We start from the raw sequence: 71,062 nt of genomic DNA on the forward strand, positions 1-71,062 counted from the left end.
GAGAGAGGTGAATCCAGAGCTGCGTTCATTGTCCCTCTCACACACAGTGCCGTGGGTGTGGGAATAAAGGAAAGTGGAATGTCAGAAAATGGCTCCTGGATTTCTGAATGTCATGTGCATGTGGACAGCGTTCACCGAGTTAGTACTGGAAGAGTTAGTTAGTATTGGAAGCGTTAGTTAGTATAGCTAGTTAGTATGTTAGTGAGGGGGGCGGGGAACAGGAACTCAGAGCTGTCCCTGAGGAGTTCCAGGTGCCTGGGCAGCTTACTCGTGGGTGTGTCAGTAGACAGTTGGCTGTCCATGGGCTCTGCTGAGGGAGTCAGGCTGGAGGAACAAAGAGACAGGTAATCCGCAGGCCACGGGGGGCAGTTAACTCAGCATGGATGAGGCACCCAGGGGGCAAAGGATGTCAGAAGAGGTCCCAGCACCAAATCGTAAGGCGTGGCGGTATCTGTGGTTCATAAAGTAGAATGGGTCTGTGCAGAAGTGGCGGCGGGCCGGGGGGCGGGGAGGGGGCGGGGACAAGAGAGGAAAGAGGAACAGCAGGCAACTGTGTGACCGTGGGAAACAGAGAATGTCACAGAGCTCAGCCATGCCCGTGCTGCCAGGAGCCAAGAGAGAGGAGCGACTAGATCTCCGTGGGTAGAGCTCAGGTTAGCCTGCGTTTTAGAAAAAGACATTCACTTCTATCTCATCTAGGATACACATCCTGAACAGTTACCAAGGTAAGGCAATAAAGAAAACATTGATTTGGATCGCACCAACATTTAAAACGTAGACAACTTAAAACGTAAATAGCAAATCAAAGAAAAATAAAAAATTGAGAAAAATATTGGCAAGTTATGTGATAAAGATTTATGATACTGTATTATTACAAATCAATGAGAAAATGCTGACACTGCAAAAATGGGACAAAAAATTGAATAAGCAGTTGATAAACATAGAAATGCTTATGATGGATAAACTTGAAAAGAGTGCCCAGCAAATGATCATCTTATTTCTTTTTTCAATACATTTTTATTTATTTCAGAGAGGAAGGGAGAAGGAGAGAGAGAGAGAGAGAAGCATCCATGATGAGAATCACCAATTGGCTGCCTCCTGCACGCCCCACACTGGGGATCGAGTTGGCAATGGGGCATGTGCCCTGACTGGGAATCGAACCGTGACCCTCTGGTTCACAGGTTGATGCTCAACCACTGAGCCACGCTGGCTGGCTGACCATCTTCTTTCTGAGCCTGCAAGGTTGAAGGCTGGCCCTGGGAGGTGGGAAGATACATGCCCACCTTCTGGCTCCCAATCAGTGCTAGTTGATGAACTGTGCCTTCAGGTCTTGTAGGTTGATGGACACTTATAAAAAGTGAGTATATCTGTCTGATAGAGGATGATTTTTGAGCGATCTTAACATTTCAAAAAAATTATTGAGTATCTACAAGAGCATGGAAAATGCTATTGGAACTCAGGGTTATCAGGTGCAAGGAAGGAAAACCAGCAGTGTCTCCTTTTCTCACCAACCAGAACGGATGTTGGCTTTTACACTGTACAGACCCTCCGTGAGGCTTACCTAGAGGCACAAGTGGAAATGGAAGAGGTAGGCCTTGGCTGAGAGCTGGTACGGGTCTAGGCGTGTACCTAACATCTCTGTATGTTTCCTCATAAGGCAGTTGTTCTGAGTGATAAGTAAATTAATTAGTGGAGAAAACTCATTATCCATTTCTGTTGTTTTTTCCCCTCTGGGATCACATTGTATAGTGGTCAGTATGTTACTTACATATTGCTGATTTTTAGAACTCTCCTCTGATGTGCATGGAAGTATAAACTGAATATCAGCATCAGCATTTAAAAATGCATTATCTTTATCAATAGAGCTTTATGCTATTTTAGTAACGTCAGGATGATGGATGGCATGTAATTCAGAGAAGAATAGCCCAGAGCAGATACACAGAATTTACATAGGACGGATTTATCTGGCAGTAAATCAAATGAAAATTTCAGTCTTAAGGTCTTAATATTTCAAGAAGCTAATCCTAATTTACAATTTATTTGCATGACTTGAATAGTTTGAACTTTCCATTCAACCTCAGATTATGTCATCTTTACCTAAACGATCACCACTTTGTATCAGTGAGAGGAAGAGGGTAAAGTTTTTAAACCATCGTGCTGAAAGGCACCTGCAGGCTGAGGTCAGTGCCCGTTCCGTAAAGACACAGCCCCCCTCGCTTTTCATTCATGACTTTGAACGTAGCGCAAACATTGGGTCCGCCCTTTGAAAGCACGCTTGTCTCGTTTAGAGACGCGTGGTCGATGTGGGCATGAAATCCCAACCCCCTGCAGCGTGGGGTGCTGGCCGCCTTCTGTTCACGTTCACCTGCAGCACATGTCCTTCCCGCTGGCTGTGCGTCAGGATCATCGGCGAGGCCTTAAACAAGGCGGTGAAAAGGCCACCGGGCCTCAAGCGGGGTCGCCTGGGGACCCTGCCATTGTTATTCTGAAAAGTCTTCACGGATGACAGTGGGGCTGGATGAAGTAAGACTCCTTAGGTCATACGCTCAAAAGCACTTTTGAGGTATCTTGTAAAACGGAACCTTGTTTAAGGACCCTGAAATAAATCTCTCCCAGAAACAGAGAGGGAAGTGGAGGCCCGGGAATGCATGGTGTGTGTGTGTGTGTGTGTGTGTGTGTTTGTTGTGTGTGTGTGTGTTGTGTGTGTGTGTGTGTGTGTGTCTATGTGTGTGTGTGTGTGTGTGGCCTTCTTTGCAGCCTGCCCGCTGCCCTTTACCTCTGAGCATCAGCTTCATCTGCAAGCACCTCCGCCTGCCCCCCCCCCCTCCCGCTGTTGAGTTTACATTTTTTTCTTTTCAAGAAAGCAGTCCGACTGGTTCTTGGGCTCTGAGTGCTGATTCTGAGTTACTCCGAGGAAGGGTTCGTTGGCTGATCTGAGTCAGGTTCCACATCTCGGCCCAGAGCCCCACCACGCAGCCACGGCCGCCCCCACAGCGCCGGGGAGGACACCCGCAGGGGCCTTGCGAAGGTCAGGCCGTGGTCGGAGGTCACCGCACGCTGTGTTTGAACAAATAACCTTGATAAACTCATCACAGGTGTCCCCCGGGGCTGGGAACACAGACTTCAACAGGAGAGCGCTGGTCCCTGCGCACACGATGCTTAGTGTTTTGTTCAATTCTCGATGATGTTTTAGGTAATGATGCTCAAGTCGCTGAAGACCTTGGTGAGAAACAGCTGTTTGGGGGGCTGTCAGGCGCTGCCAGGCGGGGCCCTGAGTGTAAGCACACAGTGATCTCACCCTCCCTTACCCCGCCGTCAGCCTGGAAGGGGAGCCCCTCTTCCTTTTGTACGTGTTCCCGTCTCCTCCCCGCACACCCCGATATTCAGCCGGGGTCCGTACCAGGCCGCTTGTGCTGCCACAGCAGAACACCACAGCCGGGGCGGCTTCAAGAACTAAACAACACGTTAAGCTTGTGTGGCGGCCTCTCATTTCTGTTTATTCACAGTAACTCATGCCGTGCGGTGGGGAGCGTTTTACGTGCGCGTTTGCACCTGTGCTCCTTCAGGGGAGGAGTCTGTCGTGATCTTACTCCCGCTTTTTAATCGGGTAGTTTTCTTGCTGACTTGAGAGTTGTTTTCATATTTTGATTCATGTCCTTTAGCAGATATTTGCTTTGTCACGAGACCCGTCCAGTCTTAGCCGTGTCTTTTGCAGAGATTTTTAAATGTAACGAGATCTACTTATAAAGACATTTTCCAGATCCACAGTAACCTGGATTTCCTCCTGTGTTTTTTCTTAGAATTTTATAGTTTTGTGTTTTACACGGAGGTCCGCGATCCATTTCGAGTCAGTTTTTGTGAAAGGTTTGAGGTCATGGTCGAGATGCGTGGTTTTGCACACACATACTCACTGGCTCTCCCAGCGTTTGTTGAGAAGGCGATGCCTTTTCCGTGGTCTGCGTACCTCGGTCAGAGGTCAGTTGACTGTGTCAGTTTGGGTCTCTTTCTGGGTTATCTGTTCCGTCCCATTGATCTATTTGTCTGTATTTTCAACAGTACTGCACGGCCTTGATTGCTCCATAGCCTTAGAGAATGTAATTTCTGTTCTCCTCTCTTCTCTGACTTTCTTCTTCAACTCCTCATTGGCCATTTTGGCCCTTTTTCTTTTCCATATAAACTTGAGAATCAATCTGTTGATATCCACAAAGTAACTTGCTTGGATAGGAAGACAATATTGTCAAGATGTCAATTCTACACAGTGATCTACGGAATAAACACAATCCATATCATAATAGCGATGGCTTCCCCCCCAGAAATGAAAAAAAGCTGATACTCAAATTTTAATGACATGGCAACAAGCCCCAAATTGCCGAGCACTCCCGAGAAAGAAGGACAACATTGGAGGACATAGACTTCCTGATGTCAGAACTTACCACAAAGCTATGGAATCAAAATGCTGTGATACAGGCATAGGTTATAGATCAGTAGAATACCAGTGAAAGTTCAGAAATGAAACCATATATTCATGCCAATTAATTTTTGACAAGGGCACCAATTTAGTTGAATTAACAAAATAAAGTCTCTTCAAAAGATGGTGCTGGGACAAGAGGATTTCCACATACAGGAGAATAAAGTTGGACTCCACTGAGTCACACTCTATGCAGAAAATAATTCAGAATGATCAATGACCTAAATATAGAGCTAAAACCACAAAGTTCTTTGTAGAAAAAATAGGAGTAAATCTTCATGACCTTGGATTTGGCAATAGATTCTTGTATATCATACCAGAAGTATGAACAACAACAAAAAAGAAGAATTGTACTACATCAAAATTTTAAAATTTGTGCATCAAAAGACATTATCAAAAAGGACAACCTATAGAATAGGAGAAAATATTTTCAAATCATATATCTGAAAAGGATATCATACCTAGAATATAAAAGAACTAATATAAATTAACAACAAAAGACAAGCAACACAATTTAAACGTGAACAAAGAGCTTGCACGTACGTACATTTTGCCAAAGGAGACCATGAAAAGATGCTCAGTGTCATTGTTCACTGGGGAAATGCAAATCCAAACCACGGTGAGCTGCCACCTCACACCCAGGAGGACGGTTCTCGTTACCAAAAGGGAGAGAGAAATATTCAGTGCTTTCAATGACGTGAAGCTGGCACCCTCGTTCCGTGCTGAGGGAATGCCCAGCGATGCAGCTGCTATGGAAAATGCTGCGGGGATTCCTGATAAACAGCATGGAATTGCCACGGAACCCAGCAACTCTAAGTGTATTCCCAAAGCTCCTGAGAGCAGGTGCTTGAACAAACATTTGCTCATCAGTTTTCGCTGCAACATTATCCACTACAGTCTGGGGGTGGAAGCACCCCAAAATGCCCATCAGCGTATGAACAGAAGAAGAAAACACCGTACGCACACTAAACGGCGTACTTTTCATCCACGAGAAGGATGAAGTTCTAACACGCTACAACCTGGAGGAACCTCGAGAATATTATGCTACACGAAATGAACGAGACACAAAGCACAAACACTGCGTGACCTCATTCACAGGACATGGCGAGGCGAGGCCCACCCACGGCAGAACTCACTGGAAATCAGAGGTTGCCTGCCACTGGCGGGGAAGAGGCGTGTGAAGTTTGCTGAGTGGCTTCGGAGCTCTACTTGGGGCCATAAGAGGGTTCTGTAAGTGGAGAGCATTGGTGGTGGGACAACGCTGTAAGTATAATTAATGTCACTGAATCACACATTGAAAAAGTGGCCAGGATGGTGAATTTTTTAATATATATTTTACCACAATTAAACATAACGTAGCCCTGGCCAGTGTGGGTCAGTGGTTGAGCGTCATCCCATGCACCCATTGGCCACCGGTTCTCTTCCCTGTCAGGGCACATGCAGGAGGCAGCCAGCTGATGTTTACTCTCTCTCTCTCTCTCTCTCTCTCTCTCTCTCTCTGTCATCAATAAAAACATATTGAAATAATAAAAACAATGTAATATACACAAACCATTGAATTGTATACCCTAAATGGGTGAATTGTATGGTTTGAAAATTACGTCACAACAAAGCTAATTTTTTTAAAGAGGTAGCATTTAAAAAGATCATTCAACTCTGTTGTTATTATTTAGCTCAAAGACTTTGGAAAACATACTTTGCCACTTGAAAGCATTAGTGTCCTCCCCTGTAAAATGGGATAAAATTATACCACGTTTCCCGAGTTGTTTGGAGAAATACTTAGAGAATGACTGTACGATAACAGACCTGGCACATGGCTAGAAATCCATAACCAGTGGCTCCTGTGTGCAGCGGGGAGGTGATGATGAGGAAGACGGCTGAGGCGAGGCGAGTAGCAGGGGAGGATAAGTAGGGGAAGATGCTGATCAGGACAGGAACCAAGATGGGGTGAGGGTGGTACCCGGACAGCCAGATGATCCAGTTAGAACCCTAGTCCTCCAGGGTCCAACGGTGTAGCCGGTCCGTTCCTTGTATGCAACCTGGAGAGTGACAGTGGCTACCTCCCCGGACGGTGCTCCCAGGTGCTGCTGGGAAGCCCGTTGTCAGTGTCTGTCAGGGATGACCGGTCAGCGGTTACTGAGCTTCGACTCCTTGCACTTGAGGCAGGACCTGCCTGAGTTCTGCAGATGCAGGAATGAAAGCCCAAAGACAAGACAGATCCAGAGCCCGGCAGCAGGAGCAGGCGGATGCGTCTCAGAGGGACGGGGTGCGGCCGAGGGCAGGGGAGGGATCAACCAAAGACCTTGTATGCGTGTGTGCGTCACCACGGATGCAGGCAGTAGGGTGGGGAAGGCCTGGGGCGGGGGCGGGGCGGGGGTGGGCTGGAGGGGGTCAATGGGAGAAAAAAGGCAACATCTGTAATTCTTTCAACAATAAAGATAAATTAAAAACAAAACAAAACAAAACGCAAATAGTTTAAAAATGTCTCCATGAACACCTCCCAGACCCTGTGGTTCCAGACACCCTCGTGGGACGCCTGCCTGAATCACAGGCGACGGTTTTGTAATAAAACCCGGAAACAACACGCAGCCCAGCAACACTGCGCTTCACCTCCTGCCGGAGACACCGGGATGCTTCCTGAAACAGACGCCTTGGGTGGCCTGGGCCCCCAGCAGGGAGCGCACAGGTCTCTGCGTGTCAGCTCCTTTGGGGGGTCGCGGGGAGCTGCCCGCCTCCCTGTGCTGCTCCATCGCTTCCGACGGGAACCGGGAGCCGGCGCAGCTCTGACAGCTCCTAGGACCCTTTCCAAGGCGGCTTGGCGGAAGGCGGCCCGCCAGGCTCAAGGGTGAGAGTGGGAGGTGACCCATCGGCACGGCGGCTTTTGTGCCTCTCTCTCATTGCCTAGTCTTCCCCACGGCAGCCCTTCTCAGAGCGGATTTCCGCACCGTGTACTGGCTGGATCTGGTCACCACCAGGTGACAGAGAGGAAAGGCGACCACCTCCACCTCTGCGCCTGGACGGCTCGGGACTCAGTGATGGCGGCTGAGCACCAGGACCTGAGCCTGGAGGAGCGGCCGGAGGGAGGGTGCTTCCTCAGGCTCACAGCCCAGTCCCATCCGTCCCATCCGTCCCTTCCGTCCCATCCGGAGACCGGTCTGAGGCCCTTAACTTAGGTCTGGCTGCAGCCTTTGGTTCTAACGGGCGCTGGAAGGAGGCGGGGGCACCCGTCACAAGTGCCCAAATCACTGTCATCGAGGGCGGAATCTCCTTTTGTGTCAGAGCTTCAGTTTCTACGCCACAATTCATATTTTCTACTTGTTTTTTTTTTTTTTACCTTTTTGATTTTTATTTGAAGTTACAATGTCTTCAAATATTAAGTTAAAAGCAAAAATGGAAAAGAATAAGGCTTAAAGAGGATATAAGTAGACTGGATTGATAAAAAATAAGGCCAGATACAGAATAAATAAAACACTAGAAGAATTCAAACAAAATATTTAAAGGGCATACTAATTTTTTTTTAATCCTCACCTGAGGATATGCTTTCATTGATTTTAGAGAGAAAGATGAGGGAGGGAGGGGCGGGGAGAGACAGAGAGAGAGAGAGAGAGAGAGAGAGAGAGAGAGAGAGAGAGAGGAAATATTGACCGGTTGCCTTCTGTCCGTGTCCCGCCCACCCACAACCTAGGCATGTGCCCTGCCGGGGACTCGAACCTGCGTCCTGTTCGTGTATAGGACGACCCTCCAACCAGCTGAGCCACCGGCCAAGGCAGAGTCTCAGTCATCTTGTATTGGTTCTACAGATTGTTGGTAAATTATTCCCCCAAAGTATCACTTCCCCTTTAAAAAAACTCCCAAGGCACTTTACCACGTGGTATGTGAGGGTATTGGGTCTCGCCAACATTACCACGTAGTTTGTGGAAAACAGGGCACAGCAGTTCTGCATGAATCCCATGTAGGCTGACTGTGCGCTGCGCCGCTCACCGATGGGAAGCATACTGTGTTCGCACGTCTGTGTTTGTGAAGTCTCGCCCAGACGTGCAGCGAGGCTGAAAGCCGCCCTCCCCTCCTGCCCGCGAGTTCCGGCAGCACTCGGAATTACAGACGTTATTTTACAAGACCCTAAAGGCAGGGCCTTCGAATCTATATTTCTGAATGCATGTTTTATGGAACAATTCTGGGCAGAAAGCGGAAGATGAAGTATATTTATTAAGTGACTCAACAGGCCCTAGCCGGTTTGGTTCTGTGGATAGAGCGTCGGCCTGCGCACTGAAAGGTCCCGGGTTCGATTCCGGTCAAGGGCATGGACCTCGGTTGCGGGCTCTGGTCAGGGCTCCTGTGGGAGGCAACCAATCGATGTGTCTCTCTCACATTGATGTTTCTCTCTCTCTCTGTCTCTCCCCCTCCCTTCCACTCTCTCTAAAAACCAGTGGAAAAATATCGTCAGGTGAGGATTAACAACAACAACAAAAAAGAAGAAAAACGATGACTGAACAGTTGATTTGGGTAATTTCGTTTTTAAGAAGAGGATTCACGGTTGTCTGAGAGAAGAACATTAGAATTCAGTGTTAAATGATGTATGGGATTATTATGAATTGACCAAATTACTAATTGAATAGCTTCATTCTCATTGGAATGTAAACATTTTACTATATAATCACGTCTTTCTCTCTGGAGCGTCCTGTCCCAACCTCACCGGCTGATTTTGTTAAAGGAAATGCAATTTGGTAAAAGAGAATTTTATCAGATGCTTCAATTTCTAGCACCGGCTCCTACCAGGACCATTTTAGATCCGAAAGAAGGTACCACGCTCCTTAAAATTCCCGAGCCAGCGCTGGGCTGGCGGCGATGGCGGTGGGTCCTCTTTTCTGTTTGGTTCACCTTTTTGGATCTTTTAAACAAGGTCCTTAGATTTTAGGGGAAAACATGCTAAAATCACAAAGTACCGTGTTAACTGATTCTGAAAAATTGCTCCCCCCCACTGGGGATGGAGCCCACAACCAAGGTACATGCCCTTGACCAGAATCGAACCCGGGACCCTTCAGTCCGCAGGCCTGACGCTCTATCCACTGAGCCAAACCGGCTAGGGCTCTTGATCGCTGTATCAGCTATCCATCTTGTTAAATTTTCTCTTTACTTTTTAGTATTTTTATAAATGGAGCCTTGCTCTCTATTTTCATGTTAAAATATTTACATAAGGTTTTAATAACTTTACTGACCCATGATTTGTTGATGGCATTTTGTCCACAAAGATACTGTGTCTGAAAGGGGTATCTGTCAGTCACAGGGGTCATTTTATGCATATCTAGTATTTTATACCAAGTTACTATTTACTTCTCCGTGGTGCTTTAGCCACATTTGGGTCTTGCTGCCTGGGAGGTCTCTTATAAAAGGATGACATGCTATCTGCAGGTGCAAGAACTGATTTCTTCTGTATGGTACAAATACTCTGATTTGAACATCCAAATGCCCATGAATAGTGAACCAATTAGTTTGATAGACTCCAGCTCCAGCGTCATCTCCATTTGTTAACTATTTTGCTACAAACGCCTCTAAAAACTTAACAGAAAGAATTTCAGGTCCACTTCCTGTGGTACCTGGGGCTGAGGGGGCCCCACGGCCACGTCCCGTCTCTTCCTCTCGTGGCTCCAGGTGATAGGGTCACCCTCCTCACACCGCGGGGCCCCCAGAGACGCTCACCGCAGCCTCCCCCGGGCTCCGCCTCCTTCCTCCTCCTCTCCACGTTGGCCCTGTGCTGTAAACGTCATCTCAGCACACGAGGTTATGCTTCAAAAATCATTTTATTTTCTACGGGAAGTGAGGGTAGAGGTCTCGGTAGGAAAGGGTCAGCGCTCAGCCTGGGGCGGCGTGGCGGCGGCCTTGGCCGCGCTGGTGCTGGTGCGGGAGAACACCTTGGACAGCGCCGACGTGACGCGGGCCAGCATCCCGGAGCCCTGCTTGGACACGCTGGGCCGGGGCGCTTCTGTGGACAAAGCAGAGAGCAACGTGGCCTTTCTGAGGCCGTTCATGCCGCCGCCACACGGCAGCGCGGGTTAGAATATGGACATCGGCGTTGATCGCACACTGTGTGGGCGGAACGGTCATTCTCAGATGGTTTTTCTGGGAGGAAACAGGAAGGATGAGGTCTCCATCTCGGACACTGACCAGTGACGAGGCCCAGTGCCCTGCTGCGCTCCCACGGGCAGAGTGGCCACGGTGGGCTCGGGTCCAGCTCCCGGACTCTTCCTGGCAGCCTTCCCCCTCCTGAACCCGCTGGGTGCAAAGAATGCCTTTCCTTTTCCAGCAGAGAACTCCCCGAAAGCCTGGTGAGCTGAGCTCCCCGGGAAACGAGCTTTCAGCTGTGTGCAGTGAGGGTGTCTGATTCAGAGCGGTCCCAGGAGAACAGACGTGCATTAAGCCCGCCGGCGCGGCTCAGGGGGTGAGCACCAACCTGTGAACCAGGAGGTCAGGGTTCGATTCCCAGACAGGGCCCTTGCCCGGGTTCCGGGCCCCATCCCCATTGTGGGGCGTGCAGGAGGCAGCCGATCCATGATTCTCTCTCATCATTGATGTCTCTCTCTCTCTTTCCCTTCCTCTCTGAAATTAAAAAAAAAAAAATTTGGAAAAATAAGTGAGTTCCATTCTAGTTAGATTATGGTGTCAGCAAATAAATTTAGCTCTAAAAGCCTCTTAGCTCTCTTTTTTTGGGTACATTTTTATAGGGCTAATCCACAGGAAGAAAACCTCTCAAAAAATTGTTAAATCCTAGTGTCATGGGTTCTGGCTCAGATAGAAACTATGGTATGATATACCCTTATTTTGTGGCGCATGGTAAAGATCAATTCATTGAATGCCAGGTTCTTCATCAAAACCATTAAGAAAACGTAATAGCCGTTCAGACGAGACAAGCTAACTGGCTCATTTGAACACCCGAGGGAGGGATGTAGGATCAGATTCCCAGAAGGAGTTCAAGCTCACAGAAAAAAAACACACACACCAAAACCAAACCCGGGGCTCACATGCATATGTGCACAGCCCACGGACACAGGTACAGGCTGGCGAGGGCCTGGGAGGGGCCGGTGTGGGGTGGGTGGTGGTCAGTGGGGGAGACATGGGACACCTGGAATACTTTCAACTACAAAGAGAAATTAAAAAGAGTATCAACCTTCGATTTGATAACTAAACTATTTATCAAAGCCGTCAACCAAGTCCTCTTTGGAACACTTTCTAATGGAAGCTAAAAAATAAATCTCACCTTCCGATACTTTAGCAGGCGTGTCCGGGGCGCAGTCCTTGGTCTCACTGAAAGCAAAGGGAAAGGAGCGTTTCATGGTCTGCGCATCCCACGGGCGGAGGGATTACTCAGCAGAAGGACGCGTGGCAGCCGTTCTTCCTGTGGAAGTGAACTCGACACACCGCACCCCTGCGTTTCCCAGCGGACAGCTGTGATGTCTAAATGGACTTTCCTCCCCGCTTTACGAACGATGGTTAAGTCCACACCACACGCCGTGGAGCACTTCAACCCGCTGTGGGGACGGCTCTGGGCTTGCACCTTCCCATCCTCTCCAGGACGTTTCATCTTCCCCACCTGGCACCCCGGCCCCTGGAACTGACACCCCGCTTTCCTCTCCCCTGGAGCCACTCTTCTACTTCCCGCCTCCTGTTGGACCACGAAGTACCTCACAGACGAGGAGTCATGTGGTGCCTGTCCTTTTGTGACGGACTCAGCACAGAGTCTTCAGGGTCACACGTGTTGTAGCGGGCCCCAGAATCGCCTCCCTGTGACAGGCTGAGCCAGAGTCTCGTGGCTGTGTGTGCCACCTTTTACCCGTCCCCCCGGGGGATGGGGGTCCCGTGGGGAGGGGAGGCCTTTGCAGGCACCCACCGGGGGGGAGCCCCGGGAGGAAGGCGGCCTGAGGGAAGGCCTGGGCTGAGCCGTGGCGCCATCGCATCCTACCAGGCCCGTTCTCCCGACGGCCCTTCCCCTCGGCCCCTCCTGCTGCTCTGCGGCCGCGTACCTGGCAGGCAAGCCCAGGTCCTCCTGGTTGTAGGACGACGTGCTCATGATCCTGTGTATGAGGTGATGGATCGGCTCGGTCGGCTCCGGCTCTTCTTTCTGAAAAGGCGGAGACCCAGGCGTGAGGCACTCACATGCACAGCGCGAGGAAGCGTGGGAGGGAGGGACCCTATCCTCCTGATTCGGATGTCTCTTTCCAACATGACCCTTTGCCATTGGCTCAGTGAAGATGGCCTGTGTTTTAATAGAGGAGTTTGAATGGATTTTAAAGGTAAACCTGGCACAGTGTTTGAAGGATATTAGCTTTCCATTTCTGCACTTCACTGGTATTTTAATCAGATTTTACTGACTTCAAAAATAAAAGGAATAGATATAGTCCCGGTCCGCTCAGAAGCTCCCCGGGTCAGTCGTTACGAGTGGCCCTCTGATTTACTTGTGGGGAAGTCACATGTGGATTTCATGGCCACATCTTTTATGAAAATACCTTTATTCTGATGTTGGTTAGAATCTCCAAAAAGGCTATTATGACTGGGAACATTACTTACAATATATTTTGACTTTTGCTAATGTTATACAACAACATTTCTTTAAAAATATTATTTTGTAAGTTTTATGTATACAACATTATAGTTCAACAGGTGTAGACACTAAAACGTGATCCCTCCCAAAAGCCTAGTTACTCTCCGTTGCCATGCCATTGACCCCTTTGACCCCGGCACCTGTCCTACCCTGTTAACCTCTGGTCACCACCTATCTGTTCTTGGCATCTATGAGGTTTCTTTATTTGCTTTTAAATTTTTTTTTTAAATTTTCACATGAGTGAAATCACATATTATTTATCTTCCTCTTTCTGACTTATTTCATTTCACATTACACCTTTAAGGTCCATCCATTTTGTCAAAAATGGCAAGATTTCATTATTTTTTATCATTGAATAGTATTCCATGTATATGTAACCACAACGTATCTCTCCATTCATTGTCGGACACTTAAGTTGCTTCTATATCATGACTACTGTAACAGTGCTGCCTGAATATAGGGGTGCATATATCTTTTCAAACTAGTGTTTTCATATTCTTCATGTAAATACCCAGAAGTAGAATAATAGCTGGATTATGTGGTAGTTCTATTCTTAATATTTTGAGGACCCTCCATACAGTTTTCCATGTGGCTGCATCAACTTACAGTCCTACCAACAGTTTACAAGGGTTATATTTTCTCCATGTTCTCCCCAACATTTATTATTTCTCATATTTTTATAATAGCCATTCTACAGGTGTGTGGTTTAGATTTGCAATTCCCTAATAAGTAGTGATGTTGAACATCTTTTCATGTACCTATTGGCCATCTGTATGTCTTCTTTTGAAAAAATGTCTATTCCGAATCTCTGTCCATTTTCAGTTGGGTTTATTTTTTATTGTTGCATGATTCCTTTATATAGTTTTGAATATTAACCCCTTGTTGGATGTATGATTTGCAAATATCTTCTCCCATTCAGTGGGTTGTCTTCTTTTTTATTGATTTCAGAGAGGCAGGGAGAGGGAGAGGGAGAGAGAGAAGCATCAGTGATGAGAGAGAATCATTGATCGGCTGCCTCCTGCACACCTCCTACTGGGGATTGAGCCCACAACCCGGGCATGTGCTCTGACTGAGAATCGAACCATGACCTCCTGGTTCATAGGTCGATTCTCAACCACTGAGCCACGCTGGCTGGGCTGTCTTTTTGTTTTAATGATGGTTCCCTTCACTGTACAGAAAAGTGTTTTGTTTTGTAGTCTCTTTTGTTTATTTTCCTTTTTTATTTTGTTTCCCTTGCATTTGTAGTCAGATCCACAAAAACATCAAGGCTGATGCCAAGGAGGATGCAAGGAATTTTGTTGTTTCAGGTCTTCATTCAGCTGTCTGGGCTTCCTGGACCTGCATGTCTATATCCTTTCCCAAATTAGGGATGTTTTGAGCCATTATTTCCTCAAATAATTTTCAATTCAAACCTAGGTAATCTGAATGTGTGTGGATCTTTTATTTTCTTCCTACCTTGGCCCTTCCTCTGGTTATATCCTACCTGCATCCGGCTTCTCTACATAGAATCTTCAGTGGTTGTTTATTAGCTAACATACAGTAAAGGCTGGAGTCCATTAAGTAATAGGTATAAATAATTAGCTTTCATTTCTCCCACATGGTTTCCATTGTATGTCCTCCCAGCGCTTCTAACTAACCCAGGTCTCTGTCTGCGACCTGCGCTCCTTCGGCTGAGTGTTATGGCTTCGCCTGTTAATCGTTTCTCTTATCCTGAGAACATTACCAGGCTCAGAGACGGTGGGCACCACTTTCGTGTTCTTCTCTGCCTAACGAAGGTGTGTTTTGGACAGGATTTCTGAAGCTCCCTACCTTTTCCGTACCTGTCTGGTCACGGGCAGTCCTGCTCCTCACTCACCTCGCACTGTGGCTCATTCCCCCAGAAGGAGTTGGTGACGGCCATGATGGAGGAGCTGGTGGACCGGTCCAGCTCGGCGGCAGGCCACTTCCCGTCCCTCCCCGCGGGCCCTCCGGGAGGCTTCCGGGTCTCCTCTATGCTTTCCGTGTCGGCGTCCATGGCTTTGTCCTCAAATAGCTGTTCACAGCTTTCTTCTCTTATGTCCTCTCTCAGAACAAACTCATAGTCGTCGGACGTCAGCTCCTCGCCCATGTTATTTTCCGGCTCATCTTCAATATCATGAACTACTAATCGGATGAGAAGATCTTGTTTGCTTCGAACATCTTTCAGAAGCTCCACCTTGGTGATGTCAGGCTTTCTTATGTTCTGGAAAGAATTTCGGCCAACAGCCTGCAATTGAAGTGACAATGAGTATTAAAAACAAGTGCCTTTGTCCCTTTTCCCTATGGTTCTATGGTCCGAGAGCCATGCCAATATGACTTATAGTTTCAATTTAAATACTGCTCCCTTCCCTGCCGCTCACTTGTATGTTAGCAATAGTTTAAGAAGAATCAAATGGAAATTATGAGAAATACTTGGTGTCTGTCATCATCTCTTTTACACTCGGAGATCACGTTAATCTCCCACAACTTACTTCAAAGTATAGAAGGTCTGTAACAGGTCCTTTTTTCTTAAACTTGATATTTTGTTACAGCATAATTTACTTTTTATCCACTTCGAAAGTTTTGTAACAGAAGTAGCCATGATAATCTATTTTTCAAAAATTCTAGATAAGGAACCATAGAGTAACCTTTCTTTCTCCAATAAAAACCTGGTTATTATCCAGTTTTGATTTTTAAGAGATTAATACTAAAATTGTGAATGTTTTTGATTTTGATCCTTATCCTTCTGCTCCTGGTTCTTTGGACACATATTTTTCAAAAGAATGTTTAGAACATACATCTTCATTCTTTTCTCGCCTCCCTCATCAAACCTCACTTTCTATTCTCCATGTCAAAAGACAGTTCAAAGACATGGATGATTAAATAAGAGAGTTTCCCCACTTTTGTAGCCTTTGATGATGCCGCACAGCCTCTAAACTGCCTTAATAATCGTCGACCTCAACATGCCTTTGCAACGTGGTAAGTCCGTTTTCAGAAAGTAGTGTCCTAAAAGAATATATAACAACATATAGAAACTGCCTTCTTAGGAAATTAAAACAATCCATTTTGATTTTCTGTGTTAGTGGAGGGAACCGGTGATGGAGAAAATCCGAAGTCATTCTATTTGGCTTTGGGATTTGTTACTGTGTGTGGTTTTAATAGTGTGTGTGCCTCGTGTGCTGAGAATTTGTCACCTCAAAGCAGGAAGTAAAGCCCGGAGGTGGAGCCGACAGTCGACTGGGTCTCTGATCTAATTCACTGTCTTCAGTCTTTGCTTCCTCTGTAACCACTAACCCAGGTCTCTGTCTGCGACCTGCGCTCCTTCGGCTGAGTGTTATGGCTTCGCCTGTTAATCGTTTCTCTTATCCTGTGAACATTACCAGGCTCAGAGACGGTGGGCACCACTTTCGTGTTCTTCTCTGCCTAACGAAGGTGTGTTTTGGACAGGATTTCTGAAGCTCCCTACCTGCATCGGTACCCAGATTGGTGCAGGTCACATGTCTTAGCAGAGCTCGCTATGTCTGCTTCTTTACTTGTAAGTTTTATGTTTAGGATGGCTTTTCTTCCCCTTAGAGGACAGAGGACGGGGTAATTGCTTGGGTTAAGTAGTCTCTTCCTGCTTCCTCTGGTCTATAAAGACTTAAGCAAAGAGAGCTGGTAACTAAGGGTAATATTTGTGACAGAACATTCTACCGATAATTCAAAACTGATTTTAGTGGTGTGACTGCACCGTCTGTTCACACGCTTTTGCTCCCGAGAGAGTACGTGTGAATAAATGAAGACTACCGAGTCGCATGCCAGTGCAATGCTGAGAGCCCAAATGGAACAGGAATGTTTTGAGCCAGAAAGGATTGGTCCAAAAAGTTTAGAACAAAGGAGATGAAATTAGTGTCTCAGCCCATGATAAACTCAGTTATATATGAAAGCATAAAGCCCTCCTAACATATTTACCAAACCTGAGACTGAGTCCCATGGGCTGCAGGGCAGGGCTGGGAAAGTTCACCTCCAGTTTGTGCTCCAGGGAGCATGGTCCTATACGTTTGTTTTTTTCTCCTCATTTTCCAGGCCACAGGTTATATACCCGGACACGTAGTCATCCGGTGAACAAGCACCATTAGAACAGGGGCTTCGATAAAGAAGACGAAGGTGCAGTGGATCGGTGTCACTCCACTGTCCAGACAACCCCGTCCTCAGTGGCGTAGTTTCCTTGTAACAGGACATTATTTTGGCATTTTAAAGTCCCAGGTAGTTTAATGTGTGTGGGGCCCGAGTGTGAGCGGCAGGGCAGAGCTAGATCTATCGAAAGAGGACACAGGGTCGTAAACACGGCAGCATCCGGGCTGCTGGGTCCAGGAAAAGGGGAGGAGAGGGAAGAGCCGTGTACTTCCTTGCAGTGTGGAAGAAACTGAAAAAGGCTAATATAACCAAGGTCGAATAGTAAGAAACAAGTACAATCCAAGAGTTTGTCGTCTAATGTTTTTTGTCATGTTGCTAAAAGCCAGAAGGTTACTACTGCGGTAGAGCTTTAAGCCTGAGCAATCAAAGCTGGTTAGATAGTGTTTGAACCTTCATGTGTCCTGTTAGTCTAGCTGTCCCTTTGAGACGCCTTTCGACATCCACGGTAAGATCTACAGGAACCCATGAGATTGTGTTTCTTCTGAATCTTCAAATGAAGATTATAACCGTATTCAGCCTGCTTGTACTGTGAAAGGTATGTCCCTGTATTCCCATTCTATTTAAAAACAAAACAAAACAAGCAAAACAAAACAAAACAAGTTTAAACGGATTGTCTTAGGAACACTAGCCTGAGACCGTGAGAGGGAACCACCGATGTGGCACGTCCCAGTAAGCCAGAGGACTGCAGGGCTGAACCAATTCCCCTGCTGGGCTGGGCCACAGCAGCGACAGCAGAAAGCATCCCAAATACCTATCGAGGGGGAGAGTCACAGAGCTCCCTCGTCTCACTCGTCACCTGTCGCCCTGTGGTTGCGTTTACACTTACCTCTAAGGGTTTCATGTCCAGTCGCCCCGTCTTGTTCAACGAGGTGCGTCTTTCTTTCTTTATCTTTTCCTCATTCGATGTGTCTGGTGTGGAGTAACTTCTCCCCTGGATCGATGCTCTCCTCACTTCTGCGATGCTGTGTCCGGTGTTTCTTAAACACTCCATCTGAAGCTTCTCCAGAGGTTGAGTTTTTACCGAAATGACTGCTAAGTGTTGTGAGAGAATGCCGGGATCTATTTTGATGGGCTTGTTCCCAATGTGGGGAACAATTTTAATTTGCGTTTCCTCTCCAGATGTATTTTGATCTGGAGCTTCATTCTTTGTGTCCGGGTTCATTTTGACAGCATGTTCTTGCGCCTTCTGAACAATTCTGTTCACATCTAGATCTCCAAAGTGATCCGCATTGGGATTCTTGGAGCAATCGGTGTCTGTATCTAAGGAAACGCTGGAAACGCCATGGATGATTAAATCAGCCACCTTTTTAGGGAAGACTCTGTTGGTGCCTTTGATGTCGTAGTAAAGGTCCTTATAGGTGCCGGACTGGATCAGCACATTGCTGTAGATAGAGTCGATAACCTGAGAGATCATTTCGACACTTTTCGGATGTAAAACCTGCCCTTCAGAGTCAGCGGCAACGAGGCTAATGTTACTTTTGGAGATCTCGGCGGTCACAGATTTGGTCAGCTGAGACGCGATTTTATTTAACTCGGGCTTCGACAAGTTCTTGGCGTCTTTGCTGGAGGCACTTGGCAACTTGACTAACTTGGCCAAGAACAAGGCCAATGCTTCCTCTAAACACGTGACATCCAACATGGAACCTTTTTTGGAGGAAGACTTGTCCTGGGACTTAAATTCATCAACAATTTTGACCACCTTTTCCATAATTTTGACCGCTTCCAGAACCAGTTCTGAGCTCGATACTTCTTCCTCTCCTTGCGGTTGAAATTTAGAATTGGAAATTTCCTTCACCATTAAGAAGCCTATGATGTCGGAGAGGACATTGTTCTTCCCCATCAAGTCCTTGAAGATGGACGTGTGGGAGCCAGAGTGCTTTAACACCCGGGTGTAGACAGAGTTCACGACCTTTTCGATCGTTGCATTGTCAGCTAACGGCACAGGAGCCAAGGCCTTGGCTGGTGGTATGAGTTTGATCTTACTTTTCGAGATAAAGTCTTGCAGGGAAGTTAATATCTTGGACATGATGTTTTGCATTTCAGTTTCTAGAGATTTGTTTCTTTTCTTGTCCACCTTGGGAAACACAGATAAAAGCTTGGATAGGAACTGGACGGCGATTTCTTCTATGATGTTGTAAGGCAGCCTGTGGGCAGGCGCGGGCGGAGCCTGGGGCGTGTCCGTGTTGCGGATGACGTCCTTGAGGATGTTCTCAATGATGCTGTCCACCTCCGCGCACTGACACGGCGTCAGCTCTCCGGAAAAGTAGCTCTGCAGCTGGTTCCCGGACACTTCTCGGAGCACGAGCTCCACGATGGCCTCCGAGAGGATTCGGCAGCCGCTGGCCACACACCTCCGTATCGTCTCCTGCGATCCGAACTGGGACAGGAGGTTCTCATAAATAGAAAGGGCCACCAGTTGGATGACCTCGTCGTCGTTGGGGTGTAAGGACTCCACGTACTGAATGGTCATGTCTTCGTCTTTGGAGATCTCTGCCATGACGGTGCCCAGCAACTTCATCTGGAGGAAATCCAGTTCTGTGATCCACCCGCCCTCCGAGGTTTCTGCTTTGGTTTTGGGTACGATTGAGAAAATCTTATGTAAGAGAGCAGAAATCACGTTCTGTAAGAATTCGTGAGGCAGCAGGACGGTGTACGGCGAGGACGTCTGACACTCTTTACTGGCCGTCTGAACCGCCTTTTTGACCTTTTTGACAACATCCTTAGATTCCAGAGGCAGACACGCCGCCGCTGGGACCTCATCGCCGGGCTCCAAGTTCAGCTGATGTTGAAAAACTTCGTTGATCACCGCGCTGGTCAGTCTTTTTGCTAAATTTCCCCCGTTGCTCTTTATATTCCGACGGAGGGAGTCTTGAGACCTATGTTCCTTCAAAATATTGCACACAGAAGAGTGAACAACTTTGTTAACCAACGATTTATCGATGGCCGGGATTCTATCTAGGAAAGACATCTTATCTAGAGGGATTTTTTTCACCACTTTATGCATTTGTGACACTTTCCCTCCCGTGGCTTTCTTAGTGGGAGGTGAGGCTCCATCTGCCGTTGGCTCTTTCTGCTCGGGAGGCCCTTTAGGAACGGATGGCCCTTTACCTCCAGGCGGGGTCAGCGGGCTTTCCTTTTCCGGCCTAAAGACCTTGATCTGCGCCTTGGACAGCTCCTGTAGCAGCGAATCAATGAGCTGCATGGCTGTGTCGTAGAGGTCGGCTTGATGTTGGCCATCACTGACATTTTGGCCTCTCTCAGCCGTCTGTGCTTCTGGTGAGGCACAAAGGACCAACTTGTTAACCATCTCGATGATCACATCCTCTAGAAGTTTTGCAGGGAAAATTCCAGGCTTACTTTTCGGAGCGTACTGAGCACCGTCTGGTTTCCTGGGTTCAGTTTTAATCTCCTCCACTTTCACTTTCTCTTTTCCTCCCCCTTGTTTTTTCTCTTTCTCTCTCGCTCTCTCGTTATCCTTTTCTTCTTCCTTCTCCGGGGCAGGGAGATCTTTGTTAACCGAGAGGGACAAGTCCTTGAATGAAACAGACTGGGCAAAATCCTTGCGGACCTTATCACTTGGGGGCTGTTGGGAATGTGAACATTCCGATTCTGGAGCAAAGTATGTTTCTAAGATGTTGTCATAAATATTTTCGGTGATATTTTGAACACGTTCATAGTCTGCACTTCGTTTGCTTACATCGACGAGAGGGGGACTGCCTTTTCTGTGCACAGTGCTCGGCTTTGGAGTTACTCTGTCTTCCGTGGTGGTCGCTGCGTCTGCCACTTTGGGTGTCAGAGGCAACGGACAAAGCTCGTATTCTTTTTTCAATACACTTCCTCTTGTCTGGTCACCCTTTTGTTTGTTTGTGTCCAAATTCGGTCCAACCATCTCCTCCTTCCGCTCTGTCGCACCGGCAGCTTCTGGAGTCTGTGTGCACGCCTCCGTATGTTGCTTCTCTTCATCTGTTGACAGCGATTTGCTTTTCTTCTCCGGTTCATCATTTTTCTGTGCTCCCTTCAGCTCCGACTTCGGACTGTCTTTACTTTTCACACTGGTAGCTGGAGAGGTAACTGTTGGTACCTTCTCAGTGTGATTTTTAATTGAAACTGTCATTTTATTTTCATTCTCTTTCTTTTTAGTTGCTGCACCTGCAGCTGACCCTGACAGCAGGTTGACCAGGCTACATTTCATTGTTTTCGTCAGAGAGGTGACTTTCCGGTCTTGGAGCTCGCCTTTCTTAACGGACGTCTCCTCACTTTGGAGACTTTTCTTTCTGTTTGCTGTGCCTCTGTCTAGTTCCAAAGTTCCCGGCACCTGTTTCCGGTCTGAGGTGGGAGAAGTGTATTTATAGGATTGCACTGAAAAAGTAAGTTGGTTTCCTTTGGGGCCTGTGCTACTCGGTGCAGTGGTTTTCTGTGGTAGGTGTTGCACCCTTTGGGTGATGGGATCTGGATTTAGAAATGAAAAGAAGGTGGAAGACCAGTCTCCTGTAAACAGGGGTTGAATTTCGAAGGCAGAGATTGCCTTTTGGGCTAATCCAGCAATCGTTTCTATTAGCATGTGACCTTTATCATCCTTCTGAATGTCATCCGAGTCGTACTTCCCTATGAACTCATCGTACACAAAGCTGGATATCTTATCCACTGTCTCTTTATCAACTGGTGGGAAAGCAAAGACTTCTTCAGCATTCGGTAGAACTTTAATTTCACTTTTCCTGAATTCTCCTACCAGAGAGTTTGCAAATTTTACAGCCAACCCCACAAGGTCTGGCTCTGGCATCCCTTTTTTCTTAGGATCTTCAGTAATACTTAGAAGGGAATAAAATTTGCGAACAAGGTCAACCACTACGTCTTCCAAAAATGTGGCCGAGTAGAGAGAAGTCTGAGTCTTCTCTTTCCCAGGTTTGGTGAGTGCAGAGGCCCCCTCACCCTGGAAAAATGGCCTCAGATGATGGTCCATAATTTCCTTCATAATGAAACCTGCGACTTTACTGAGGAACGAGCCTGCTTTTTTGTCTGCGTCTCTTTGCACTTCAGCTTGAAATTCAGATTTTTTCACGATATTGTTACATATCGAGTCAACCAAGTTCTCAATCACGTCTAGTTGGGTACTCTCTGCGTTCTCTTCTGCCCTGGCGAGACGGATTTCATGTTCCGTAATTTCTTTGATAATGTCATCCGTCAGTTTTGAAGCTGCAGCCACAAACTCATCATCGGGTGCCACGCCTTCGTCTTTGAGCGCGCTCTCCCTGTGGCTGGAAGGGAAGATGCACCCTATGAGCTTGAAAACGATGTTTTCCAACAGCGCGCGCGGCAGCACGGTCACGCACGGGGCGGCGGGGCTGTCCTTGGTGATGACAGTCAGCACGTTTCTGATGATGTTATCGGTTTGAAGGGAAGAACAGGAAGAAGACACCAATTCTCCTGACACTAACGATTGCACCTGCTGATCATAAATTTCTTCCAAGAGTAAATGATAAATTTTCCTGCCAAAAGAAGTCGTGTCACTTTGCATAACCTTGTAGACTTGAATCAGAGACTTGTATTCACCTAATATCTTTTCATAAATCAGGTTGGCTGTTTTTTGAACCATTTCTTTGTATCTTGCCGAAGAACACATATCGTCGTCGGAATAATTCGAAACCACAATCTCCGACGTGGTGAACTCCAGAACAATGGACTTTACTAATGTCGTAACGATGTCAGTGATTTTGCCTTTCACTGTATCTGGCTGCTCAGCCGCCAGGACGTTGTGTGAGAACGCGTACAGGAGCTTACACAACAGCTCGGCGATGACCTCCTCCAGAAAGGCCGCCGAGTTCACGACGAGAGCCAACGTTCCTTGCTGAGCGCCGGCTGCTTTCTGTTTATTGTCAAGATCAACCACAGCCGAGAGGCGTGTTTTGTCTCCAGGTAAAAATGACTGGAGATGATGGTTAAATATTTCCTTTATGATAAAACTCGCTATTTTCGAAACAGGCATCTTACTTATCCCCTTCTTATCCTTTGTGAGAGACTGGTAGAGCTTTGAATGTGAAAGGTCGGCGTAGATGGAATCCACCATGGCCTGGATTTCTTTCTCGGACATCATGCTCTGTTTTCCACTGCCATGTTTGACGATGCAGATCGCATGTTTGGAAATGATTGACATAATTTCGTGTATAAGTTTTATGACGGAATCACTTAACTCCGACTTGGAAGTGCCCCCGCCTTCTGCGCTGGAGGCCAGCGGGCCCACCTGCGAGACCAGCTGGGTGACGACCTTTTCCAGGTGGGTGTGCGATAGCATGGTGGTGTAGATCGTCGACGCCTGTCTTTGGAACCGTGATTTAGTGATGTAACACTGGACTTTCTTTATCAAAACACCGACGTTCAGTGTGGTGTACGACTTAAAACGGAGCTTTCCTACCAGCTTTGGGTGAATTTGGAAATCAAACGTGTGGGCCAGGATGCTTTTCGTCACCCTGGCTGCCAGGGTCTTTGTGTCATTTAGAAAATCGTAATCGGGCAGGATGTCCATTTCATATTCTTGCAACACTTTGCTGAACACCATGTCCACGATGCTTTGGAGGACGTCGCTCTCCACCGGAGGCAAGCAGCACTGCTCCTCGGCGTCCTCCAGGAGGCGCACCTGGGCTCTTGAGAACTCTTCCGCTATCAGATGTATGAGCTTCCCAGCTTTGTCCAAAAGCTCGTCTTCCGAGTCCTTTGCTGGTTTTGTTTGCACAATGCCCAACACCCTGTGGAATATTTTCCTTAAAACCCCAAAGATCACCTCTTCCAGAAACGCTGCCGAGTAGACGTTGGCAGGAGGCCATGGCCTGCGCTCGCCGTCGGGGGGTATGTCTGCGGGGGAAGGCAGTGCCTTCCTGTCCACAAACGGCTGCAGGTGCTGTTGACAAATATGTTTGATGATGAAACCTGCTATTCTGTCGACGAGAGCATCGTTGCTGCCTTTGATATTTTGTTCAACCGACTCCTGAGATTCGGAGTTTTGTAAAATATTTTCAAAGACGGAGTCCACCAGGTGCTGGACATCATCTTCTGAATAAACAAACTTGGTTTCGTCATCATCTTTTGAGAATTGGATGTCATGTTGAGAAATTTTCATCCTAATGTCACTGATTATATTGGAAGCGATCTCATTGAAATTCACTCTTGGCCTATCTTTTAGAGTTTCTGTGTTTGGCACGAAGTCGGATGCAGGAGAAAAGATCCTAGATAATAGTACCCTGATCATGTCTTCTAAAAACGTGTACGGCAGCAAGGTGTTATACGGAGATAAGCTCGGGCTCGGCGTGGCGGGTTTGCTGATGTTGCTGACGATGTCCTGGATGACGTTCTGAGCTGTGGAAATAGAACAGGAAGAGGACACGTCGCCAGAGAACAGCGGGTGAAGGAGGTAATCGGAAATGGTTGCGACAGTTAAGTTGGTGACGTTTTCCACAAACGTCTCGCTGCCTTCAGACTCGGGGTCCACCTCGGGGTCCAGCCCGTGCTGCTGTAACACGTTTTTGTAGACGGAGGAGACGAGCTCATCCACGATGTCTGTGCCCACAGAGGGGCCGGCGCCCTCCTTGCCGCCACAGAGCATGTGAGTTGTGGCTTTGTCCAAGTGGGTGCTTATCGAGGTCACTATTTTTTGTGTCATGTTTTCCAGCTCAGTGTCAGTGTTCTGCTTGGAGCTGAAAATCTTTGATAAAAGTCTGGCCACGATTTCCCCTATGAACGTGTCAGGGTAAGCGCCCGAGGGCGAGGGCCTCGTGGGTCTGTGTGACTCCGTGACCTCACGGAGGACCCGTTTCACCATGTTCGATATTGCGTCCAGTGGGGTATTTGGACGGGGCAAGCCTTCCTCACACAGAAATGGCTGAAGATGGTTCTCAATAATCTCTTGGATAATAAAACTGGCTATTCGGTCCACCATACCTGGGCTTCGGCTCATTAGACTGTTCTGGATTGCGACAAGGGAGTCAGACATTTGCATAAGGTTATGATACACAGAATCCACCATCTTCTGGGTGTTTTTCCCTGCGCATAGCTCTGGGTTGTCACAAATAGTGAACCAAATTTTGTGTTTGGAAATGGCTGATAGGACCTTATTTATGATACAGTTAGACATTTCACTAAAATCTGAACTCATGAACTCTTTTCTTCCCAGAGAGGAAGCCTTACTGGGCGGAGCAGTGAGCTGAGCTAGAAGCCTCCTGATGATATCCTCCAAAAAGGAGTGCGGCACCCTGGTGCTGTAGCCTCCCGAAGAGCTGGATCTGGAAGCAAATTCTCTCAGGGACCCTTGTAGCTTCTGCAGGATGATTTCCGCCTCGAGAGGGCAGGAGGAGTTAGGGCTGAGCTTTTCCCGGAAGCAAGGTGGGAGTTGGTAGTCTAAGATCTCTAACAGGATGCCATTGGTTATTTGTCCTGCTAGTGAGGTGTTGTCACGTGCCAGATTCACACCGCAGGTCACTTTCAATTGATATTTCTGGAGAACATCAGGGTAAACCGAGTCAACAACCCTACGCACCAGTGCCTTTTGGACCGGCGGGAAGCACAGCCTCTCCTCCACGTACCGCAGAACGGTGACCTGCGCGCGGTTAAACTCCCTCACCACGTTGTTGACAAGCAGTGTGTTCATCTCATTGAGCCGGGCCTCGGTGATGCCTTCATTTTTGCCCCACAGGGAAGTGGAGAGATTGAAGAACAGTTCTGAAATGATTTCCTCCAAAAATGTGGCCGAATAAACACCTGTACTCCTGCTCCCCTGATGTAGCTTGTTATGGATGGCTGTTTCCTGCCTTCTACGGGGTGACACAGAAGAGGCACTTACTGAGCACTTCCTGCCAAACGGTGATTGTGTTTTGGAGCGGACCACGCTGGAGAGATTTAGGGATCCGGTCGGAGCATGACCGTCACAACTGGTGAAGCTGGCAGAACCTTTACCTTGTCCGAATCCTGCTAATCCTGGCCTTTTTGCTTTTATAAAACCCAACTGTCTTTCCTGTGTTCTGCCCTTTAAATGCTTGCTTGCACCGGGTGGGCTGTGAGGGAGCTGAATATTTGGACAGAGTTTGTCCATCAGGGACTTAACCAAGCTGTGGGAAATGAGGGTGAGCATGGAGTCTGATGACAATACATCTGGATCCATTTCTGCCAGATTTTCCAAAAGATCTGACGTATAATCTCCTTGGAACTGTTCACAGCCCATTGCCCCCTTACCGTCACCAAAGTCCTCGTCTTCTACACCTTGAAGCATTTTTAAAAGTTGACATTCTTCGGCAGATATTCCATCAGAAGGAGGGTCATGATCAAGAAATACAGTGTTGGTGCATTTTTCCAAAAGCGTTCTGATAAGTTTCTCACACACGACGTTGAGAAGGAAAATGGATTTGGGGGTGAGCCCTACGTTACTACTCGAGGATGATAAAGATTTCCTGGCTTTTTCGTAAGAATCCATGGGCTCACCTCGGCGTTCATCTGGTAAAAATAAATCTAAAACAATATTGAAGACCTTATTGACGACTTCTTTGGATTCACGAGTTTTCAGACTACTGACGATACTGTCTAACTTGTATGCCAGGTAATTCAATTTATCTTTTTGAATGAGATGTTCATTTTGGTGAGTAGATGATTCCCAATTTCTGCAGCTTATCTGTCTTTTCATGGTGCTTGTTTTGTTGCACATGGACACACTATTGCTTCTGAGCATGGACACTGGTTTACTTCTTCCGTTGCTTTCAAGGTGATGAGTTACTCCTATCACTTTGGACAGGACGTGAATCACTCCTATTAAGAGATCCTGGAAGAGATGGTCAAAGTCAGTGGCAGTGACTCCTGGGCAATAAATGTACTTTGCTTTTGAAGAAAACATTTGCTGTGCAATGTCAGGCTCTATAATGTTACTGTTGAAAAGGATTTTAGTAATGATTTCAGAAATATTTAAAGCAAGTTCTTCAATAGAAATCGACCTGTTCTCAAATACTTGAGAATCAATGGAAATAATCTTGTTACATCCTGAATTTTGGCTTTCCCATGCCTTCTCCCTTTCTCTGCCACCTTGGATGCCATCAGAAATGCTCGAAATTAAATGGCAAATGACAGACTCGGTGAGATGTTCGCAAAGTTGGTAAAGCGAAGAATCATTGTATATGCTTCTTAGACGCTGTTCTGACTCGTACGTTTTCTTTGACAGCACAGAAACAATCGACATCATCTCACTGGGCACTTCAAAAAGAAAATATAATTTGTAGCATGCATTAAGAGAAGTATGGAAAATTCAACATATCGGTAACTATTTACATATGAATTTTAAACCTTTGGAACACTTCACTAAAGAAAAACTTAGTCAAGAAAGAAATTGGGTTTTCTTCTGATATTTATTTCCCACCTTGTGGAATCGTAATTTTAGCCAGAAAGTTGAGAAAATTAACCCTGAAGAATTAAAATTCTAAGTCAAGTGCTGATGTCTGACTTGCTTAGGTGGTCATGGGCTCTAAGAGGTTGGAAATTCTGGGGCAGAAACATGAGTTTCAAGATGAGTTTTATGTCCTTGCATGTCCACAGTGACAACGGGGGACCTCGCATAATTACTGAGCACATGTTCTGAGTCAAACATTTCACGGTGTGCTGTGTGTCACTCAGGAAACGGAGGAGTTGTGTGGCCACAAGAACACGATGGAATAGAATTGTGCTCATTGCGGAAGTGTAAGGGATGCATGGTCATGGCAGGACTTGACTAACCCCCAGATTGTAGGTTGTCACAAAAATGGGAGGCCAAGCCAGCCAGGCGGAGGACTCCCTTCTCTCTTCCACGCAACAACATATTCACTGCAAATCGCACACCTGGTTGGGGTGGCCAGATTCTTGGAGGGTCAGTCAGAGCGCCAGTCTTGGCTCTCGTCACTCCCTCAGGACGCAGCCGTCTATTCCACCCCCGCGTGTGGAAGGAGACAGGTCTCTGTGGAGGTGGGAGGGGTTTGGCTGAGCTTTGACTGCTTGAAAAGAGGGTCCCATGATGAGATGGAGGGAGCGAGGAAGGAATATTCCTCATGAAAGGAGGACCAGGGGCGAGATCACGGGAAGGCACCGGACACCAATGGGATGGAGTCAGAAATCTGCTTTGGTTGGCTTTGTTTTCCTTTATGAAGTTCAGTCAGGCCATGCTGGGAGACAGTCCGTTGAGGAGCTTGCAGCTGCAGTTATACAACTGCTCACCTCAGAAAAAATGCCAGTTTTAAGGCTGGAAATGACCTTTGTCTGCAGGTGGCAGGACTGGTAGTATGTGCTCTCATATTTCGAATGTCGGGCAAGTGATGTATCTGGACTGGTGATGTAGCTTACTGGTAACTGGAATTATTGATCCAGTTCAGGGCTATTACAGTATTATCAGATTCCATTTTATGAAATTGCCAATAATCAACAGGTTTGGACCTGCAAGAATGGCTATTACATGTGGTTAAACCTAACATACGCAGGCAAGCATTCTTAGAGAGGGAGTGAAACTATCTTTGTAAGAAAATGTTTATAGTACGACACCTAAAAGGAATGTAAGAATACTGCAATGTAAACAAAACCAGGCGTGGCCCAGTGGCTGAGCATCAACCTATGAACCAGGAGGTCGTGGTTCGATTTCTGGTCAGGGCACAGGCCCGGGTTGCGGGCTGGATCCCCAGTGTGGGTTGTGTGCAGGAGGCAGCCCATCAGTGATTCTCTCTCATCACTGATGTTTCACTCTCTCGCTCCCTCTGCCTTCCTCTCTGAAATCAGTAAAGGTATATTAAAAACAAAACCAAAATCAATAAAACCCCAGATGTTGAATGCCACTGCTCTTATAAACTGTGACTAATAATGGCAAAGACGTCAACAGTACACCGTGAAAAGGTGAGTTGCTAGCCTGCAATCAGCTCACTGTGGCTTTGGCGTGAAGAAGCCATGCACGAGAATTTAAAAAACTCTTTGGAGCCCATGCCCCGTGCTCCCCCCGGCTCTCACGTAGGCCCGTTACCTCTCCTCTGCGCTGCGGGAAAATGACCACCACACCCTTTCAGGTTCCAACCCCGTGAATGTGGGACTCTTTGTCAGGGTCCTGACGCAGTAAGGAGTACCAAGTCCCCACCTCCAAGGCTGTTTTCAGAAAGATGGTCTAGAGACCATTAAACACATCTATTTTTTTTTTTCTTCTAAATTAGGTCAACGTTTACAGGAAGTTCTCTCTTTTGCTTACCTCTAGTTTTGAAGTTCTGGAAATACGTGACCACACATGTGGTTACATGTCTTGCTACCAGATTAATTTCATTTGGACCCAGTTCATGGTCAGCAAAAGCAATGACTTCAAATTCCTTCATAGTCTTGACCTTTGGGTCGCTCTTATTTTCCCATTTTTGCAATAAAGAAAAGTCTCCCCTGCTGGCTTCCGGGTTTCTGCTTCCTCCTTTGGGGGTGCAGCTGGTCCTGTCACCCCACATGGTAAGCACACTCTTCTTCTCGCCCCTGTGTCCTCCAGGGCTTGGCGCGGATATGAAAAATGGTTTAATTGTCTCCGTGCGTTCACTCATGGGTGGTTGACTAGGAAAACCATAGCTGGACAACACAGTGTTGACAATATTTTCTGCCGCTAAACATATCTTGAGTGGAGAAACGGTTGTCTGAGTTTGGTCAGGCCCACCAACTGGTTTTGGGGTCCCATAATGAAACACTTTTGGGTTTTTAGCTTTTTGCATTTCTATGAAGGACAGGCCTTGCTTTAATGCTTCTTCTGTGGACTCAGTCACCCTCTTAGACAGCTTTTGTAAGATATTGCCTTCAGGGAGGGAGCTGGTTCCTGGCATGGCTCCATCAGATGACCATTCCCGGGGGCCATAGTCTGGGACCTGGTTTCTAGAGGATGTTGGCGCATTTGCCGAGTCAGGCCTTTCCATGGGCTCCGAGCTCCTGCCCGGGCCTTCTCCAGGGGCTCTGGCATATGGAGGGACGTTGTTTGGAGCCCTGTACCTCTTCTTCGTGTCGTCTTCAGGATGAAACACCAAACCGGGAACGCTAACCTGTGGCGGCCCGTTCCCAAAATGAACTTCCTTTGACTTGGGAATTTTCATATCAGTTGCCAATGCAAGATGATTAACGATATAGGTGTTTTCCACTCCTGGGAACAGACTCGGGAGGTTTTTGATGAGAGACTCACTGACGTGCGTACACTGGTCCATCAGGGCACCGATGATCTCACTCGCAGCCACGTTCTCGTGCAGCCCGCTGCCCGGTGGCTCTGCCTGGCTTATTTCCTCGTCCAGCTTGCTCTTGATGACACCCAGCATGTCGCTGGTGATGGTGACAGCGCACGTGAGCAATTCTGAGTGGAACGCGTGAACCTGTAGGAAAACATTCTGTGCGTTTTCCCTGGAAATAATAGAACTTGACCTGGAATCATCAGCCAACTTTTTCAGTGATTGCGGTTTGGGCAGCATCTTTTTGCTTAACAGTCTCTGCTGGGCCGGAAACAGGTTTTCCACAGGCATTTTCACCATTTCGGAAAATTCGTATTTGCAGGTATGTTTAAACTGCAAGTCTACAAAGGACTCCAGCATGCCTAGCACCCTCTCCACCATGTCCAGGACCATCTGCTTGGCAGAGCCCAGACACGCTTGGTCCTTGGGGTCCACGCAGTAGGCTGGCACGCCGCCGAGGACGTCCTTGGCCGGAAAGCCGTGCTTGCTCTGAGCCGTGTGTTCTTTCCGACTTGCTAGAGCGTCCTTACTGTCCGGGGCGGGCATCTGGGACAGAAAGCACAGCTGTAGTTTTTCAAGCAGCATTTCAACAATTTCCCTCGCGAACATATTAATTTGTGCCTTGGTGGCCTCCGCTCGCGCAGACGCTCCTTTAAAGCGGCCATGGATCCCGCTTTCCCAGTCCTCAGGGTGCGTCAGATTTAAAAGGGAAAGAGAATATTCTAATTCCTTCGATTTCATTGCAATGACAGTCAACACATTTTCAGCCACTACCAGTAAGTTACATTTTTCACTTTCCATGTCATTTGCTTCTGCCTGCCATTTGTCAAACATTTTCTTAAATATTCCGTCTTTAGGGAAGATCTGCTCGAGCTGGGAAGAGACGTTTTCCAAGTAAAAGCAGGCCTGTGTCTCAGCGAAGCCCCCCACGCGCGTGTGCCCCGGGGAAGGCTTGAGGTCCGCCGGAGCCGGAGCCGAGAATGCGCTCGGAGGGGCCGGGCTGTGGGTGCCTGGCGCGTACACCCCTTGCAGAACGGCGCAGACGAGTCTGTTTGCCGCCAGGATTTGGTCCAATGGCAACGCCTTCACGCTGACCAGGGCTCTCGTTTGCTTCGCCTTTTCAAACTCGTTCACGGTCGTCTCCAGGATCGCACTGGTCACGCGCGTGGCGTGCGCTCTCAGGTCTGCGGCGGGCAGCCTGGCGCCCCGCGCGCCCTTGGCGTCCCCGGCGGTGAGCGCGTGCGGCAGCCCCAGGCAGGTCTTGGACTGGCTGCCCTTCGGAGGCCTCTCCGCAGGCCCCCCTTTGGTCTTGCCCTTGGCCTTAGCACCAGCCGGGCCCAGGGGCGGTTTTGTCTTCAAATTAGGCAGAGAAGTCACTTTCGATTTTGCTTTTAAACTTGTTTTAAAAGTTGGCTGGAGGCTGCCCTTCGGGTTCACTCTAAGGCTCTGGAGCCTTTGCGGTTGCAGGTCCTCAGCACATCTTTCCGGGGCCTCTTCCAGGTAAACGGAGGCGAAATGTGTGATCTTATCGAGAACCATTTGGACTAACTCCTTCCCCACTCGCAGCGGCGAGGGCTCCTGGGAACTGCTTTCGAGCAGGGCCGTGTTTTGGTCGCCCGGGGAAGGGTAGGCCTGTGGCATCAGGTACCCAGTGGAATTACCTCCTCTCCCTGCTTGCCTAGCTTCTCCCGCGCAGGACGGTGGCTTAGGAAGGACGCCGTCGTCTTCGAAGGCTTCCTTTGGGCGACTTCCGTGTAAGGAGGTCACCACCACCGCGTACATTTCCCCCAAGACACTCTCGACTATGTCACTGGCTGCGCTGGCAATATGTGACTGGACAGCGTTTTTGTGTGTGATGTCTGACGTTTTCGTTTTAGAATTAGACACCGCGTAGGGGGTTTCGTTGAACGGAGGCAAGTGGCCTTTGATTTTCACGACTTGTTGGTACACTTTCTTTAAAACTTCTTTCACCGGAGTGAGCAAGGCGGCTTTTTCTCTCTGTTTGGATTCCCCACGTCTCATGAATATTTCTTCCAAAACAGCCCTCTGGCTTTCCTTTTCCACTCGCCTCTGGCTTTGTTCGAATGGGTACTGTGAAAACAGAGGTGATGTGGCGCTTCTGTCCAGCTCTCTTTGTCCCAACAGCACTTCCTGTGGTACAGCGAGCGGTGCGAACGCGCCAGGACGGTCTTTTGCGTAGAACTGAATTTCCCTCACAGATCTCTTAGCGTTTAAAATCCGCAAGGTGTTGTCGACAATCTCACTCACCATGATGTTCTCCTGGAATGAAATATTGTTTGGATATAGATACGCCCTTTGGATTTCTAGGTCCAAGTCATTCTTAATAAGCTTCAGAATGACACTGGCGATGACGTCGGCGTATTCCTTCAGACTAGCTTGGGAGAGGTGGAGGGTGGGTCCCCGTGCTTGTCTGTACCTCGCAAACGCGGGATTTGCAAGTTCGTGGCTGAGAACCGTGTCCGTTGGTAATTTCAGGACGTTCACGGCGGACGCCCTTCGGCTTGGGTCACGGAAAAGGCTGTCCTCTGGCTCAGAGGGCCCCAGGCCCGGGCTGACAAAGGAGTCTTCTTTGGGCTGGAGCGCAAGAGTAATTAACGAGTCTATTCTTCTGGTGGCAAAGGATTCCAGCTGGTTGACAATAGTTGTGGTGATGGAGTGAGCATTTTTCTCACAGAGGTCAGGGGCGGGCTTCGTGGGGTCGCCCCGCTCTACCACAGCTATCTGACTCGCGAGGGCATACGCGGGCCTCCCGCTCTCTGTGCTTCTGTCACTCTGGGAGCCCATGAGCGGAGGCAGGTGGCATTCTACTTGTGGGAAAACATCACAGAAGGGAAGGGGCAGTCTCGCCGGAGGAGGAGCGTGCTCTGCTCTTGCGCCGAGCATGACGGCTGAGCTGAGGTTGTGAAGGACGAGGTCCACGATGTCGTTGGAGATCAGCATGACGTCCGACTTGGGGACGCAAAGTTGTGGGACAATCTCGCTGGCGCCCTCAATGGACAGCTCGATGCCGGCGGCTGGACGGCGCCCAGCTCGGAGGCCCCGCGGCACGGGCGCGGCGAAGGCCAGGTTGTTTTGGTGCAGCGTCTTTTCACAGATGTCGCAGAGGATACCTTCCATGACACCTTGTATTTGGAACTGCAGCTCTCTGCGGTACTCAGTCCTGTTGAACAGCCTCTCGACGACGCCTCCCTGCAGGCCCGAGGGAAGCTCTTCCTCAGAGTCGCGTTTGTCAAACTTGCCTCTGGACGAGACGATCTCTAACACCGTGTTCACGATCTGACTCGCGATCCCCTCAGAAACCACGATGTTGTGCGTTAAGAAAGGGCTTTCCCTTTCTTTATCTAACTCGTGTTTGATGCCTTGTAAAATCTTCCTGGCCACTTCCGTTGCGTGCGAGTTTAGTTTATTTAAAGAAAGTTGGCACGAGCTGGTCTTTTCCAGAACATGATCCACGGAGCAGGGGGGAAACCCGTCATCCGGACACAGGCCTTTGGCGGACAGCGCTTTGCTCAAAATGCTCTTGTCTTGCGGCACAGGGAAAGGCACGGGGACTGTGAACTTGATTTGGGGACAAAAGAGAGATTTTACTTTGTAAGTAGCGAAGGTTTCCAGGTTTGTTAGTATCTCCTGGATGATATCTTCAGCCACGTTTCCTTTGGCCTTGAGTCGGGGTGGGACAGGACACGGATCCCCATCCAGCACAGCGACCGAGGACGGTTCCGCGCAGGCGGGGACGTGGAAAGAAACGTTCGCCGAGAAGGTGATGGTTTTGTACCTGTTCTCACTCGCGTTCCTCTGCGTCATGGCTGCTGCGTAAAGCTTATGCAGCACGGTCGTGACGACATCGCCCACCACTACGGTGACATCGGCCTCCGACACCAAAGGGCCCGTCCTTTGGTCTATGAACGGGACCGACGTCGGAGCCAGCGGCTCGCCATCCACATCATGCGGGGCGCCCCTCCGCGGAGGGCAGGGGAGAGAAAGCACGTTTAGTTGGTTGACCAGAGCCCCTTGGAAAATCTCGTTCAAAATGTTCCTGATAATGGGCACGATGGGAGATTTCTGGGGCTCCTTCAGTTTCCCTTCAATTCTGTTTAGGGTCCTTACCAGAACCCACTGCTTCAGAGAACCCGGTTGCGTTTCTTCCCTCGGGAGTGTTCCCTCGGCCCCGAATTCCTTCTCTGCAGGCCCAGCGTCTTCTAGGCACGGGTCCGGCTCGGCCCCTCCGGGAAGGAAGTTCCCGTAGGTCGGCCGGTACCCACAGGACTCCATGGCTCTCTCTTCGGATTCGGCGTCATCGAACACGTCTGAGGACACGACGTCTAAGATCAGGTTGATCACGTCCTTCAGAAGCTGTCTCTCCGGGGACGGGCTCTTGGCGCTGGCCCGCAGGTCCCCGGGGCTCCCGCCCAGCTCCGTTTGGATGGCCTTCAGGATGGTGCCGGACGCCTTCTTGGCGTGCGCGTACAGCGCCGAGCGCAGCAGCTCCTCGCAGGCGTCCCCGGCCTCGCTGGCGCCGTCGCCCGGCAGCTCCACCTTGGCGCTGGTCTTGCGTCCCTCGCGGACGGGGTCCAGGGCTCCTAGGTTCCCACTGGCAAACCCTTCCAGCTTCGCAAACACCATGTTGAGGATGTCGGCGGCCATGGCTGTCAGTCTGTTGGGAGGCGTTTCTTTCGTGCTCCCTGTTTTGCAAGGCCCGGGAGCAACCGTTTTGGCTTCCCCGTCCGCCTCCTCCCTGTTACTGTCCCGCAGCATCCTGGACACGATGCTGGAGATGATGTCGGTGCACTTGGCCATTTCCTCAATGATCGACTTGAACGACAGGTTATCGATATCCAGGCACTCGGAGGCCGCTGTCATCCCGGAACCCGCGCAGCTGGCGTCGGCATCCATCCTGCACAGCTTCGCCAGGATGCTGTCCAGGATGGTCTGGGAGATGAGCTGGAGGTTAGGCGACAGCTTCAAGGCCGTTCCCTGGCTCTCACTCGTCTTCTCTCGGGGCGGCTGAGCGCAGGGCGGCGGGCCCTCCGGGTGGGCGCCTAGGAGCTTGCACAGCATCTCGTACAGGGTTTCCCCAATGCTGTCCAGCACTTGCAATTTGCCTTTGTCTTTGCGGTCTTGTCCATTGGGGTCGCTGTGGATAGCACACGGGGTCGCTAAGTATTGGTAAAAAGATTGTTTCTCCTGCCGACTTGGAAGCGTGGGCGGTTTGCCGAGACCGTCAGGCCCGCAGGACACCGAAGGCCTTGGCTCCTCGGGAGGGAGGGAGACGCTGCTCCGGTCGGAATGTGCGCTTGACAGCATCTCGCAAATGCAAGTTAGCAACGGGGAGGCCACGATGTCTTTGCGGAGATCCGAGACGAGCGAGTCCGCGTCCCCAGTGTCAGCCGAGCGCCCTCTGCCTCGGAGGGGCTTGCCGTCGGCGGCTTCCGGCGGGCTCTGGTTCTCCTGACCGAGCTCCAGCTCCTTCTGGATCGCTTGCAGGACGATGCCCACCACCTTGGCCGTGTAGGCGCTCAGCTGGCGGTGCAGCGAGGACGGCTCCGCGCAGGGCGGCGTGGCGCTCACGTGCAGTTTTGGGTACACGAGTGCCTTCAGCTTCTTGAACACCGTGTCCACGATGTCGCCCGAGACGTCGTCCACGGCCTGGGGCTCCCTGGCCTCGGACCCCAACCGGGAAGGCGTTTCCGGGCCCAAGTCGAGTGAAGACAAGTACTTCATTTTCTTCTCACTGTCAAACCATATTTTCAGCGGTTTTTTATGTGGCGCCTCTTTGGCCACGTCGGGCGTGTGAGAACGGTCCAGCGGGGTCTGGCGCCCCGCGGACGGGATGGCACTTTGGGGGGTGCCGGGGATGCGGCTCAGGGCCGCGTGGAGGATGTTGATCACGGCCTCTGTTATTTCCTGCGCCACCGTGTTAACTTCCGACGCGGAGAACAGCTGGTCCAGCTGCTCCTGCACCGACAGCCCTCGCGGCTTTCCCGAGAAGAGGGCGGCGGCGGCCTTGCCGGCTCTCCCGCCCGGGGGGCCCGGAGGCGAGGACAGGTCCTTGAGCATCTCCATCAGGACGCCTTTGATCACGTTCGCCGACGCCTCTTGTATTTGGTGCTTTTGGTCTTGGCTGAACGTCAGCGTGTCTTTCGAGGAGCAGGCTTTTCCCTTTAAAACTTCTTTCTGGTGAGCACCCGGAGCCTCGGTCTTCGATCCCTCGTAAAATACAACTTTGCTTCTGAGAGACGCGGGCCTTGGGGGCCGTTTGCTGTTTCTGTCAAAACGAGGGTCTCTCCCTGTAAACCAGCACTCGGGACCCCATTCTTGCGATTTCCCCTTTTCACTCTTCAGAGAGGAGTCCAGCGCGCTCTCCACGATCCTGTCTATCTCCTCGCTGTCGTCATCGGAGTACAGGACCATGCCGGGCACGTTGATGGGCGGCAGCGGCTTCCTGGGCCGGGGACCGCTGGCGATCGTGGTGCCGGCCAGCCGGTACCTCTCGTGGGCGCCAGAAGGGGGTCTGGGTCTGGGGCGTCTGCCCCTCGGCGCCTCGGCCTTGACCGGCTCCTGGTGCAGCTGCGTGAAGATGTCGTCCAGCAGCCGCAGAAAGACCACCGTCTCCTCGGACGCCACCAGCCGCTCGTTGTTCAGTTCGGTCTGGACGTAGCCGAGGATGGTGCTGATGGCTTCCTCTATGTAGCCCACCAGCGAGGACTGGGCAAAGATGCTGGAGATCAAGCTCTGTACCTCTTCTTTAACCAGGAAGTTGGCCGCCTCGGGCTCGGGGCCCGCTTTCTTGGCGTCGGCTCTCTGAAGGGACGTGCCCGCGGGGCCGGGGGTGCGCGGCGGGTAGGGGGGCTTCGCCGCGGCGGCCAGCTGGGGAAGCTCGTCCTGCTTGCCAGCCGCCAGAGCCATGAGCTTCGCCAGGATGGTCTGCACCATGTCCTCGGCCACGTCGCACATGGGCTCCCCGGGGCGGGCCAGGGGGGCGGTCGGCGGTCCCCCGCTCGGCGGCAGGAGGCGTTCCCCGATGGGCAGGAAGCTGGGGGCCATGTCAACCGGCCAGTCTTCCTGCGCAAACATCTCCACGCATTTCCTCTCCACGGCGGACTGCAGCTTCTCGAGCATGTTCTCCACGATGTCGGAGGCCACGGAGCTGATGTCCACGTTGGAGGGAAAGTCTCCCAGTTCGGGCTCACTGGGGTCAACGAAAACCTCCGCGGTGACCGAAGAGATGGCGGGAATGGCCTGCGTCAGGTCGGACATGATTTCCTGGAAGATGCTCTCTAAAATCAGCTCCGTTTCCCCTTGGAGGTGGCATTTAAAGTTCACAAAAATCTTCTCCAAGTTCTTGATTTCAGCTTTGGCCTTTCGCTTCGGAAGCTGCGGGCCCTCCAGGCCGTCCTTCTCCGTCTCCGTGGTGGCATCCTTGGATTTCTGGGCGCCTCCCTCGAACGAGGCCAGAAGGTAACTGTCCGACTTACAGCTTCTGAGCTTGGGGTGCGCATAGACCCCCGTGGCTGTTTTATAGGTGAGGGATGTGGTCAGGGGCGGGCCGTCGGCGCTGTAGGTCTTCTCGACCACCGTCCTCTCCACGTGGGCAGAAGGCGGGCCTTCCGCGTGGTAGGTCTTCTCGACCACCGTCCTCTCCACGTGGGCGGAAGGGGGGCCTTCCGTGCGGTAGGTCTTCTCCACCACCGTCCGCTCCACGTGGGCGGAGAGCGGCTTCAGGGGCGTGGGCGGGCGCCTGAGCGCGATGTCCACGGTGAAGGCGCGGGGCGCCCCGGGGAAGGGCCTGGTGGTGGCCGTCGTGTAGCTGCCGCAGGTGAAGCCCTCGCTGCAGGTGCTGCAGAAGCTGGAGCTGTCCGAGGACAGGGCGGACTCCGCGTCCCCGGGGTACGCCTGGCTCCGCAGCCGCTCCTCGTACCTGGTGATGGCCGGGTACAGGATGCTGGTCACCGTGGCCACCACCCAGGCCATGATATTCTGAAGAATACCGTTCAGCTCGTCAGAAGTCACCTGGGAGGGAGGCAGGCAGGAAGGAAAGGAAAATCATGGAGCCACTTACTCTCTTCGGGGATAGAGGGTAGCGTTTGCTTGTTTTTCTAACAAGCCAGGCATCACTGCCTTTCATCGTGGTCATGAAGAGAACAGGTAAAGAGTCTATTGAGACTTTGATTAATTTCAAGTTGGTTTCATCTGTTCTACCGTGAACTATTTTTATATATGTTTCCATTTGATTCACATTCCCTCAGAACTCTCCCTGACCCCAACATTTTTTCTTTTTGCTGGGATATGTGACTTTTTGATTAAAAAAAAAAAAAAAGAAAAAGAAAGAAAACTACCAAATTGCTCTCTAGAATCCTAACATGCAAGTATTTTAGCGAGAAGCAGCATCATGCCTATGACCCAGCAAATTTCTAAAAAGACACCAGATTATTTCTAGCAAAGTATTTTCAAAACTGATGTCGTCAAAACACCTGGGTGCCTGCAGACGCACCTGCTGAGCTAACATGTGAGGATGGAAGGTATTTCGTCTCTTCACCCCCTTCCTTGATGCGGGGATGAGCCTGTGATCTGTGAGGGACTACGGCTCATTGTTAAGGGTTATTTGGTAGAAAACCTAGAGTTAATGCTTTGTGGAGACTGGATGCCTTTGTACCCAACCAGAGGGTGTCAGTGCAGTGTCTTGGGTAGGAAGGCTGAGGAAAGATGACGCAATGAAGGAAACATTAGCTTAGACCAGTGGTTCTCAATGTTTCTAACGCCGCGACCCTTTAATACAGTTTCTCATGTTGTGGTGACCCCCCACCATAAAATTATTTTCGTTGCTACTTCATAACTGTAATTTTGCTGCTGTTATGAACCGTAATGTAAATATCTGTGTTTTCCGATGGTCTCAGGCGACCCTGCACAACATGAGGAACTGTATTAAAGGGTCGCAGCATTACAAAGGTTGAGAACCACTGGCTTAGACAGAAAACAAGGGCCGAGCTAGAACTGGGTCTGTCAGAGTCAGGAGGGCTGAGCCACAGTCGGGGAGTTGGAGGACTCCTCCTTTTGAGCTGGAAGTATAAATGGAAGGATGGCCGTTTCCTCAGAGGTCAGTGGTATTGTTGCTGATTGGACTGGACCAAGAGTAGAAGCAGATCATTCCACATACCTCTACTGACTGAGAATCTCCTTTGGGCTTGCAAAAGTCCAATTTATTGCCTGTCATAAACTGGTAGACTATTTTTAAATTACTCCTTTTAAGACATAAAGGCTGTAAACTGTAATTAACAGCAAAGCGCGCAAGGCTTTGTATAGGTATGAGGGTAAACCACAGGGTTCTTGCATTGAGGCAGTTTACACCCCAAATATTGCCTGACGTTAGCATGGCATTATCCATGTTTCAGGCCAACATTCAATGAAAAGGGAACATGTATGTAGCATCCTCTCTCCTGATGCATTTGAGAGAGTTTGGAGGCACCCCAGGGACAGCCATTTTTTTCCTGCTCTAATCACTTTAATTTCCTAAAGATACTTTTTCACTTACTGTACAATTGTACAACATATGTTGGATGACAGCCTCTGTTGCATAATACTTGTCTCATATAATCATATCCTAAATCAACTACATTAAGAATAAAATCTAAATTCTCAGAGAGGAAGTAATTGTTCTAATCCACTGTAACACATACAAACCAAGACATTCAATATATATCGTGGTTTTTTTTGTTTTTTGTTTTTTTTTATAATCAGAGGTAATATGCCACAGATCTGCAGTGTCATTCTTAGGCTAGGTGGGAGGAAGTGTTTCCAACCTTGAGATATGAAAGAGAGATATCCCTAAAGTTTTCCATGTAGTGAAATATGGAAAGCAGAATCTCGTTTTCAGGTGCATTCCATCCCATTATAATGCTAAACTGAGAAGTATTCCTGGAGTCAAAGCTTTGGTGTTTGCTCCGCTCTCTATGAGTTGAGTAGGTGTCCATGTGACAGAAGCATGTCAGGATACGTGTAGTCCTCCACGCCCTCGTTCTTTCCTACCTGGGTGTGACTTACGGACCTACCCTCCTATCTGCCTGCTGCACGTCTCAGTTCATGGGTGACCAGGCGCCTTTCATGTGACTTTCGTGGGTGACTAGCTCTCTGCCCATGAAAATGGCGAGGGACAGACCCAGGTATCCCGGCCTATCAGTCAAGTCTGCAAAGCCCTGTCACTCATGGCTTCCCATGGCAGAGTGAATGTGTGTGTCTGGTGATGCCCTTATAATGGTCAGGTCCCTTAACGCCCCTGCCCCTTCTCGCCGCACGAGACCCCTTCCTGCAAGGCCAGCATTCCCTTTGGTAAGAACTCTAGACCCCTACAAAATCCAAGAATTAACCAAAAGGAAACATTAAAGAAGAAAATAAGGGCAAAGAGAGATCCTAATAGCCATAGATGACTCATTATTTGATTCACAGCTCTTTTTCTGTTATGACACAGTAGAAAGTATTATTAATATGCTACTTTATCAATGGATTTTATGATACGTACTTTTTTCTGTAGGTTATTCGGTTGTCTGTAAAGTCAAGAAAGGGGATCATTTAGTTATCACTTAAGGCCAAAAATCTATGGAACCTTTTCTAACATTTCTGGTCATTGAATCAGTGTCTCCTCCTCATATCTGAGAGTTTTTCTACAGAAACTCAGAAGGACGGATAAACTTTATTTTTGTCAACCCGTCCTCCAAGACCCACCCATTTCTCCTCCTCCTTCTGTACTGACCCACGTGCTTTATTACTCAGAGGAGGGATAAGACATAACTGTATAAACGGCATGAAACACACATCTGTCTGAAAATCCCACAGGGAAAGTGTGGGGCCACCGGGAGGAGAGGCAGGTGGGGAAGGAAGAACACCCCTTGTCTGCTTCAGCTTTGGAGCTCAGTGCTGAGCGGGACTGAAAGACAGGCCCTTCACTACATCCCAGCGGCCCTCCAAGGACGAGGCCCCCCCCCCCCCCATTCACTGTTGACTAGAACTTGTGTAATTACGAAAATGTTAATTTACAATTACACATTGATTTCCTTAGATACTTACATATTTGTGAAAAAACGCGGGGGGAAAGTGTTTTGGTCTGGGTCAGGAGCCTGTGGTCCTGTTTATCAGAAAAAGAAATGATAGTTGGTACCCTTCCCAGCAACTCATAAAACGGCCACGACTCCCCTGCAGTCGGTGCTGATCCTCTGTTGTCACGGCCTCGTCTAAAACCCTGCAGAAACTCCCCATCACGAAGCGCCAGTCCCTTCTTTCGCAAGGCATCACACGCACCCTCCGCTCTGCTGCTCGTACCTCCCTGGCCAGTGTCTTCTCGGCTGGTCTTTCAGATGTAGTCTGTGGTCCACACACACAGAAACACGTCTGATTCCCACATGGACCCCGTCCCCATGCCTCCGAGCCCTTGGGCTGTGTCCTTTGCCTGGAGGACCCTCTGCCTTCCTGTAACGTCTCATCTCTCAGGTCTCATCCAGCTTGCATCAGCCTCCCCGGGAGCCTTGCTCGGCATCTGCTAAGTCAGCGAGTCTCCTGTTTCTCTACTTGCTCTGACGCGTGTGCACACGCACTGTCTTCCCCACACTTACCATATGGTGGGGCGTCATGGGCAGGACTGCCTCCTCACTTCACTGTCACGCCCCGGGGGAGAGCCCTGGGATTTCTTCGTTCCGTGTTCAGCCCCAGACCCGGCACCAATCAGGAGCCCAGTGAGTGCGGGCGGAAAGGATGAATGAAAAGACGGCGTACATTACCCAGCGGCTGGGGCTGGTGTTTACCTGTGTCGTAGCCATAGCTCGATCTCTTGCTTTGTCTTTTATTCCAAGCAGCAGTGTTTACGTCCTTCTGTGTAACCCAAGCAACAAAACAAACAAACATCCTCAGAGGACTCCCCAGGATCGGAGCGTCAGCTAACTCTATGTGCTTCAACACAGAGATCTAAGGTGTGGAGAATGTCCCTTAAATGCCAGTTGTTAAGGTGCATCCCCATTGTGTGCTGTTTCCATTACGTCTGTGATTTACAGAATTTAAAATGGCACAGTTGTATCCTGGGAGGGCCGTAAGAGCAGTCACCCATTTGGTGATCTGCTAAAGCCACCGGGACTCAGAATGTGTTTGTACTCACATCGAAGATTTATCACAAACAAAGGGCCCACTGTAGGACCAGTCGGGGGGGATGGGGGCGGGAGGGGGGGAAGGGAGAAGGCACGGGCGGGGTCTGGGAAACGCCACCCACAGTCACCCTCATGCTCTCTCTCTCTCCTGCGGGAGGACATGAGTGCAGTGTTCAGGGGGAGAGCCCCGCCTTCGCGCAGAGCAAATTCCCGCTCCCCCGACGGCAGTCAGGTGCTCAGCAAAAATGACATCCTTTCCAGAGACTAGCCCCAGTGCCCACCTCGCCAGGAGGAAACACTCTGTGTCAGGCAGGGATGCCAGGAAAGCACGTTCCCAAACACCCGCCCGGGCCCGCCTGGCAGGCCGAGGTGCCGTCCGCAGCCTGCTCTGGCAGCTGCCCTCGGTCTGGTCACTTGGTGAATGGCATGTTTTGTACCAAGGATGGTCTTCAAATGGTACCTCATCAATTAAGTTTGCATTTGGGGCGAAAGAAATGTTGTATTCCTCAACTCTTGGAGGCCCCAAATACGTCTGTGAAGATCTGTGGAAATTTCTTGTGGGTGAATTTTGAGCGGAAAGAAGAGTGTCTGGAGCTGAGGGGTACGCGGCACCTGGAAAGAAAAAGCGACGCGCTTACACAGAGGAGGTGACATTGCTGGAGCAGGGGTGACTAGTCCTCACCTGAGGGTATCTCCCCATGGATCTTTAGAGAGAGTGGAAGGGAAGAAACAGAGCGAGAGAAACATCGATGTGAGAGCGACACATCGATTGGTGACCTCCCACGTGCGCCATCCCCACCTAGGTATGTGCCCTTGACCGGAATTGAACCTCTGCTGGCCGACACTCTATCCACTAAGCCAGTGATGGGCAACCTTCGGAGCTTGGTGTGTCAAACTTCGCCAAAAAACTGAGCATAACTCGGGTAGTGTGTCACTTTGAGGAAAAAACATTATTTTGCAAATGTTTCATCCTCAGGAGCAGCAAATGTTTCATCCTCGGCATGCGGCCGCCTCAGCGGCCATGTGTCATCAGAAATGGCTACGCGTGTCAGTGCTGGCACGCGTGTCATAGGTTCGCCATCACTGCACTAAGCCAACCCAGCGAGGCCTGGGTGAATGTTAATGAGTAGAACTGATCCAGTGTTCTCCCTGCTGAGCTGTCACAGTCGCTGGGTTACCATATGGGGGCTTTGTCTGAGTTCAGGAAGTATCTAAAAGGATAGCATGGAAAATAAAATAAATAAAACAAAATAAAATAAAATAAAAGGATAGCGTGGCCTTTTTGGATGATCACTGACTATAGATTTCCAGTGGTTCACCATCAGTTCCAAGGAAAAGTCTCAAATCCTTAACTTCTGTTCCTAATTTATTTATTATTATGACCAGCTTAATCCCTATAACTAACCACAGACCACGGCCGAAAAAACTTTCATTTCATTCAGTCTGCAGTGAAAAACTTACAACTACTTGAATGACCAAAGCTCTTGGGTTTTTGTTGTTGTCATTTGAGTGTTTTTAAAAAAATACATTTATATTGATTTCGGAGAGGAAGGGAGAGGAGAGAGAGATAGAAACATCAATGATGAGAGAGAGTCATGGATCGGCTGTCTCCTGCAGGCCCCACCCTGGGCATGTACCCTGACTCAAAATCGAACCATGACCTCCTTGTTCATAGGTTGACACTCAACCCCTGAGCCCCACCAGCTGGGCCCAAGGCTGTTTTTTTTTTTTTTTTAAGGAAGAATGCTTTTACAGCAAATGCATGGTGGATGAAGAAGAGGAGGAAGAGCGGGAGGAAGGGTACTAACATTGTAAAGGACGGAGGAAGCAAGGGCTGGAGCTGTGGGAATGGAACAGAGGAGCGGGCCAGGGAAATGAAGAGGGCAGATTGGACAGAAAGCGACAACTTTGGGATGCAAACTACAAGAAAGAGGAAGAGTCCAAGATAACTCGGTTTTGTTCCTGGGCGACACTGGAAGGCTCAGGAAGATGATGCATTTGACTGTATTGAATTTGAGGTAGTCATTGGCCCCTGGATGGAGATGTGTGAGATTTTCTGCTTGTATATTTAGATATGCATACGAAGGAACTTCTTAGGGACTTCCAGAAATCTAACAAGGCACATAAAAACTTATTACTTTTTGCCCTCGCTGGTTTGGCTCAGTGGATAGAGTAGCGGCCTCTGGACCGAAGAGTCCCAGCTTTGATTCATGCCCAGCAGGGGTGCAGGAGGCAGGCAATGGTTCTCTCTTTATCATTGATGCTTCTAGCTCTCTCTCCCTCTCCCTTCCTCTCTGAAATCAAAGTGTATTTTTTTAAAAAACACACCAAAAAAACCTTTATTGTTGAGAGTATTACAGATAGCCCCCCTTCCATTACGCCCCTCTACCCAGTTCTCGGCCCGCCCCAGGCTTTCAACACCCTATTTTTTATGTCATAGGTAATGCTAATCTCTAGTTAATCTCTTCCTGCCCCGCCTTCCCTCTGAGTATTTATTTCATGTACAGTCCACTCCAGGGGATTTGGGAAATGGGGTGTATTGTCTGGGGAGGACTCTGCTGGCACTGCTTCCTGGGGACAGATGTCTGTAGGGTAACCTGCTGAGCCATAAAGTGTCAGTAACTTACTCTGCCTGTCACTATACACAGCCACCTGGGACCCTCATTTCCACACTTGGCAACTTTCAAAAGCCATACCCCCAAAGCAATCACTCAGATATTTGGGCTAATTACAACATCTATCATCATAAACAATCTTACACCATGCTTTATTTTCTAAGATAACCATGATTTTTGTAATCAGGTAAAACAAATAGCTTGAAAAACTATGATGAAACCATAATTATATTCTTAATAAGCAACAAAACAATTATATTTTTTCATTTTCTTACCTTTGCCATTGGTAATACTTGATTTTCTAGTTATTATTCCATCTTTCTATGTGGTACAACATTAAAGAGAAAAAAAACATTTATTGGTGACTGTACTTGAAAAGATTTTGCCTTCTATGAAACAAACACAGATTTGTTTTCACCTCTTTGTCTCCTAATTCTCTCATGAAAATTGTTTCAGGAACAATACGTCTTACCAACTTTCTCAGATACCTCTCACAGGAATCTCAAAGCTAACTATTTTGAAATTGAGTTCGGTATATAGATAGCAATGTACACATTTATTCCTCTTCTAATACTCCATATTCTGTTTAAAGCATGGAGTCCATTCAGTGGTCGGTTCTAAAAGTGTAGAGTCACTCAGTTTGTTTCAGGGAAAGACAATCCAGTCCTCTCTCATCTAATGCTGAATGGACACATTGCTTAGAATCAAAACAAAATTCCTCATCCCAGAACCTTATTTTATTGTAAAAACATTTGACCGTGTCTCTCTGGCCTGCTAGACAATGCGTTCTCAAGTGCTTGTCTCATCTTTGTATCCCACGTGACCCCGTTTTCTCCTTCTCCCTTGCCTCTGGCTCAGCACAGAGCTTCGCCAACAGCAGATGCTCAGTGAATATTAGCTATGATTATAATTGCTTAATTTTTGATTACGTGAGTTTCTCCTAAATTATAGAATGAGTTTACACAAAGTTAACTCAACAGTTTCAAGGAGAAGGATCAGATCTCAGGAACAGAATCCAATATTCCTAAATAACCAGTACCCTGCCAGTAGTGAAAGAGATTGTTCATAGAAGGGAAAGTTTGGTAAATTAATGATCACCATACAGAAGTTCGGGACATCATTTTATACCTTTTGTTCAGTACTATTATCGCGTGTATTCGGTTGAAACATAGCTGGAGTTGATGAATTTCTGGTAACATTCTTGGACGTACTTGGAGATTGATGAACGCCTGTTGTCTGTTCTAAAACTAAATGAAAGAAAAAAACACTATTTGTTTTTTTTTTAAACCCACAATTTACTGAAGTATGATTGAAGTATAAAAAAACTGCACTTATTTAAATTAAATGATTTTATCAATTTTAGAATGTCTATAGCTGTGAAACCATCACTGAAATCAAAATAACATCCCCAATACCCTCAAAAGATTTCACCCACATTTGTAATCCATCCATCTTGCTCTTACCATCCCTTAACACTACTGCTCTGTACCTCTCACACAATATTATTTTACTTTTCTAGAATTTTATATGAATGGAATCCTAGAGTATGTACTCTTATTTTTGCCTGGCTTCTTTCACTTAACACAATGTCACAGGTATTAAAATTTGTTCCTTTTTTATGTGTGTTTAACTTTTAAGAAATGCCAAAGTGTTTTCCAAAACGGTTTTACCATTTTACATGCCATTTACCCGTGCAGCAGCATTTTCTCTCTCATTGATGTTCCTATTTCTCTCCCCCTCTCCCTTCCTCTCTGAAATCAATAATATATGCCACTCTTCTTAGAGTGGAGCTTAGATAGATCAACTCCACTCTGTTCCTGATTGGTACCAGTGCACTTTCCGAATTCATCTTTTCATGGAAAATGCCTCCCAACTAGACTTATATTTATAGGTCTGATCCCCCGACAGTTGTCCCAGCTAGACTGGCAGCCTGGGGAGGCTGAAAACAAGATTTTCCATCTGGCATCCTTTCATTCAATACCACTGAGTTTGTTTTTATAAATATCAGTAAGACCAGCCTGGGCTACATGAAACCCTTGAGTTTGAGACGATCACCGTGGTTGAGATGATTGTGTCAGACATTGAGAATTTAGGTTCAGGGTCTACATTTTAGTAGATGTGGGGCCGGTGGTGTCATCATTGTGTGTGTTGTAGAACCCTTTGGTGTTTTATACAAAAGTCTTTGGAATTTAAAAGTGGGATCCGCCCTGGACGGTTTGGCTCAGTGGATAGAGCGTCTACCTGTGGACTGAAGGGTCTCAGGTTCAATTCCGGTCAAGGGCACATGCCAGGGTTGCGGGCTTGATCCCCAGTGGGGGGGCGACAGGATTCTCTCTCATTATTGATGTTTCTCTCTCTCTCCCTCTTCCTTCCTCTCTGAAATCAATTAAAAATATATTAAAAAAATAAAAGTGGGATCCATGGAGCTTCGAGATGCATGACCTCGACCTCGGTGGTTCTGAGTGACATTCAGCTGCCCCCAAGGCAGCCCTGTCTCTTCCCAGGTTTCTGAATCTTGATGAGACTCATCAGATCACAGGCTCAGGGAGGAAAGATTTTGGACTTTATTCTTTAGATGCTAACTGATAAGAACAAAGGGACTTAACTGTTACACGTTACTTTTCCCCCGGAAATTTAATAGTGGGAGGAGATCAATGTTCCATGTGAACAGTCCTGTACTTTTCATCGTGGAACATTTGGAGCAGTCAGTGGTCGCCAACCAGTGGTCCGTGAGGTCCGAAAGGCTGGCGACCACTGATTTGGAGGATGTGGATGCTGCCCTCTGGGTTCGGGTGAGCTCTGACAGACACGTGACACAGTATAGTATGAGATAAATAATAACTTCACGGTGGCTTTGCAGTTCATGCACTAGATTTATGACTCACTTCAGAGTTTCCTAAAATCGTTTTGAGTATTATAAAATTAGGTTGTAATTTGTTAGGTTTCATGTACTATTCATTTAATAGCACTGAACCTTCACTGAATTTTCCTAAAATGATGCTATCATGTTAAGTTTGAAACACTAAATCAGTAGCTAGAGATCAAATTCTGGTAAGAATCCCTCTAAACCGGTCATTGGACAACAGAGAACAGAGGATTTACCTGCGTTTAAGCAAAAGGGGCCATGTAAACCCAGTCTTTTCCCAAATTACTATTTAGTATTTCTTATCTCACTTATCAATTACAATTACCATAGGCTCCTTTATTTGGTTTTTGGTCGCCAACAGTGTAAATCGTCTTTATATCATCAGAAGGCTTCTTTTTCTTCGTTGGAGTATAAGCTTAAAGAAATGTAAGAAAACACTTATTTTTAATAATGGTGATGACAGAATTACCCAAGATAGACCACCTTTTCCTGGCCCGAGGGATTAAGTCCTATGCTAATGGCCGGTGGGCCAGTGGGGAGGCAGCGAGGAGCTGTGGAATGGAAGACAACAGCTCTGGAAAGAGTATCCCTTCCGATCAAGCGAGGGACAGAGCGCATGGAGCCAGACAGTAGGGCGGTGAAGACCTGGGGGTGGGTAGGGGGCAGGGTGGAAGCAGGTAAATGGGAGACATCTATAATAATTTCAACAATAACGTGTGTGTGTGTGTGTGTGTGTGTGTGTAAAGAAGATGTGATATATATAAAATATGGACTATTATTTAGCCATAAAGAATGAAATCTTGCTACTTGCAACCACCTGGGTGGGCCTTGAGGGCATTACTCTACGTAAGATAAGACAGACAGAAAAAGGCAAATATCAGATCGTCTCTCGTCTGTGTGCGATCTAAAAGTAGGTACGTAAACCAAGCTCATAGATACAGAGAACAGGCTGGTGGTTGCCAGAGGCAGGGGGTGGGGGAGGGAGGTATGCATGAATTATTATTTTTAAGTTTAAATTAAAAAATGAGAATAAATAACCGAGGGCCAGCGTTTCCTCCTGGCCGAGAGGAGAGGCCACCCCAGCTCGAGCGCACAGCGCGGTTTCCTCTCCGGGCAGCCACCAGCAGCCCACGGTGCCGACTGCGGTCCTGAGGCGGCCCACCCCGGCACGGGCAGCCACCGCACCGAGCCCTGGTTCACGATAGAAACGCTGCTAGCTCCCGGGACGCACCAGGAAGGGCGAGGGTCCTCCCGCGGCGCTCAGGGCGTTGGTCGGAGCGAGGACAGCAGAGCCGTCGGTCCCCCGGAGCAGACCCCTCAGTAGGCCCTTCCTCGGCCTGTCTGTGCCCCTGGGGCCGTGTGCTTTGTGGGGGGACGACATGACTACACAGCAATGCTTCCGTTCCATCTGAGAAACCTGTCCTGTCCTGTCGCCTCCATAGCATATGTTCATCCCTAGCCTACTTCTTCACGAAAGGGGGGTTTGGGGTAACAAGGGCTTAAAATGCCCACTTGAAACCCCTGCTCCTATTAAGTGAGAAAGTTCACAGTTGGCGAGAAAGGAATGTGTGTAGCCACTGAAGGGATTTCTGAAGTGGGGCATTGCTCTCATTATCCCAATGAGCTGAATCGATCCAATTAGCTCATTCAGCAAACATACATGTAGTCTATACTTGCATACATGCATGGAGTACTAGGTGCCCAAGGAACACCGAGGTTGCCGTGTGAGGCTGGTGAAGGTGGCTGGGAGTCTGTGACACGTGTGTCAAGAATGGCACAAAGCAGCCCTGGCTCGTGTGAGCATCGTCCTGTGCACCAAAAGGTGGTGGGTTGGATTCCCGGTCAGGGCGCATGCCCAGGTTGTGGGTTCGATTCCCAGTCAGGCATTGTACGGGAGGCACCCGTTTGATGTTTCTTTCTCACGTCGATGTTTCTCTCTCCCTCCCTCCCTCTTTCTAGGATCAGTTGAAAAATAAAATAACAGTGCGGCTCGAATGCATCAAAAAGGAAAAGGAATGACGCAAGGTACTATAGGGTCGCCACGGAGAGGCATGCGCCAGCTGGGTCTATTCAGGAAGGCCTTCTGGAGCTGGATTTACCGCCGGGTCTGGAGAGATGGCCAGTGAGCAGGCAGTGCAGGCTGAGGGGGTGGGAAGGGGAGGCCCGGAAGTATGGAAGGGATAAGTGTTGTGGGAACGGCCAGTCCTCTCATTTGATTGGACAAGGAACTGAATGGAGTGCTTACTGTGGGCTAGAACCTTTAAGCACTTCACACGAGTTGTTTCGGAGTACGCACTTTGTTTCCAAAGGACGGCACTGTGGCTTAGGGCCGTGGTCGGCAAACTGCGGCTCACGAGCCACATGCGGCTCTTTGGCCCCTTGAGTGTGGCTCTTCCACAAAACACCACGGCCTGGGCGAGTCTATTTTAAAGAAGTGGCGTGAGAAGAAGTTTAAGTTTAAAAAATTGGGCTCTCAAAAGAAATTTCAATCGTTGTCCTGTTGATATTTGGCTCTGTGGACCCGTGAGTTTGCCGACCACTGGCTGAGGGCAGTTAGGTGACCTGTCCGAGCATTTACATGGTGAGGGCGTGGGAAAGCTGGGCTTGGCCTCGAGCATTTGGCTCCAGAGCCTGTACATGTTAGCGATTAGACCGCAGCTGCCTTCTTCACGGATTTACATGAAATCCAGGAAAACTTAGACTCGGGGCGGGCTCTGGATGGTGACCAATGAGATGACCAGTGGCCTAGGAAGGCAGAGCTCCATTTGCGAGGTCCTGGGGCTCCTCGAGTTGTGGGGCCAGGAAAAGAAACAATCAGGAGAGTTGAAAGTATTGTTAGGTCGCCGTTTAAGTGGGTTTGAGGTGGGTACCTGGAGAGCCGGTGGAGACCAGGTAGGGACTTGCTGGCGTGACACAGGTAGGCTTTCACCTGGACACAGGACCAGGGGGCAGAGGCTGGCTGCATGGGATGCTGTGATGACGGCTGCATTGGGGGGGTGGGGTGACCGTGTGTTCCCCGATACTACAGAGTCACAGATCATTAAAGCAAGTCTACATCTTTGTGTTCTGGCCATGAAATATTAGTTAATATTATGAATTAAATTGATGTGATAAAGTCCCTAATAGTTTTATAACGTTATATATGAAAGGAATCTGGTAGAGATTGGGCCTGGCCAAGTCGTGGCCTGATGTTCCTCCTTTAAACTTTCTACATGTCCTTCTTTTTCCCCTTCCGATTTCCTCGCTACCCTTCCCTCTCTAACTCCCCAGCCCTCCTCCTTCCCTTGCTTTTCCCTGGTACTGAAGGCTGTTCTTTCTGGCTGGCATATCATGGCCTTTATCTGTCACACAACTTTCTCAGGGATTAGTAGCAAAGAAGACAGGACTTTACGTAGAGAAATTGGTTAGGATTCAGCGTAGGCAGCCTTGTCTACTGAACCAGGTGTAAGGCTGTTTGGAGTGTTTCTTACATCTCTGTCTACTCTTCCCCTTGAACGGAATGGGGGAACGTCTAGAGCCGTGCCTGGTGCTAAGCAAGGGGAGCAAACACCGTTTACAGAAGCATTTCCTCCTAGCACATAGCGACGTGCTCTCTACAGACCACCTCTGCGTCAGCGCTTACATTCAGGGCGCGGCCCCTCCTGTCCTCGATAATCCGACGTGTTTTTCCCCGTGTCTTCTCTCTTGAGTCCATTCTGTTGCATTTTTTGTAAATGATAAGCCATTTTCTTCTCTAAAAGAGCTTGTTTCTAAAACATTGAAGAAAGCGCATTGGTTAGCATCACCTTGGCAACTAGAGAAATGTGGTAGCACCTGGGACACGAGCATCATTGCTGGCGGCCGGCCGGGAAGGTCGCTCGGAGCGCCGTCCGGGAGGGGAGCCAAGGGTGCCTTCCCACTTGTGCTCAGACGCGATGGACACGCACATGGCAGGCGGACGCAGTTCACTTCCCTGCACGTGTTCAGGGGCCTGGTCCCCAGTCAGGTCAGAAGGGGCTCTGCCCTGCGTCCTGGGAGCTGAGGGAGTTTCTAAACCACCTTCAATCGGGGGATGCTGAGGGACTCCCCCACAGTCACTCGGGCTGACCCGAGGGAAACGTGATCGAACCCGTGGCACGTGACTTCCCTTTGTGCATCTGCAGGCGGTAGTGACCCTGCAGGTGCCGCACAGGGTGGAACTGCCCCGAGCGCGAGGCCCGCTCTCCTAGCCGTTCCCCGGCAGAGCGCGCAGGGTGCCTGCGTGTGGCCGACGGCCCGGGCCACAGCCAGGGCCGGCCCGAGGGGTCGGGAGCGCCGCGCTCCCGGCTGCCTGTCACTCCCGCCCTGGCAGCCGCTCTGGGAACATGTCCTCGCGGTGCGTTGGATGGGAAGCAGGATGGGGGATAACTAGTCCCAGGTTAGACACGGTCCGGCTCCATCTAACGCATTTTAAAAAGCAAGACCCACACCAATCAAACGGTTTCTAAATAAATCATCTCCATCCAAGGAAAAAAAAAAAAGCTAATAGTATCTATAAGAAAAAGATTCAGCACCCCAAAAGTGAAGTTCACGGTATCGGGCATCCGATCAAAGGCAGCTGAGCATACACAGCAGCAGGAAAAATGAGCCCTAAGACAGGGAAATACGTCAGTCCTGGACGCTCACAGAGCTGAGGCGTGCGGAGTGCTCTGGGGGAGTGCGTGCACCAGTAGTTCGTAGCGTGGTGCTGGGATCGCAAATCCCCCCGCTCTCTCTTTTGCAAACAGATTGACACTCGAAATCATAAAATATTATATCTGATTTAAAATTAAAAGCACTTACTCTAAAAATTAACTGATGGGTGAAAATGGAGAACTTTTCCCAAGAAATTTTGATTCTAAGATAAAACCAGTCCCGTCATTTTTTTCCTGCAGGAAGTACAAGTGTGGGTTTATGGGGTGGGCCCCCTCAAATCCCGGGCGGTGCTTTCTGTCCTGTCGTCAGAACAGTGTGGCCGCAGGTGGTCAACAGGTTCGTCGCTCGGCGCTGCCCGCCGTCCCATTCGGGGGCGACCCCGTTGGGGGCGACGCACTGCAGGGCACATGTCCCTCAGAGCCCACACCAGCCACCGCCTGTGCCCCCGACCCACCTTCCTGTCGCTCTCCTCCCGGTTCCGCCGCCGCTGCTCCTCTATCCGCGCTTCTCGCTTCACGTCCTCTACGATCCTCGTGAGCAGCAGCATCTCCTTGGCCTTCCATTCCTGGAGGCGCAGAGGAGCGTTAGTGTGCACCCCGAGCCTTGTCTTTTGTCCGCCACCGCCCGGGCAGAGGAGACCAGGTCAGGGCCCGGAACCAGGCCCGGCAGTGAGCGTGCGCACTGGCCCCGAGTGGGCTTCCTCCCTCCTGCCCGGGCGCGAAGGCCGGCGGGGAGTGTTGGCATTTCCCCCCAAAGCTCCCTCCTCACTGGGGGCTCCGGGCCAGTTCAGTGGTGTCCAGTTGTCCAGCCAGTGGAGCGCTGACCTAGGAACCAGGAGGTCAGGGTTGGATTCCCGGTCGGGGCACAGGCCCGGGTTGCGGGCTCCATCCCCAGCGTGGGGCGTGCAGGAGGCAGCCGTTCCGTGATTCTCTCTCATCATGGATGTTTCCACCTCTCTCTCCCTCCCCTTTCCTCTCTGACATCAATAAAAATACATTAAAAAAATCTGTAAAACTTAAAACAAATATACATAAGTAACGGTCACAGTCCTGGCTCTCGGTGGACACGCCGTGGAGTCTGCGACGTGAGCTCCCCGATGGGCGCCGCTGCCTGGGCGAGCCCAGGAGAGCACGCATGTGGGCACGTGACTCAGGCCTGGCACGGCGTCAGGGGCCTGGCAGCGAAGTCCCTGGTGAAGGAAACCCGCCCACCCAGCCTCCCCCTTGCGGTTGCCCGTCTCACCTCCTCGATCTTCCTGCGAAGCCCCAGTTTCCTGCGCATGTGGTCCCAGTGCCGCCGCTCCTCGCGGTCCATCCAGAGCCGGCGCTGCTCCTCCGCCCTGCGCTCCCGGTACTCCAGCTCCCGGTTGATCATGTCCAGGTACCTGCAGCGCAGGCGCAGGTGAGCGGCCCCCCTGTCTTCTCCTCCCCTGACACCCCACCCCCCCTTCAGGCACCAGCTGCCCCAGCGCCTCCGCCCTCGCCCTCCCTCCCAGGTCCCGGGCGACAGGAATTGTCCAGGGTCCTGGCGGGCCTGTCCCTGGCTGCAGGCGGCTCTGCCCGGTTGGTGACACCGACTCCCCACCCTGCGTGTCTGCCGCGGCCAGGACAGCGGCCACGTGGGGAGCAGCCCGGTGAAGGCATGCCCACCGTGCCATCCCTCACTCAGCGGCTTTAAGGATCTGGGTTTGCACAGAAGGCTGAAACAACTCGGAACGTGATTGCAAACATAGAAAAGAAAAAGATCGGTGTTTCCTGAGAACAAGTTGTATCCCGGGTCCCAGGGACTTACAAAGCCTTGAACATCGGAGTCTGGGCAGGTCATACGCTTACGGAACCACCACACAGAATGCAGGGCGCAGGAGTCAGGCTGTGCGGCCCAAACCCTCTCCTTCATGGAGGAGAGGGGGAGGGCGGAACCCCCAAAACGATAAAACCCTTCTCCTTCCTCAGCTATGGGCTTGGCCGCAGAACGGCAATGGTGGGACATGAGGAGGTAGCATCTGAAGAGCGTACACGTTCTCTTTGAGGGACAGTGCACCTCCACATTAGCATTAAAGACAGTTCTGTGCCTCTCGGTCTCCCTCCCTCTCTGGACGCAGGGCAGCAGCGGAGTGAAGTGGTGTCTCCTGCGTGACAGCGGGCCCAGCTCCAACCCCTCCCAGCATTTCCCCAGCTCACTGGCGTGCACGGGGCGCACCGGGCACCCTCCGACCCCCACCTGTGCCGGATGAGCCGCTCCTGGTCCTTAAACGATGGGATGTGGTCCATTAGCAACCAGTTTTGGAACTGGGTGACTTCCGGGTGTCCAGGCAGCTGGTGGCTATCCTGTAGTCTGTTCACTGGCCGTGTAAGCATTTTCTGTTAAAGTGGAAGTGTGTGTCACACGTACGTGCTTACCTCTGTGTGTATACGGTGCTTTTTAAACTTGACCAGAAAGAAAGCGTCCCATTGAGATGCCTTTTTCTACTTAGTGCTCAGTAACCCCTGTGCTTTCTAAAGAGCCGATCCTGTTGGACTCCACCTACGTCTGTTTTGCATCCATTACTGAAATAGCATTTCTCTCCGAAACCAACACCAAACCAACAAATGGAACCAAAGGAAACATTCCACTCTGAAGAGGAAGGATAAGTGTCCTCCGTCTCCAGCCGCTCCGGTGCCTGGCGCTCGGGCCTCCCTGTCAGGGCCGGTGGGTGGGGAGTGTCTGCCTCCCTTCGAGGCTTGCTTTCCGTGGGTGAGGCCTGCCCGCTCCCACTGCCACCAAAGGAAGCGAGGAGGCTCAGTCAGGGTCGGAGGGCAGCCAGGGGACCTATGCTGAGCCCCGCCAGGGCCCTGGTTACCACGTGGGGCCGCGGGGGGCTCTCCCCGCCCCGCCCACCGAAGACCAGGACCCTGGCCCGGCCCTCACCTCCTCAGCCAGGCTGCTGGCGGCCGTCTTGACGGAGGCGGCCTTGGCCCTCTTGGAGCAGAAGTTGAGGTACAGCTCCATCGTAGCTGGGCACCTCCCCTCCTCGTCCCCGGTCCTGATGGGACCCGAAATGGCCAGGGCCCCCGTCTCCAAGACCCCACTGTTGCAGAGTTCCAAGGTGGAATGTGGGGGCCCCAGAGGGCGGAGCCTCAGCAGGCTGGGCCCTCTGGCTTGAGGCCTGAGCGCCCGGAGTTGGGGAAATCAGTCCTAGGCCTGGTCTGAGAGGCCCTCGGTGGAAATACCATTTCTTTCTGAAGCCAGCACCCGGCAGACGAAATGTAACGGCTTTGGCCTCCACTTTCCCACACGGACCCCCCTCCCCCCCCGTGTCTGCCTTCCATGTGGTTCCATCTTCGTTAGTTTCTGTCCTCAGAGACTTGCAGTTTACATTGTAGAGATCACGAACATCTTCTGCTAGATCCCTCCCACCCCCCGGTGTTTACATCTCGTATATAATAACGGAAATTAAACACCAGTTAATACAAATAGGACTGATCTGATTTTGCTCTTTTAACCTCTTATTCTTGAACTCTGCCAGACTCACTTACAAATTGTAATAATTTCCTTTAGATTCCATGGAAATTTTCATTGAAACAAGTGTGCTCTGTGTGAGGGATCTCCTCCTGCCGTCCCGGCTTTCCGTCTGCTAGTTGTTGCCTTCCTGCAAAGGCTGGGACGATGCCGGGAGGAGTGCTGGGAGCGGAATCCCTACCCTTTCCCCGATTACACGGCAGAGGGGCAGGCCTCCTCCACTCAGGAAGGTCCAGGCTGCGGATGTTCCTGAGATTCACGGCGTCGGGTGGAGGGAGGTGCCTCTTACCGTTTAACAGCTGTCGTGAGGCGCAGCAGGCATAGGAGACCTGCGCGTACGTGATGTGTATAACCCCCCGATGAGAATGGACACAGGCAAACGCCGTGATCGCATCACCACATCAAGGGACTGCACAGACTGAACGTCTCCCAGACGGCTTGTGTTTCTCTTTATTTTTCGTTTTGCAGTGAGAACACAGTGTGAGCGCTGGTCGTTTAACGCATTCTGAGTGAACAGCACTGTGTGGTTGGGCTGTATTTCCTTGGCTGAGGCCTGCCTACCCCGACCGTAACCAAAGGAGCGAAGAGCCACACAGCCGGGGTTGAAGGGCTCTCCCTGCAGACAGCCCAGAGGGCCTGGGGTCCCCCACCAGCCAGTGGCAGCTGACGCTGAGCCCCGCGAAGGCGCCCCGAGTGCCCGGTTACCAGTGGGGCCCGCGGGGGGCTCTCCCCGCCCCGCCCACCAAAGACCAGGACCCTGGCCCGGCCCTCACCTCCTCAGCCAGGCTGCTGGCGGCCGTCTTGGTGGAGGCGGCCTTGGCCGCCTTGGAGCAGGAGCTGAGGTACAGCTCCATCGTAGCCCGACCCTTCGCCTTCCCGTCCCTTATCCCGAGGGGACCAGGAGTGGCCAGGATCCCGTCTCCAACACCACACTGTTGCCGAGTTCCAAGTCAGAATGTGGAGGCCCCAACGGGCAGAACCTCAGGAGCTGGCCCCTCTAGCATGAGGCCTGAGCGCCCGGGGTTGGGGGAATCGGTCAGTTCTAGGGCCTGGTCTAGGGTCCCACCGTCGAAATAGCATTTCTCTCCGAAACCAACACCAAACCAACAGTCAAACCAAACCCCAAATCACGACACACACAGCTTAGCTGGTGCCGAGCTGGTTAATTACTTCTGGCCTCCAAAGAGAGATGAGTCCAGGAAAAAGAAAAACAAGAAAAACCCAGGAGTGAGGGCACTGCCTGTTCTACGCCAGATGCTGCCTCACAGGCTGTGACCACACCCACCCCAGGCTCCCCCCGCCCCTCCCATGCGGACCTTACATAACCATGGGCTTCCTGGTGGGGATGCTGCCTCCCCTGGTCCTCCCTGGAGTCTCCCTCTTTTCCTTCTAGCTCTCCTCCCTCTTCTACCCCGCCTCTCAGCCTCCTTTGCTTTCTCCTCTCGGCCATTTGCCTGGGATTTATGCAGGGCCTGACTCCACAGAATTCAGCAGGGACTGAAATACGACCCTTTTCTCCCAGGGGCTGTATAGGCTGGAGGACACGGAGGGCAGTGGCTGTGCCTGAGTCAGGAATTTGGGTTTGGCCTCTTGGATTCCTTAGCCGGTTGTTCCCTGTGATTCCTGGGCCACTCAGTAACGATACCTGCCATTTAGTGAGAACATACTAGTGCCAGACACTGGGCTAAGGACCACACTGAGTCTTGCTCGCAGCCTTGCGGATAATTACCCTTTTCTAGTCAAGATTAGAGGAATTGTAGTCACTATTGCCTGGAGCCCAGAGGAAGTTCCTCACGTCCGCCTGCTTTGCTGTGATGCCCACACGTGTAGGACGCCTCAGGTGGAGTCTGACCCTGGGATAGCGTCCGCCCTCGCTCCCCACATGGACGGGCCACTACCCTCGTAAACTCGTGTCCTCAAATCCCAACCCACACGCTCCACCCCAACGGGACAACACGAAGGCCCCATTCCTCCTGCATTTCCCGTCTCCGTGGTGACACCATAGCCACCCCCTCGCAGCTGAGAAGTGTCCTGGGTTCTTCTCTCCCTTCCTGCTCCCACAGGCATGTGATCTCAGTCCTGCTGATTTCATCACTGAAATGAACTGGTCCTCTCTCCACCTCTCCACAGCACTCCCCACGTCGTTGTCTGTCTGATTTACGAGAGGCGGGGGGAGGGGAGAGAGGTTAAGAATGACATCAGGTTTCTGGCCAGACCCTGTGAGAACAGTGGGATTGCATGCCCGTCGGTGGCACAGTGGAGGGCAGAGTTTGGACATGGTGGGTTTGGCGTGCGGGTCAACATCCAGCCGGGATGCCGTGCTCACGGGTGACCTGGGGAAGCAGGATTCGGGCCAGAGGTCGGGGTGGCGCAGGTGGCCTTCCAGAGCCGCGAGGCCCGTGTGTGTGTGTGTGTGTGTGTGTGTGTGTGTGTATGTGTGTCTGTGTGTGTGTGTGTGTGTGTGTGTGTGTGTGTGTGTGTGTGTCTGCAGCAGGAGCATTGCTGGCTGGCAGCACCGGCGCATTGCAGCCCCGGGAGCCACCGCAGCCTCCGTTCTCCGCCTCCGGGCTCGCCCTCCTGCCTGTTCTCTGTGCGCTGAGCGGGGACGCCTCGCTCTTGCGGTCTCTCCCCGGCGGTCCATTCCCTCGCTGTTCAAGCCCTGCGGCTGGGCCTGGGCCATCATGTTAGCGTCTCACTCAAAACCTTCGTCTCCGAGCTTAAAACTCTCCTTTGTTCTAGTTCCTTCTGTGTCCTCAGCCCCATGTTTCCATTTTTTTTTTTTACTTTTACATGTAACTTATTACTCTTTCGAACATCATGCCAGAGAACAGGGTTAGAATCGCATGCCAGGTTCAGAGTACATTTAATGGCCCAGATGGACTGTAGAGTCACATCAACATTCCGGACGCAGGTCTGAGTTTTATATCAGAGAAGAAATGCAAATACGGGAATAACACCCTTGTGATTCTTAAAGAGAAAATAAACCAAAATAAAAAGGAGTGGGAGCACATTTTAACATGCTATTATTTTGAGCTGTTAGAATGCAATAAAAAGCACTGTTTCTGAGGAGCAATTTCCCTTAGTCAGGTAATTTAAAAATACATTTAAATATAAGCCAATCTTAAGAAGTTACAATAAAAAAATGTCCTATCTGTTCACACTCAGAAAAAAGAAATCATGTATAACTAAATCGTGTTATAGAGCTGCAGAACTCTACTAAGGAATTGGGAATAGACATTGAATGTTATTAAAAGAAAAATATGACATGGTATGTTATTTAAAAATGTTTTTCTATGCTTTTTGGGGAAGAGAGATAGATGTAAGATGAATACTAATAAAATTTATTTCTATTATAACTATTTATTAGTGCATTCATATTTTTACAGATTAGTAAACATTATGTATATAATACAACTTGTATTTTTATATATGTATGTATAGATAGATAGACAGATAGAGATATAAAACCACCATCTAATACTTAAGATTCATACCTTTAACTTTTCCTCTTCTGCATCAGTTTTTCAGACATTGAGAAGGGGGCAGGGAGTCTATTTTCACTGTTATTTAAAAATATATATTTTTATTGATTTCAGGGAGGAAGGGAGAGGAAGAGAGAGACAGAAACATCAATGGTGAGAGAGAAACATTGATCAGCTGCCTCCTGTACGCCCCCTACCAGGGATTGAGCCCACACCCAGGCATGTGTCCTGATTGGGAATCGAACCCTGACCTCCTGGTTCATGGGTTGAAGCTCACCCACTGAGCCACGCCGGCCTATTTTCACTCTTCCTGAAACTGGGAACCTGCTGATCCCCTCTCCCCCCTCGCTCCAGCTTTGGTCGCCCTCGATCTGCGGTGGCCTCAGTGCGTGAGCCTAACAGTCCAGCAGAAACACTTCCAGATTGTCCCCTACACACACTGTAACGGATGGAGAACAGATTAGTATTTTAGGGGCTGGCTTCGTGTGTGTCTGCTTACAAAGCAGTAGCTGATGACGGACACCATGACGGCTCTCCCACCAGGTCCCTGTGGCCATTGCTACCACTCAGCGCGCCGGGCAGGGCCCGGGCTCTCGGCTCAGCACCCTCAGTGGGCCAGCCGGCCGCCTGGTGGCCGTTTGATCTCATTTGATCTCTCCGCTTTGGAGGGGACGGCAATCCTTTCTCAATGTTTGTAATTCAGGTCGCGCTAATAGCAGGACGCCTTAGGTAGCCAGCAGACACCCCTCGGACACTGAACGCCACTGCACTCGTCCTGGACAGCTGACGGGAGTGGAGCCGCTGTAGGAGGAGCGAGAGCCACCGCGCGAGGGGCGCTGCCCGCACAGCTGCCTCCTTGTCGCCCTGGAGCGCGAATGGGCGACCTGAGCTTCGGGCTTCCGCCTGAAGGTGCCCGCGATGGAAGTTCTTCGATCTCAAATGAACGCTTGTTGCCGCTCACTTTGGCTTTTCATGTTTAGATTAACAAGGTTAAACTCGTTGATCTGTTTTTCTGCCATCTCTTGCTGGTCGTTGCAAGATTGAATGGGACCATATGAACAGTTCCTCCCACAGAGACCAGAAAAGAGCAGAAACGCGAGGAGAGGCAGCAGGACCGCATTTGAGGATTTTGGAGACTTACCTCAGACGTTCCTTATGGCCTAGCCCACCGCGCACGCCTGTCTTCAAGGGTGCCTGACGTGCGTGCACTCTGGCTGCGACTTTTCGGTGGCTGAGTGACTGTACAATTCACCGGAACCTGTAATGGTATTCTGTGAAAGGCCCCTCTGATGAAAGAAAGATGAAAATTTCACAACAAACCAAATTCCAAATACACTTTGGGGAGTGTCAACATTTGCAATATAAGATTTCAGAAAGAATGGAAAAGTCAAATGGTTTTGCTCTAAATCACGGAGAACTTTGAAAACCAGGCGGTGTAATGTTCACCTTCATTAAAGTAACTGCATATTGATTCGTAACTAAAAGTTCATATTGATTGATAAGTAGTTGATTCCAAAATGTCAATGGACTTTTGCCCATTTTACTGCCTTACTTTACCCATCGGAAAGGCCAGCCAGACCGGCAGGGAGCCAGGCCGGCTTCAGGAACAGCTGCAGTGACTGTGCTTGCTGTCAATCTGCACTGTGGGCACTGCACACACGGTGATGGACGAAATGGTAATGAAAGTAACAAAGAAGTAATTAGAATTCCCCTCTTGTCTCTCCAACATCGGTCACAATCAAAATGAAACCCAGACATCCTTATCGCGATCCCTCTTGTTTCAAAGAAAGTGCGTCTGTCCCCCGATCCCGCAGGTGAAGGTCCCTGTGGGGAGCGGGACGTGGTCTTGTGCAGTGACAGGGAGAACAGTGCCTCCCGAGGGTGTTCATCGCCTGTGACTATTGAGACAACTCACACACTCGGAGCCAGTGTCGTCCCCCCGGGGGTGAAAGGTCAGGCTATGAAACGGACACGTTGCAGGAAGCAAACGGAATGTGCATTAACACATTCTGACTTCAAAAAGGGTGTTTATGGCCCATTTTTTGTAGTATTCTGATTTCTAGACATAAACCAGGCCCTGACTTGTTCTATCAGGCGATATTATAAATCCGTAATCTGTGTCGATTTATAGTCTGATTATAGAAGCCATTTTCTTAATAAGGACTTGGGTTTCCACGCCGAGTGGTGATTACATGGGCTTCACATGAAGAGGCAGTGCAGCAAGGAATGAGTCCCACCCTCTCCCACTCTGAAAGCTTGTCGTCAGATTTAGTGTCATCATTCTCCTCCACAGCGATGTGAGGCTGTAGGTAATGAAAATATGAACTCGGAGTGCTTTCCAACTAACATATTTCACTTTTTATTACGATCGATTAATTTATCAATTGTAAATATTTCTCTCTTTTCCACGTCCAGCGTGGCTAGAGAGTGGTCTGGTTCCTGAGTAGGGGCGGCTGGGGATTGAGAAAATGAAAGAAAGAGACAGACACAGAGATAGAAGGAAAAGGCTGGGGCCGGGTGGGACCACTGTCCTCTGACAGGGACAGGGACCCTGAGTCAATACAGCGTGTTTACTTTATACAGCAAAAAACAGGAAGTTTTACTAAAAGTCAGGACAAAGGAGATTGTGCAAATTCTTGGGTGGGCCCGGGTCATATTCATTCCTGGTGCTTGGCTGGATTTAGATAACAAAACCCACCCCCTGGCACCTGGGCAGAAGGTCAAGCTGACAACACTCCTGCCTTTTGGCAAAGTGTGTTTCCAGGATGTGGCTTTGCCGAGGCCACTGGATCCAGCTGACAATAATTAAAGAAATGCCCATGTGCCTTCCCAGGCGCTCTCTACAATCACTAGGCGGTGACTTGAAGTACACAGATAAAAACTTTATAGGAGTGCAGAGGAAAATAGTCTAAGACCTTTATAACATATGCTATGGTAAAAAGTACAGTTACTTTGTGCATAGATCAACTTATCTATAAATATTTATGTGATGCAAGTTTTATAAGCAAGGGGAAAATATGTTTAGCATTGAAGGCACCAATGTTAAATACTGTTAAATACAGATACTGAGTTTCTGAAATTTATATGTAAATATTTAATGAATAATTCTTTGGTTGACGGAGTGATATTATAAAACTACTATTCTGAGTCACTTTCTCTAAGATGTAACTTCATTTTTCTTAGCCCCATGGACTTTTCTGTTGAATTCAATCGGTTAAAAATAGGATCTTATGTTGTCGTTCCTGAAATAAGACTTTTCTCCGCCTTTGGGAGATTTCTTCTAGTTCTCTACTTCTGTGCCCGTTTGTAAGGGAGTCAGCAGTTCATGCCAAGTGGTCATTAACAAGACTAGCCAGTACTTCTCCTTTTCCGGAATTTTCTTGTTCACGTTTGTAATAAAAGATATTCTCTGCGTAAAACCAGATGCTCAGTGCTCGCCCCCTTCCTGGTCTCTGGGAAGCTGCTCCTGACCTTGGCGCCCTTCTGTGTTGGATTAAATGCCAGGGAGGCATCACCTTGAACCACCTTGAACTGACATTTTCTCTGTGGGAGGCTTTTACTTGTAGATTCAACTTCATAAAAGCTTTAACCTTTTGCATTTATTCCTGTGTTTATTTTTAAGTGATGGTTTTCTGAGAATTTGTTCATTCAAGTAATTTTCATATTCACGTAAAATTGGGCAGGGTGACATTACTGCAGCGAGAGGGCGTGTTGGAGGATGGTGGGTGCGTCTCAGGCCTGGGCTGCTTCTGCAGCAGCACGAGCACAGGGTGTGGGCCCGCAGGTCCCCTGGAGCGGAGCCTGTGCCAAGGGGCAGCCGCTTCCTATTTGTGTCTGGAAGAGTGAGGCTGGGGGACTGGGTCCCACTCTGCTTTGGTCTGAAGAACCCAACCTCTGCTGCGCAGCCGGATCAAGTGGCCGCGAGGCGGGCGGGCGGCGTGCCCTGGCTGGGTTTGGGGGAGCAGCAGTTCTAGGGAGACTGTGCCTTCGGATTCAGCACAAATGCTCAGCTGCGCGGTCCCCCCAGACGTCACGCCATCGGATATTCCTGGGAGAAGTAGAACAGGGAAAAGGAGTGAATCCATGTCCCTGGGAACACTGCCTTTGCGCTAACGTTACTCCTGCTCAGAGGAGACAGAGGGAGGAAGCCTGGGATTGCCGCACTGTCCTGTGTGATGGTCGCTAGCATCAGAGGACACAGACCTGCAATTCAGTGGGCGAAGCCCATTTCCTGTTCCCTGCTGCGGAGCTGGCTGCCACCTCGCACTGTGTTTGTGTGGCTCCGTAATTTGCATGAGAGGAGACCAGCCCAGGCCGCTAATTTGTTATTCATTAAATGCTAATGAACCCAGCACCCACGCTTGATTGGTGTCACCCGATTTGAGATTGGAAAGGTCTTGTAACACAGCTGAAGTCTACAATAAGCAGATATGTGGGAAGAATGCCCAGCTTTCTTCTCCTTTCTTTGTGTGAGCTGTACAACCCTCTCTGGACTAGAAAACCGAGGAATTCAGAAGAGAAACGTAGTTTTCTATCTGTTCAGAAAAGCAGATTTAATCAAAGGAAGCTCTTCTCACATTCACGTTGTCTTTTAATTTCCATGGGATCTAGACATTGTATATATATATTAGCCTATTTTTAAAAATCCCAAAATGTGGTGGCGTGTGAGTGAAGCAAAACCTAACATCTTATATCTTTTTTTTAGAGCATTAGCTGTTTTCTCTGACTATGTTTTCTGTGACTGCTTTGTATAAATGAGACAGATGTAAAGTGATGCCACATGTGATCAGGTTAGAGGGGTTGTTCATTTTTATCAAGTTACTTAGATTAGCTGGAGTCTTCACTGGAGCGTCTGGCCATCATGTAGACCAGCTGAACGTACTTACCTTTCCATGGCTTTAGTTTAGTACCCGTTCTCCCACACACCTTCCTGGCTGTCCTACTGCAGTATTTCAGACCACGAATACAAGGCCAGAATTGTGTTTCCCTCGTCACTGCACAGCCACCATCGAAACTCGAGGTGTCTATTCTGTTTGTGAACAATGCCCCTCTCACTTGTAGGAACCGATACACAAAGGTATGCAGTTAGGAAGAGGAGAGCGATGGAGTTCCTCCTTCTTGTGTAATGCCTGTAACAGCGATTTCCAGCCTTTTCCAGCTCATGCCAGGCACACACTCATTACTAAGATTCTGTGCCCTACGAAAATGTATTTTTGGCCGATCCGACAAAATAAGAATAGGTATGATTCTGATTCCTTCACACCGGAGAGCTATTGGGTTGGCTGTTGTCATTTTCTTATTTGACAGACTAAGGGAACAGGGGTCAGTGCCCTGACTGAGCAGTCAGGTGTCGCATGTTTTAAAAGTTCCTGTGTCACCCCCGTTGAAACTCGCTGGCGTGTCATACAGCCGGAAATCTACTGATATTCCAACAGGCAGGTGGCCAGGGTCACCTTCAGCTCTTGGTGGGGATAGGCAGCTTTCGGTGTTTACCAGGAATCGCTCCGGTGGCTGATCCCCCGCTGGTCTAAGATGTGGACTTCCAGGCCGGAGCCAATGGCCGCCACGGGGCCCGGCTGTTCTTTTCTGAGCCCATCCCTCTGCCGTGCAGTGTGAGCAGCCTGTGGGGTGGGAAAGGCCAAAGAGAGGAAGGCATGTCACGTCTTGCAGTTTAGATCATTTCCAGTAAAACATCTTGCACAGACAAGGCCCAGAATGAAAAGGTTAAGCAGATTTGTTATTTTTTAAAATTTAAAACATTTTTTAATGTGTGCTAATCCTCACCTGAGGAATTTTCCCATTGATTCTTAGGGAGAGTGGAGGAGAGAGGGGAAGACAGAGAGAAACATCGACGTGGGAGAAACACACAGGCTGGTCGCCTCCTGCACGCACCCTGACCAGGGCCCAGGCCGGGGCGGAGCCTGCAACCGGGGTACGTGCCCTTGCCCGGAATGGAACCCGGACCCTTCAGTCCGCAGGCCGACGCTCTGTCCACTGAGCCACACGGGCCAGGCCAGATGTTCTATTTTCTTATAAGCCACGGTCAAAGGCTCCGGAAAACGGCTGTAGGTGCCGGATGTTCCATTTCACCGGCAGTTCGTCTTCTTTCAAGAAAACGCGAACTGTGAGGAGGAGGGGCCTCGAGAACACTGCGGGAGGAGCACCCCCGGGCTCTGGAGGAACGATCGCATACCTTCAATACCGACTCAGCCACCCCCTGGCTCGTGATCTTTTTAACCTGACTGTACCCGGATTTCTCCGTCTGCCCCACAGGAATAATCCCGCTTCATGTCATATTGCACGTGTGTTCCGTGTTCCTGTGATGCCAGCCTGCACGTGGGAGGCGCTGGCTCCCAGCCGCCGTGAACGGGAAGGCTGGATCCCCTCTCGGATCCGCAGGCTCTTCATCCCGAGGCCTGTGGTGATCCGCCGTGAACAAACGCGACCAGAGCTCTCCGTGGAGCTTGCAGTGGCCCGTTAGTACCGGGAACAGAGCCTGTGGATCAGTATCGCTCGATAAGTATTTGTCAGATAAACAAATGGCGTGCTTACCGTCTCACCCTTCGTTCCTCTATTGCTGACTTTGTAGAAATTCCAGAAGATACTGGGAATTATAAACGATTGTGTTCTTAGTTCCCCCTGGTGTTATTTATGTCTTAGCATATAAGTAACATAGAGAGTATTTTAAAGGTGTAATTTAAAAACATCTATTCTTCCCGTTCAACTTCCATTTATTTAAAAAAACATGAATAATGAAATTAAGTTTGACGTATTATTACAGCATGAGGCGGTTCTGAAAGCGATCAGTAATTGGTGGCCTTTGAAAGTTTCTTCAAAGGCTCTGGGGTAACTGCTGTTGAAAAGATAAAGCTCCTCGTGCTAACTGCACTTTGGCTGTTAGAATTTCACGGCAAAGTATACTGCAAGATGAGCTTTATTTTAAACATACGAATGCCAGTGAGCTCTCTGCCACTCAGAAAAAGAAACTCACAATACTCCTTGATTTTTTGGACCTCGTGGTTAAAAGTCTAAATTACTTCTTTATGTCCTCAAAACACCACGACCAGGAAAGTAAAATAAAGAAATGCAACAGTAGGTTCCACAGGAATGTGCTCTCCACCCTGTGGCCCCGAGGTCTCGGTGAGATTAATCCTCCGGGAGGGAGGCGTGGCGATAGCTGCTGAGTTCACTGGGTTGTTAGACGGCTCAGCCTTATCGCCGCCAGTCAATTAGGGCGAGTGCCTCCATTGCTCCGTGAAGCTCACCGAGGGCTGCGAGGCCACGGGTGGTTGGCTGTGGCTGGTACCACTGCCGCCGGCCTTTCTGAGGTTGAAATCGCAGGACCACTTGCTGAAGACACAGCTGCCGTGGAACGGGGCCCTAGACGGCAGCTCCTTCCCGCCCTGACAGTTGCTTCTCTGTTCACCTTCGTAGTAAAGAACGTCTCCCTCAGCGCACTCCATGGACGTCCCCCCAGTCCGGGCTCTCGGAACTAACCAAAAGCTCCAGATAGGTTTTTTTTGTTTGTGTTCCTGTTTCTTTTCTTTTCCTTTGTCTTGTTTTTCTTTCTTCTTTTAAAAAATTAACACATAAGAAGGGGGCGCTTGTCCCTGCTCACGGCCTGCACCGCTGCGGCACACGGGTGACCCTGGAAGGGCCGGGCGGCTCTCCTCCTCTGGCCGCCGGGTGGGTGCCCAGGCTCACAGGCCGGAGACGAGGGCGCAGGAGGGTTGTCTGAGGAACCCCAGGCCACGGGCGTGGCGATGTTGGCTTCGGGAACGCAGGAGTCCGACGGTGTGGCACCGAACCCCCAAGTAGCACGGCTGATGGTGGTCCGGGCCACCCAGGACAGACCCGGAGGCGAGGTCCAGGGCAGGACTGTTGTCCCTCGGTCGGAGGCCTTCCCCTTAGTGTCGTCTGTGATTACCTCCAGATCACTGCTTCGTCCTCTGAACGGCCCTGACCGCTCACCTCCGTTCCTGCGATGCGTCCTCAACGACAATGCGATGTCCAAACTATCAATCGCATACCTTTCTGTGCAAGCTCCCCGACTGGCAAAGCCATAGTGAGCGTTCTGATACTTAATTTGTATTTCTATAAATTATATGCATATTTCACTACACCATTGTGTTGTACAATAATGCACACCTCGAGTTTCGATGGTGGCTGTGCAGTGACGAGGGAAACACAATTCTGGCCTTGTATTCGTGGTCTGAAATACTGCGGTAGGACAGCCAGGAAGGTGTGTGGGAGAACGGGCACTAAACTAAAGCCATGGAAAGGTAAGTACGTTCAGCTGGTCTACATGATGGCCAATAGAATGAAATAGATATGATATACTAGTAAACTTTCTGTTTTTAATTAACACATGTTTTTCTTTCCTGAGAATAAATACAGTGGTTTCCCTTTATCTGCACTTTCGCTTTCTGTGGTTTCAATTACCTGCAGTCAACCACAGTCCAATATGTTAAATGGAAAATTCCAGAAATAAGCAGTTCACGAGTTTTAAATTGTGTACCAATTAGCATGCTGACACTTCTCACTGTCTCCCTCCCCCTTCCTCTCTGAAATCAGTTAAAATAAATATAAAAAAAGAACTGTGTGAACACAAGTCCCCTTGAGGACAATGAATAGATTCACAAGAATGGGGTCCCTCCCATCAAGTTCTCTGTCCGGAAGGAAGCTGGGGAGCTGTGAGCTGGGAAATGAGGTCACTGCCAAGACTTTATCTCGACACGTTCATTCCATTTGTAATTATTTGTCTCCATCCCTGAGAGTGGACCGTGTTTGTCTTTCTCTTTTATTCCAAGTTCCTCTCCAGCACAGGACGAGGACACGTGTGTGTGTGTGTGTGTGTGTGTGTGTGACACTGTCCACACGCTATCTGTGTAGCTATCACGTGACCTATAAAAGGGAAAGGGCAGCAAGGTCATGGCATCAAAGGAACGGGTGAAACAAGTCCTTCCTGACCTCTGCCCACCTGTCCTGGGTGATCAGAGGCCAAATGCAATCCGGGTGTTTATACAGGCATTCAGCTCCTCTCTTAAAGGACCAGCGCCCGATAGAGCGGGGCATTGACCCTCCCTCAACTTTGATGATTTATTCCAAGTTAATAGCTTTATTCTATTGTTTTAGGGGGCATTAGAAGTACCTTTTACTAATTTTTTTAAAGGAGTGATTTTCTTCCTTTTTTTGCTTATTAAGAAGGAAATTTTCATGAACGCCCCCCCCCCCCCAAGAAGGAAAGAGACCCGAGTTCCTTCACTCACTGTCCTCTGTGTGGCCGGCCAGGCTCCTGTGGTGCACGGGCTGTGGAGGGGGCTCCACCCCAGACCCTCACACGGTATCGTTCAGTGTGTGATGCATAGTCACGTGGCTCCTACAAAGACAGGAGTAAGAAAGGCTATATTGTTCCTTAAAATGTTCCTGGCATTGCCGTCACCTGCCGACATTTAGAAATGAAATGGGAACTAGTTCCACTTGAAATGAACACAACTTGACGGCACACCCAGTGTCCGGAGCATGGGAGGTGGCCGTTCCTGAGCAGGGTTAAAGTTCACCACGTTTGCAGGGGCAGAGACCTCTGGCCCTCCGTGTACATGAGCAAGAAGTGGCATATGCCTCCTGGGGCGTGATCTTGCAGGAAGTAAGGGATTCCGTGTCTATGTCAGCGCGCAGGTGTTCTGTATTTAAACGGAGAGGAAAACACAAGGACACAGAGGAGTTTCATTAGACAGAACACGCCATCGGTCACACTCTATTTCTTGGCGATGCAGGTGGGTAGAGACTCGGTGTCCTGCTGTATCGGGCTGTGGTGTTTGGCTTGCTCTTGCAGCTCTTCAGTGAAGATAAACGCTCTCCTGGGGTTCCCTAGGGCTCCCCGGGGCTGCTTCCAGGTCTCGAAGCCCCTTCATGGCCATGGGGTGCTGTTCCCACTCGCCACGACCTCGCGCCCAGCGGCTTCCTGCCTTCGCTCGGGGGTTCTCAGACGTGCTCGCTGAGGGTGCCCGAGCGCAGGGGGTTCCTCCCGTGGGCAGCTGGTGGTGGCTCCTGGTTTCTGAGGCTCACAGACCCTTTGTGGTTGGCACCGAGCACGGGTTCTGCGTGGGCTTGGTGCCGTGCGATCGTTAGCTGCCCCGCGTGTTCTGAGCCTTTCCTGAGATGCTGGGCCAAGTTTCCCTTCGCTGCCCTGCGAACCCAGGCACCCTCCCTCCATCTCCTTCGGGCGGATTTGAGGAGTTCAGGCGCCATGCTCTTGCCATCAGGAATCCCCCAGAATGCTTTGTAGTTGCTTCTGTAATCCCCATTCGTAGTTTCCCACTGCGCAGGTCTTCTGTCCACTCCACTGATCTGAAATATAATTTTTTTTGTTCCCTTCGTTTAGAGCTTGCTCTTAAAAATTTCTTATATATATTCAATTTCAGATTCTAAAGACAACCACGGAGATCTTTCTTCCAAATGATGCCGGACTTTGGAAGGCTGATAGGCACCCTTGCTTCTTAGACGTTGCTTTGCCATGTGTTTTCTTTCTCCTACGTTTTTACACTTTAATTTTTTCATTACTTTTTATTGTTTTGCACCTCATGCTTTAGACAGTTCTTTAGCCACTTTTTTCCTTTTATGATTCTTCTCTTCCACATCTCTCTGTAGTTGGCTCTCTAATTCTTTAATTACATGTGCAGTTATTTTTATTGGAAAGTCACGTTAGACGCATTTTGATAGATAATACCTTGTGTTTTGAATATGTTCAGTTGGATTCATGTCGCTCATGGAAAGTTTGCTATAGCTATAGTTTTATCTCTGGCATATGACTGTTTGTAAGATCTCTTTATTTCCAGTGTTACGAAGTTTCACTGATGCGTTCCGCTGTGGAATTTTATTTATTTATCTTGTTAGAAATCTTTTACGTTTCTTTACATTAAAAAATCTTGTCTCACATATATGTTAACCTGCCTTTTCATACCCCCATCTCTTTATTTCTCTTAGTTTTATTCTGGAAAGTTATCTGAGATGTCTTCTAATTCAGTAATTGTTTTCACATCTTCTGCTTAACACATGTTTGTCTCTTTAATTTAAATTCTTTAAGTTTTTATATGTATGTTCACTTTCACTGATTTTTTTCTAAGTTTTCCTTGGCTATAAGCCTTTATTTTATGCACCTTTACAGAAAATGTAATTTTACTAGAGGCCCTGTGCACGACATTTGTGCATTGGTGGTGGGGAGGGGGGGATCTCTCAGCTGGGCCTGTGCCTTCTCGCAGTCCGGGACCCTTCAGGGGATGTCTGACTAAGTTGGCAGTCAGACATCCCCCGAGGGGTCCTTAGTGCTTTAACGGAGACATCCCCCGAGGGGT

General features: G+C 49.5%; 1 protein-coding gene across 1 annotated transcript; it reads right to left on the reverse strand.

The window, feature by feature from the left end:
- Positions 1-10,247: 10,247 nt before the first annotated feature.
- Positions 10,248-57,080, reverse strand: FSIP2 (fibrous sheath interacting protein 2). The gene is made up of 20 exons (XM_054722978.1): positions 57,000-57,080; positions 54,949-55,088; positions 53,971-54,112; positions 53,183-53,293; positions 51,698-51,824; positions 48,401-48,490; positions 46,338-46,456; positions 45,485-45,530; positions 43,055-43,206; positions 42,259-42,325; positions 41,528-41,585; positions 40,983-41,007; positions 38,186-38,479; positions 31,955-38,071; positions 29,455-31,894; positions 18,061-27,455; positions 14,917-15,306; positions 12,484-12,581; positions 11,721-11,767; positions 10,248-10,448 (listed from the first exon to the last, which is right to left on the reverse strand). The coding sequence occupies exons 1-20, from the start codon at positions 57,078-57,080 to the stop codon at positions 10,312-10,314; spliced, it is 20,076 nt and encodes a 6,691-aa protein (XP_054578953.1). The 3' UTR covers positions 10,248-10,311.
- Positions 57,081-71,062: the final 13,982 nt, after the last annotated feature.

This window comes from Eptesicus fuscus, chromosome 11, assembly GCF_027574615.1.
Source record: "Eptesicus fuscus isolate TK198812 chromosome 11, DD_ASM_mEF_20220401, whole genome shotgun sequence".
Taxonomy (NCBI): domain Eukaryota; kingdom Metazoa; phylum Chordata; class Mammalia; order Chiroptera; family Vespertilionidae; genus Eptesicus; species Eptesicus fuscus.

Coding starts and splice junctions, on each gene's coding strand:
- FSIP2 (XM_054722978.1), bottom strand. CDS start 57,080: ATGGAGCTGTACCTCAGCTCCTGCTCCAAGGCGGCCAAGGCCGCCTCC. Junction 51,825..53,182: donor GGGAGGAGAGCGACAGGAAG/GTGGGTCGGGGG, acceptor TCAATGTTTTAG/AAACAAGCTCTTTTAGAGAA. Junction 45,531..46,337: donor ATAATAGTACTGAACAAAAG/GTATAAAATGAT, acceptor TGTACCACATAG/AAAGATGGAATAATAACTAG.